General features: G+C 41.3%; 1 protein-coding gene and 1 long non-coding RNA gene across 2 annotated transcripts; one reads left to right on the top strand and one right to left on the bottom strand.

Moving 5' to 3' along the window:
- Window positions 1–21,512: 21,512 nt before the first annotated feature.
- Window positions 21,513–61,980, bottom strand: LOC122487714. Its single transcript, XR_006298448.1, has 4 exons — window positions 61,372–61,980; window positions 39,039–39,344; window positions 22,585–22,663; window positions 21,513–21,556 (listed from the first exon to the last, which is right to left on the bottom strand). It is a non-coding gene; the product is annotated as an uncharacterized LOC122487714 (long non-coding RNA).
- Window positions 61,981–67,249: 5,269 nt separating this feature from the next.
- Window positions 67,250–71,681, top strand: YAE1 (YAE1 maturation factor of ABCE1). Its single transcript, XM_043588526.1, has 3 exons — window positions 67,250–67,432; window positions 68,954–69,075; window positions 71,072–71,681. Exons 1-3 carry the CDS (start codon window positions 67,304–67,306, stop codon window positions 71,499–71,501), a joined length of 681 nt encoding a protein of 226 aa, XP_043444461.1. The 5' UTR covers window positions 67,250–67,303; the 3' UTR covers window positions 71,502–71,681.
- Window positions 71,682–72,089: the final 408 nt, after the last annotated feature.

Genomic DNA, 72,089 nt, shown 5'->3' with positions numbered 1-72,089 from the left:
TCATGAAAACTATATCAGAGTTTCGCCCCCCTCCCGCCCGCACACACACCCTGATTTCTTTACCCGAAAGTGGTCTACAATATCTGTAGAGGGTATGTATGTGCTGCCTATGGTCAAGATCACTGGGAAAAAGTGGGCTGGGGCTTGAATGAGGTTAGACAAAGCCCCTCTTCTTTAGGCCTATCCCAACCAGGGTCACCAATACAAGATACCAAGAAGTTTTGATCCTTAGAGCTTTAATCTCAACTAATGAGATGCTGTTATCAAGGACACTCAGGCTTGGAATCCCTTTCTCCTAGCCATGCCAAACCAGGAGCTTCCTCATCATTGGGCTGTCAGGCTGAGATCTATCCACGCAGTCAAGCTCTCTCTTGAATATCCCATTTGCAGGACTCTGAGGCATCTCACTTAACTACTGAAATGCCCTGAGTAGACTCACAATTCATAGGACAGCATATTAACCTATAACTTTATAAGTTAAAATGGTAGGGAAAGAGTAGTACCAGGTGTTCTGTTCCTATTTCAACAGTCACTTTCCACAATGTTCTCTTCTCAGTGTACTCTCCCAAAAGGACAAGTCTTGGAATAATGTTTTAAATTAATCAAACAAGAGGGCTCCCTTTCCCTCCTCCTCCCCCTGCCCCATTTTCTCTTTCTAGTATTTCCCCATTGGCTTAATATCAAGGGAATGGAGGAGAGCACCAGCCCATCTCTCTGATACCACCCTCTCCCCACCTGACTCCTGACCATCACAGCTTCTCTAGGAGTTGACATTTTCTTCAATGCCCATCATGTGCTGAGCACTGTTCTGGCCCCATGAGCAGCATGAGTGAGGGGTTGCTCAGAATCCTCAAACCCTGGTTCAGTTATAGTGACCCAAAAGTTATCTGGGTTATTCTAGGCACTTCCTTTATGGATGGTGATACACACAACCAGAATTTCAGCAGAGGATGATGGCCTACCAAATGCCTAGCTCTTGGTTGGGCAATCCAGGCTACTTTTTCTATAGAGTGTCATGACCAAATACACACATTACAGCAATCGAGATAACTAAAGAGTAGTTTAACCTTTTCTTGAATCTCTCAAGGAAAATTAACACTCAATAGCACTTCTTTAAAAGTCCTATTCTTGGGGCGCCTGGGTGGCTCAGTCAGTTGGGCGTCCGACTTCAGCTCAGGTCATGATCTCACGGTCCGTGAGTTCGAGCCCCGCATCAGGCTCTGTGCTGACAGCTCAGAGCCTGGAGCCTGTTTCGGATTCTGTGTCTCCCTCTCTCTGACCCTCCCCCGTTCATGCTCTGTCTCTCTCTGTCTCAAAAATAAATAAACGTTAAAAAAAATTTTTTTAAATAAAAGTCCTGTTCTTTTTTCCTCTTATTCTCACACATCCTATGCCCTTTGAAAGCACTCAGTCTATACACCTCCTTGTCTCAACTCCAAAGTCTTCTTGGGACCTGCCCCCATGCATGCAGGCTTTGGCTTTTGCTCCTTCCCCTTCCCTCCCAACCCCAGTCTGATCTCTTTCCACCCCATCACAAAAGCCTGTGAAGCTGGCTGGCAAAAAACAAAAAACAAAAACAGAAAACAGCATAGGGCAACAAATATAAAGCTTACATTCTAGTGAGGATATACAGAAAATAAATAAATGAGCAGTAAACAAAAACTACCAGATACGGTGTGTTTTTTGATTAATATAGTGCCACAAAGAAAGGAGGAGATGGTAACGTGAAAAGAAGAGCTTGGGGTGGAGGGACCAGGGTCACATGGATTAGGAAGCCGGGAAAGACATTTCTGAAGATGTGTGGACTAAGCAACAAGAGAAAGCTGGTCTTGCAAACATCAGAGAGAAATGTTTTCCCAGAAAAGGCAATGGCTAGAGCAACATCCCGAAAGTGAAAATAAGCTTGGCATGATTGTCCTGGTGCAGCAGAGGCAGGGAGGGGTGCCGAAAACTAATTTATGGAACAGCTGCCTATTACCTCCCCCTGAAGCCTGAACACGGCTGAGGTGGAGTCCCCGGAAAAGGGGACTGCAGTAGACCTGCAGACCAACACTCTCTTCCCCACCCGGTAGAGGGACTATCCTACCCAACCCATTGAACTCAGGTGGGGGTCACATGACTAGTTGGGGGCTGATGATGTGTGAAGCTTCCAGGCAAAAGCTTTTAGGGCCAAATTACACGCCATCAAATCCTTTCTCTCTCCCCCCTGCCAGGACACCAACAGTGTTCCAGGAAATGACAGCTCTCTTAGATGGTCCTGGAATGAGGGAAGCAATGATGAAGAGAAATTCCTTGGCCAATCCACTATGACAGTAATACAAGCAAGAAGTGAACCTTTGTGGCTTGAATCACTGTATCGGGGGGTTATGTTACTACAGCATAATTTTTCCCAGCCTGATACAGAGTCCTTGGGAAATATCCTAAAACTACTCCAGTTCTAGATAAAAGCAGTTATCCACAGGCCCCTGGGTGGCTCAGTTGGTTAAGCGTCTGACTGTTGATTTTGGCTCAGGCCACGATCTCACATTTCATGGGTTTGAGCCCCGTGTTGGGCTCTGCGCTGAGAGTGTGGAGTCTGCTTGGGATTTTCTCTCTCCCTCTCTCTCTGCTCCTCCCCTACTCTCTCTCCCTCTTTCAAAAATAAATAAGCATTTTTTTAAAAAGTAGTTACCCAACTGGCCTCCCAGAACATCTCCCAATACCCAGCCACGATATCTCTGAGAATTCTCAGGGGCTACTGCATGTGGCTCATTGAGGAGACAACCATGAGTTACTTTCCTTTCTCTCTTCCTCTGTGTCTCCCCCACTCCATTCAAGACTCCCTCTGTTATTCTGACAGCCCTCTGTCAGAGGGACGCCATTCCTGCCTGCGAACACTGTAGCTCCCTATTTCCACCACCACTTCCCACCAGGGTCTCTGTACTGGCTATTGTTCAGGATTTTGAGACACAGGTGAGAAGACTACCTCTCTTCTTTCTTTGTGTGTTACTCTGTTAGAAGAATCTGAGAACAGCATTACCTGTGTCTTAGAAATTTTAGTGGAGCCGGCTCTTGTGGTTGTTATTTTTTTTATGTTTATTTATTTATTTGGAGGGAAAGAGAAAGCAGGGAAGGGGGTAGAGAGAGAAGAGAGAGAGAGAATCCCAAGCAGATTCCATGCTATCAGCACAGAGCCCAATGTGGGGCTTGATCTCTCAAACTGTGAAATCGTGACCTGAGCCAAAATCAAGAGTCAGGCACTTAACTGGCTGAGCCACCCAGGCACCCCTCTTGTGGTTGTTATTTGTAGCTTCCCACCCTCCTTGCCCTTCATGGGACTGAGCCAGAAGGCAGAGCCAAGAGCCAGGCAGGAGGCCTGACTCAGATCTGCTCCCCCCTCACAAGGGAAGTTTCATCCCTTCCAGAAGGCTTGTTAGTCCCTCCTACAAATAGTATTCTAGGAAGCCTACTCCGCTAGAAGAGAACCCCCAGAGGGGATGAGAACTCAGGCACCTAAGAGCATAGGCTCCCAAATCTTCCACTATGGGAGCATCTGGACCCAAAGACCCAGATGCTGTGCTCTGAAATCCATCACGGTGTTCGCCAAGGCCACACTTCCCTTGGGCGCTCCAGCCAACAACTTAGCACAGCAGCTAATTCCTAGGTAGGCCTCTCCTAGGAGATTCAGGGACCCCCTAAAGAACAGCTTTGGCTCAAGGGCACCCACAGAGCCGAGCTAAACTTTCCTTAGACTGCAAGGAGGTCTAGGACATTTGCATACAACCATCCCTCCTTCTCTTCTTCCCACAGGATCAGATTTTCCCTGTGGTCTGACGGCTCCCTCATCTTCAACCAGCTCCTTTCCTGCCTTCTCCCTCACACGATTCCCCCTAGTAAGTCATCCTACTTTTAATCCTGTCTTGACATCTGCTTCTCATCAGAACTCAGACTAATACACCCTGCTACATGACTAAATATTTAGTGACAGAAGTTGAATTATCTATCAGGTAGGGGAAGCATAGCAATGTTGTGAGTTTGAAACTCTCCAACTAATTTAAAAAAAAAAACAGCAATCATTATTCTGGAGAAACAGATACTTCAACTGGAAGAAAACCTTTAATAACAGAATAAATGTAGATTAAAACAATAGCAAGATACCCTTTTCCCCTTTCAAATTGGCAAAAATGAAAAAATATATATGTATATATCATTCAGCTGTGAATACAGGTGACTCTCCAAGGCCACTGCCCTTCACACAGAGACTCAAAAATCCAGGCATCATCATCTGGAACATAAAGCCTCAAAAAACAGCAGAAAAGGAAGAGAAAGCTGGAGATTTTCACATCAGCAATTAAATGCTTTGGCTGGAAAATTACACAAGTCACTTCTATTCACAGTGCATTAGCCAGAATCAGTCACATGGACCCACCTACCTATAGGGAGGGAAATATCCATCTGTGTGCCCTAAAAGAAGAGAACTAGACCTGAGTGAGCATTAGACAACCCTATTAGAATATTTAGATTGTATTTTATGTAATGGTTTAAAGAAATTGCTTTTTCCCCAACTAAAATGTTCGTCCTTGATCTATACAATGGTCTTTATAATTTCTTCCTGATACTTTTATTCAGCCTCTTAGAATAGCATTTTTTTAAATTTTGATAAAGAGAGACAGTATAAGAAGGGGAAGAGCAGAGAGAGAGGGAGAGAGAAAATCCTAAGCAGGCTCTGGGGTGTCAGTGCAGAGTCCTACGCGGGGCGTGATCTCACAAACCATGAGATTGTGACCTGAGCCAAAATCAAGAGTCAGACGCTTAACCAGCTGAGCCACCCAGGCGCCTTAGAATAGCATTTTATAGCAAAGATCCAAGTTTCCAGGATTTTGGAATAGCTACTCATCTTCTGAATTGATGGAGATACATCAAAATTTAAGTCATTCTAAGCTTGAAACGGTAAAGAGACAACAGTGACTGTCACTGTTAATGTATGTTTTGGGTATTTTGGCTCTTTTAAACATGGAAATTAGCCCTCACTCCTGTGCTCCCCCAGAATCATCTAGGAACAACCAGAGGAAAACCACAGGATTAAAAGCCTAAACCAGGAAGGGCAGGATCACCCACTGAATATCTGTAGGTCTTCTTGCTGTAGAATCCAACTAAGAGCTAAAGGCATTTTGATGGTCAGGCAAGTGTAGTAAGTGGTCAATTAAGCAACGTAACTAGGTCTCTATTCTCCTGATTTTGACTAGAACCTTTAGTATGCCGATAGACGTTATGAATTTCATAATGAGAACATTCTATGGAGCGTTTGTCACACTTCCTTGATCTTGGAAAAGTCTTGACATCTTGAGAAATCCTAACGTTTGGCATAACACAGCTGAGGAAAGCTGGCCCTGAAGAGAGTACTGTGGGACGCTGGTTCTCCTCCATAGTCTTCCCCCACATGGCCTCAGTGGCGTCGTTAGCAGCATCACAGGCTATGAGCTAAAAAGCCCACACAGGTTTTGTGATGGTAAATTGTCCTCCATGCTTCAGTTTTTCCTAGGTACCTGGCAAGCACCTCTCTCCCCTCAGTTCCCAGCTGGTTCGCCCAGGCTGGACCACATCCACGTCCACATAGGGATCACTGAGCTGACTTGTTCCACTCCACGCCACTCATTCCGAAGGAGCTGACGTGTGCTAGATGGTGCGTGTCTCTGGGCTGAGTCCCAGCCATGTCAATGACAGTCTCCTCAAAGCGAAACTCTCAGAGCTGATCTTGGATCAATGCTGCAAGATCACTTAACATCAGGCTGAAGGTTAAAAGTAGTGTGTGCCCGTGGATAAATGGGCCATTTATGAGATCGATTCACAAAGAGATTCAAACATCCCAAACTTCAGATCCATACCCAAAGCCCACACACTACTCAGGTATCTATCACTCTCAGCCAGCTGATCATCTATTTCCATGGCAACAGTTTGGCAAACCTGGAGCGGTGCTGACAAGGAGCCATTGTCAGAGAGGTGACTCCTACAGAGAATACGTCTTCGAGAGAGCTGGACTTACCAGAACCCAAAGCTTCTCCGGAGAGTTTACAGTCTCTACTAACCACCACCTGTTTGCCTTCCAATCACTATCACTAAACAAATAAATTTGCCAGGACACGATACATATTTTTAAATTTGAATATAAATACCGGGCTACGTCCTTCATCTGTGTGCTTATCTAGGTTATAATCTTGTGTAAAGAGGATGCAGGCGTGGAGACCAGAGTCCTCATCACTAACTTGGAAAGCTGGCCACCCCTCGGCACCCCCGTTTCCTACTCTACAAAGCTGAGGGCCTCGCAAGCACTCCGGCCGCCTCACAGGGGCCACACATAAGAAGCACACCCATATTTCATAAGTGTGTATGTGATTCCCCGGCCCCCAGGAGCTGTTCCAAACACAACGTTTTTATTTGTTTATAAAGCTTTACGAATGGGGGGAGACAATGCAGGTTAAATGGAAGGAAGATGCACGAAGTTTCTCTCTTCTACCTCTTATCCTACCCAGAAAAAAAAAAAAAACCCATATGAAATTACTAGCCTAACACAGAGTTGGAGCCATGTGCCCCTGCAAAGGCAGCTGGTGTGTGTAAAGTCATTTCTTAATGACACGGATCTAGCAGAGGGTGCCACAGTGGGGTGAGGGCCTGGAGACTCTTACCTTCTGGCTGCTGTAGGAGCTGCAGAAAAGAATTGGTAATCTCCAAAAAGAAAGAAAAAGTTATAAAAATAAAGTTACCATTGCAAGAGGGCCGAATGAAACATCTTAGGTAAACAGGCCTTTGAGTCTGGACAACAAGGACATGTCCGAGAGGAATGACCAACTCCACGATGCTACGCAGACCTGCTCCCCAACACGCAGGATTGCTATTACCCTCCTGCCCGCCCCCGCCACACACACACACACACACACACACACACACACACGTGCACACACTCACTTGTGCTCACACTCATACACACATGCTTGCTCACACTCATGTTCACTTAGCCTCATACTCGCACACATTTGCTCGTACTCACACATCCAAACACACACGTACTCACTCACTCCCGCGTCCCACCCCTGCTTCCAACAGACCTGAGCAGGACAGACATCACACCAAGCCACGTTCAAAATAGTTTCAAAACCAAGTTCCAGACTCTTCCCTTGGAGTCGCTTGACATGGCTACATAAAACATCTTCTGTGCTATGGAAGTGCCTGGAGAGACCAGAGCCTTCACATTTGGGCAATAGGTACAGTGTCAGATAAAACAACAACAACAATCCAGATGGTTCAGCTAATAGAGTCACAGCAGTAAGCCCTATATCCTACCAGGGGCACCACGGTTACCAAGAGAGAAGTAACAGCCTCAGGGTGAAGCAAGGCTCTGGCTGTTTTCCACTAGGAAAACCTCCGTGGAGCTGAATGTTCTTCACTTCAGAAAATTGCTCAACAAAAACAAGTGAAGACGGGAGAGGAACAGAGGTGGGGAAGGGGAGCTGTTGGCCACAGAAAGGGTTAGAAAATCATCAAAGACAGCTGACACAGAGGTAGAGACACGGAAGCCATTTATCTGCCTAGTAAGGAGGGACACCCATTACCCACCCATACCCAGTACTGCTGGAGGATGTGCCAACATTTTCTAGAGTTACAAAAGTAAAATTTCTGTAACTTTCATACTGTCTATCACGGCGGAAACTGGAAAGCTTGTGTGACATCATACATCTTCACTTACTTTTTTTTTTTTTAACGTTTATTTATTTTTGAGACAGAGAGAGACAGAGCATGAATGGGGGAGGGGGAGACAGAGAGGGAGACACAGAATCAGAAGTAGGCTCCAGGCTCTGAGCCATCAGCCCAGAGCCCGACATGGGGCTCAAACTCACCGACCGCGAGATCGTGACCTGGGCTGAAGTCGGACATCTAACCGACTGAGCCACCCAGGCGCCCCTTCACTTACTTTTTAATTGAGGTATAGTTATAATAGGAAGTTCATTCACAAGTAGTATAGATGGGACATGATTCTCAAAAGGAGGAACAGGAATTAATAGTTAAGTCTCTCTTGCCACAGAGGCGTGAATGAATAGTGATGCATGCATCTTGCATGCCGACGTCACGCCTCACTTTACATTATTTTCCCTACCCTCGTTTCCTAAGCCCTGATCCTAATGGCTTTTCTAACACTGTATTTTGTATTTATTGTTGCTGGCCACATTTAAATTATTCTTAAAGGCTTGAACCATATTGCTTATACTTATTTGTGGCTTAAAACAGACTGCTCAATCCCTTCTGGTTAACCTTGGTTATATTCCAGAAGGGTACAGTGAGTGTCCATTCATGACACCACTAAGTCCGCTGCCAGAGGAAATATGACAGTGTTTCTCAAAGGACAGGTCCTGGACCAGCAGCCTGGGCGTCACCTGAGAACTTAACACAGATGCAAATTCTCAGCTGCCCCCTGCCCAGACCTAGTTCTTTGGTTTTCTATCTCTGCATAACAAATTACCACCAATGAAGCAGTTTCAAACCACACATGTGTGTTATCTCAGTTTTTTGTGGATTAGGAGGTAGGGTTAGCTGGGTCCCCCGGTTCAGGGTCTCACCAGGCTAAAATCGAGGTGTTGTGAGGGGCTGTGATCTCACCTGAAGCTTGGAGTCCTTTTCCAAGTTCACTGATTGTTGGGAAGATTCAGTTCCATGCCTTCTTGCTGGCCATCAGCTGGGGGCCATTCCAACTCGTAGAAGCTGTCTGCTATTCCCTGCCAGGCAGCCTTTTCCAGACACAGCAGTTTGCCTCCTCAAGGCAGCAGGAGATCTCCCTAGCTTTGAATCTCTCCAGTCTGCTGAGACAAAGTCATGGATAAGGTAATATCATGATGAGTGTCTCACCACCTTTGCCATATAACATAACCTAGTCAAGGGAGTGACATCTCACTATACTCACAGGCCCTGCCTAGACTGAAGGGCAGGGGTTTACACACGGGGTGCAAGCTGGAGGGCCCTCTCAGAACTCTACCTGCCTCACCATGGAATCAGAATCACCAATCTGAGATCCCAGATGGTTTCCCCATGCCTCCCCACTCTTCACCATAAATTGAGAAATTTAAGGATTTGTGTCAAATGAATGCCTATTTAGTCCTTCAAAAGAAGCTTTCCTCCACGAAAATATTCAGCTACCTTGAGTTTCTCAGGTACATCCCACTCTACGTGGGAAATCAGACTCTTCATCCTGATGGCTGAAAGACCAGATCAATCAAGGGGTTAATTATACAGATCACTTTCCTGGCTCCTGTAGGCATAAAGGTTATAGATGGCCCCATATTTATGTAGCCATTGTTAAAAATTCAACGGCAGCATTTATTTCAATGAACTCCTTTGGCTATGTGTTCAACAAATGAACAAAGGGACTACATAAAACATTATCCCTATTAGTTCAAATTTTCTGACTCCTTAAAAGCTTCCCGTGACTGAAGGAAAAATGCATCTGTCATACATCCCCTGCCATTACAAATACATTCATTAAAGTACAAATAGCACAATAGGGCACCTGGGTGGCTCATTGGTTAAGTGCCCAACTCTTTTTCTTTTTTAATTTTTGTTCATTTTTGAAAGACAGAGCATGAGTGGAGGAGGAGCAGAGAGAGAGGGAAACACAGAATCCAAAGCAGGCTCCAGGCTGTGAGCTGTCAGCACAGAGCCCAACACGGGGCTTGAACCCATGAACTCCGAGATCACGACCAGAGCCAAAGTCGGACGCTTAACAGACTGAGCCACCCAGGTGCCCCAAGCATCCAAGGCTTGATTTCAGCTCAGATCATGATCTCACAGTTTACGGATTCCAGCACCACGTCGGGCTCTGTGTTGACAGCTCAGAGTCTGGAGCCTGCTTCGGATTCTGTGTCTCCCTCTCTCTCTGCCCCTCCCCGCTCATGCTCTGTCCCTCTCTCCCTCTCCAAAATAGATAAAACATTAAAACAAAATATAAACAGGGTGACAGTAAGTGAGCACTGGTGTTTGCACACACAGGTGCATTGAATATGGAGATTTTTTAAAAGATTTTTTTAATGTTTATTTATTTATATTTAGAGAGAGAGAGAGAGGCAAGCAGGGGAGGGGCAGAGAGACAGGGAGAGAGAAAATCCCAAGCAGGCTCCATGCACTGTCAGCACAGAGCCTGATGTGGGACTCGATCTCACCAAATGTGAGATCAAGACCTGAGCTGAAACCAAGAGTCAGATGCTTAATGACTGAGCCACCCCAGGCGCCCCGAATGTGGACACTTTTTTAATAACACATTATGTTTAAGACTTTACAGGTTTTTTTAAATGTTTATTTATTTATTCTGAGAAAGAGAGAGAGAGTGAGCAGGGGAGGGGCAGAGAGAGAGGGAGAGAATCCCAAGTAGGCTCTGCACTGACAGCACGGAGCCTGATGCTGGGCCTGAACTCACCAACTGTGAGATCATGACCTGAGCCAAAACCAAGAGTCGGACCCTTAAACTACTGAGCCACCCAGGCGCCGTAAGACTTTATAGTTATTAACAGACCCGGATGGTGTATACAAACTATCAAAATGCCCCTTAGATGGTAATCAATGTCTTAAATGTTTTCTGAGAACCTTCTAATCCTGAGCGCACACTGCTGCTGGGCACTGTCTGCGGAGAGGAGCTGGGGCCTCTGCCCTGTTGGAGTCCGAGTGGACAGGAAGGAGGCTGATGTTCCTGGGAGTCGTCGATAAGTCGCTGCCCAATTTCCAGCCCCAAATTTCATCCCAGACCCAGGTGGTTTCGTAGTACAACACTAATCCACATTAGTTTCATACTAATTCATATTCAATGCCACATCTTTCCCACAATCTCCTCAGGGAGGAGAGCTCAGAGTTTACTGACAGACAAGGAAGTCACCTCTGAAAGGAGAATAAAAGATGCTCTTTTCAACACCGTCTGCAGTGGCTTCGCCCAGACACCACACAAGCCTGGGTGGCATCATCTTTCCCGGCTGACCGGGTGGCGTGCCTGTGCCCACGCCGTGGTTATTGAGCCGCGTGCACTTAGAGAAGGTGGCTGGTGGTACCCACCTCTGGAGAACGCACACAGGGTGCTGTCACTGCCCTGTCGCCTGGTATAATGGCATCTCTTTGTAATCACCAGATAGTAAGTTGTGTCAACAGAAGCCATTGTGCAAAAGAGTGAAAGGGCTCACTCTGCTAAAAATAACAGCCTGAGGCATCACCAGGAGAGAAGTGTCTCTGCCTATTGTCCCGATGGTTAGGATAGGGTCCCTCCTCCTCCCCCCCCCCCCCCCCCGTCCTACTGTTTGTCCTCGAAAATTCACTCTGAGAGGAGACCCACAGGCTCCTGTCTATAAGGCCTGGAGAGACGGGGACTCTTGTGGGAGCAGAAGCACCGAACAACACCGGCCCCAGTGAGGTGGGGTTACACGAGCCAAACAGAGAATGGAACATCTTCCTCTTTATCAGAAAGGGAAGTACCAGTACGGATTAGGGAAGGGGAATCCTTACACTCATTTTGCCATGAGATATCGATACCCACAGAGATTGCGCCACAGCAAATCATTCGTGCCAAGAATCATACTTTGGTTTCCAAATACTGAGTTCATTTTTCTTTTTTTTTTCTTTAAGTGTGTTTATTTATTTTGACAGAGAGAGACTACGAGCAAGAGAGGGGGAGAAAAAGAGAATCCCAAGCAGGCTCTGCATGGTCAGTGCGGAGCCCAACGCGGGGCTCGAACTCACGAACCATGAGATCATGACTGGATCTGAAATCAAGAGTCAGATGCTTAAACAACTGAGTCACCCAGGTGCTCCCTCAGTTTGTTTTTGTATATGATTTTCCCATCTTAAATCTTATCATAGTAACTGAACTTAGTGTGGTAATCATTTTGTAATACATGCATATATCAAATCATTGTGTTGTACACCTTAAGCTTATACAATGCCATCTGTTAATTAAACTAATGGGGTGGAGCTCTCTTAGACTTCAGCGTACCTGAGCACATGTTTATAGAATCCTTTTGAGGCCTTGAGTGAAAGATACCACAGAAGTGTGAAGTAATATATGTTTTCCTATAGGAAGCACCTGGGTGGCTTAGTTGAGCATCCGACTTCAGCTCAGGTCATGGTCTCACGGTTCATGAGTTCAAGTCCCACATGGGGCTCGCTACTGTCAGCACGGAGCCCACTTTGGATCCTCTCTGCCACTCCCCTGCTCATGCTCTCTCTTTCTCTCTCAAATATACATAAAACATTTTTTAAAAATATGTTTTCCTATAGAATCATTGGTTGTCGTTAGGAAGAGAAGTTTATCTTAATCCTATTTCTTACCTTAGAATCAACTCCTGAAAAAGCTAATAACATTCCTTCTCTGGTCCTACTGCTTCCAGAGGCTGAATTCAATTAGCAGCAAAATGTCTAAATCACGGTTCCAAAGAATGCTGAGATAAATGGAACCAATACAGAAGATCCAGGAGAAAACGCTGTTCTTTGTTGGCCAAGGAATGAGCTGCTGTCGGGGTTATACTAAGCAAAAAAATTAAAATTAAATTAAAGGGGCACCTGGGTGGCTCAGTTTGTTAAGCGTTGGACTCCGGCTCAGGTCATGATCTCACAGCTCGTGAGTTCGAGCCCTGCGTCGGGCTCTCTGCTGACAGCTCAGAGCCTGGAGCTTCCTTCCTCTCTCTCTGCCCCTCCCACACTTGTGTGTGCTCTCTCACTCTCTCTCTCTCTCTCTCTGTCTCTCTCTCTCAAAAATAAATAAACATTTTTGAAAATTGAAAAAATAAAATTAAGTTAAAGATGCCGAGACAGGGCTCCCTTCCCACCACCTTCCCCTCTCTCTTGTCTCACAGAGGACCTTGAAACAAGGAGGAAGTGTGGTGAGGAGAGAAGAATAAGTCATTTCAAGTCAACAACTCTGCTCCTGGTGCTACTGTATTCAGGGTTCACCCCATGTGGGAGGTTCGATGCTCAGCCTCCCTCCTGAGAGCCAGAGAATAGCCTGAGCAGAAAATGACAGCATCTGCACACCGTATGTGGATACCAGGCCAGATCGGGCCAGACAAGCTGGTGAATTACTTGGTTCAAAAGTAATGTGCAAAGTAATGTCCCTTGGTGACACGCACATTCCTTTAAGGAAGTGCCTGCCCATAACCACGCCGCAAGGATGCACATCAACCAAGTCATCAGCAACATGTTTCTCTCTGGGTCTGCGCTTTTTGTGGACTAGACTTCAGAAAAGACAGCACTGATGGTGGAGATGTCAGATTTCCCTCCTTCCCCATCTCACCCCCAAAGTCACTTCCCACAGACCCTCCAGGACCTCCCAGGGCACCTTCTTTCTGTGCCCCTGACTCCTTCCAGAATATTTGTCATTCTTTAACCTGGTAGCCTCTGTTTTTCAGGCTGCTGGCATTTCCATGTCCTTGTAGCACAGCTTTTTTACTTCACCGCCTGCTCTTCTCCTTTATGGCCCCTCAAAAGCTCAATGGAAGGCACTTATTCCCATTTTTAAATCTACAGTCTCTGTTCTGAGATTTTATTTTCCTGGTAACGGCCCTAGCAAAAAACACTTCTGAGCACGTTGGGGACTCCTAGGAAAGGAGGGTTGCATGAAATAATAAAGCCCGAGCTGGTGGGAATTCTGATCCCGGTCACCCTGCCATGTGTGGGCACGGAGAGATGAAACTGCTTTTGCCTAGTCTGCTCCCGGGGGAAGGAGTTTCAGAGGACCTTATCTTCTTCTCTTGCTACCCTTGCCCAATCAACATTCCTGGGTACCTCCAATGGTGAGAGCAGGACTGAAGCCACTCCAAAAAGCAATTTCATGTGAGATTTGTTTTCATTTTCCTTTAGAAAAACTGTGAATATTTTTTGCCACTGGAGACCTCAGGAAAGCTACCATGTGCTCCGTAGCTTTAGGGAGCGTCAACTCTCCACGGAAGGGACCTAGACAATGTGATGGGGGGCAATCCTTAGCGTCAGCTGGTAACGGGACACAGTAGGGGCAACGCTTGCCCTTCTTTCCTTTAACCCACCGGTTAAACGAAGAGCATGGCCCTGGTCTCAGTCCCAGGTAAGAGCGCGGAGTAGTTCCAAGTTCAGTCCTCTAGCGCCACCTGGTGTTAACTTCTCTAATCACTCTTTATCCAATTCAACGAAAAATCCCTTTATAAATTTCTTTTTAAAAGTGCTAACTTCGCAAAAGTCTGATGAACACAGCGCCAAGTTCATGTGTGTGGGTAACGCTCAGAGGAAAGGACGTTAGCATTGCTGTTCACTTGGTGACTCAACAGGGCATGGCACCCATAACCACTAGAGCAAGCTTGTTTTTCTTGTCATGGCTGTTATACCAAAAGAACTCAAAAGATGGGGGTTTAAGAAAATTTGTAGTGTCTATGATATAGTAGCTCCTGAAAATTATCAACGAATTGCCTTTTATGAGCCACAAATAACAGTTACTTGAAAATCTAACAAATACAGTTTTATTATCAAAGAGATGGTGACTTGAGTAAGTAAAATCCTAAAGGCAAGCTTTCCCTAATTGAATTTTATCCCTAACAAAAGGTCTTTCAAAATATCAAGTTTGTTTCTTTCCTCAGTTGAGAATACCCCTGTAAAATAGGGATGTTAGTAGCCATCCTTCCCTGAGAAAAGACAATAAAGAAGCTCTGATAGTTTCAGAATTACCTCAGGGCCTTGATGTTATCAGTCTGAAAATAAAACGTAAACACCTACTCCAAACTCAGGGTGTACCTTCAAGCTGATATACGGGTTTTATCATTGTACGTTTTCCTAAAATTGAGCACATGCATGGCAAAATGCATATATTAAAGCCAGACTGCATTACACGTGCAAATTTACTTTATAAGTGACTACATGTTTGCAAACTCTTGCATTTAACCCGCCCCCAAGGACTCAAGATCTGAAAGAAATTAATGAGGGCTCTGTTTATTTCATAATGAGAAATACATCATCTGAAAAAAAGTCCTCCAGGGGTATATTGTTCTGTACTGGAGGGGGCAAGCTAAGAAGGAATCGTCTAAACAAGAATGAATGTAATCCAAACAACTTTGGAGCACTTGCTGCCTGCCAGCACTGTTCTCGGTGTTTAACATGTGTCTCCCACGTGATCTTCCCCAAACCTGATGAGATGGATTCTTGTGATTCTTTGTCACAAATTAGCTCTTACACAATTGATGATAGAGAGTGGGGTTTGTAACACATGATGCCAGCCCACGCCTGATTCTTCCCAGCACGCTAATACCTTCAAGTGATCAGAGACAAATGTTCTCACAGTCAAAGAGGAGGCTTAGCAATAAATAGAGACTTTGAAAAAAAGGGGAGGAAGTATCAAACTGCCATTCTTTACTGCAAGTGAAGCCTGGTTTCGAGGCTTCAGAACCACTAGGTTTTCCACCATGTTGATCCGTTTGGGAATCATGCTAGTACTTTCATTATGATTGGTACTCTTTCATTAGCACTCTGATTACAGAATCCCGTAGGTTTTATTTGGGATGCCCATCAGCCCTGTTACTTTCAGTGCATGATTTTGCAAAACGTGGTGGGTTTTTTTAGGAATGCGTGAATGGCATACATCATCATTCCCATTTTACAGCTAAGAGAACTGAGGCATCAAGCATTGAACTAACAGTCTTTCCAAAATCACACAGCAATTACACGATGAAGTCACAGTTGACACCCACTTTGACTGCAGATTCTTATTTTCTATCCCCTAAATGTGAAATTTTGAATGAATATTAACATATGTGGTAGTTTTTGAATATGTCCACAGGTTCGTTTATTCTCCTCTCTTCAAAAGGTAGAACGTGGTCCCCACTACTCCCTTGAGTGTGGGCCGGACTTCACTCGTCCTACCCAATAAAATATGGCAGAAGGGGGGTGTGCGGCTACCTGGAAGACAGTGTGCTTGGACTACGTTAAAGTTCAAAGTTTTCTTGCTGCAACCAATACCATTAAGAATGTGAATAGGGTAGGGGCGACTGGGTGGCTCAGTTGGTTAAGCGGCCGACTTCAGCTCAGGTCACGATCTCGCGGTCCGTGAGTTCGAGCCCCGCGTGGGGCTCTGGGCTGATGGCTCAGAGCCTGCAGCCTGCTTCCGATTCTGTGTCTCCCTCTCTCTCTGCCCCTCCCCCGTTCATGCTCTGTCTCTCTCTGTCTCAAAAATAAATAAAACGTTAAAAAAAAATTAAAACAAAAAAAAAGAATGTGAATAGGATATATGAGGACTTTAAGAGACAAAACAGATGAACGTAAGGGAAGGGAAGCAAAAAGAATATAAAAACAGGGAGGGGGACAAAACATAAGAGACTCTTAAACATGGAGAACGAACAGAGGGTTGCTGGAGGGGTGGTAGGAGGGGGGGTGGGCTAAATGGGTAAGGGGCATTAGGAATCTACTCCTGAAATCACTGTTGCATGATATGCCAACTAACTAGGATGTAGATTTAAAAATTAATTAATTTAAAAAATAAAAAATAAATTTTACCCATTTAAAAAAAGAGAATGTGAATAGGATAAAATATTTGCAATTCATATATCTGATAAGGAACTTGTATCCAGGATATATAATTATTTTTAAAAAAAATTCATACAACTCAATAACAAAAAGAACAGCCCAAATTTATAAATGGGCAAAGAATTTGAGGATACATTTCTCAAGAGAAATGGCCCGTACACACATTAAAAGTTGTTTAATGTCATTAATCGTGAGAGAAATGTGAATCAAAACCACTGGTTCATGCCCATAGGATGGCTATACTGAAAACCACAGCTCATAAGTATTGGCCAAGGGTATGAAAAATTGGAACCCTCATACACTGCTGATGGGAATATAAAATGGTGCAGCCACTTTGGAAAACAGGCAGTTCCCCAAAATGTTCAACATAGAGTTACCATATGACCCAGCAATTCCTCCCCCATATATATATATACCCAAGAGAAGTGAAAATAAATGTCCGCAACAAAAAGATGTACATAAATGTTCCCATCAGCATAAGCCTTTTAGCCCCAAAGTACAAACAACCCAATGTCCATCATCTGATGCATGGATAAACCAAATGTTATGCATTTAATGAATATTATTCAGCAGTAAAAAGAAAATACTTATCAGAGGAGGACTAAATAAAGGAAAAGTTCTGCAAAATCCAAGGGAAGAGGGCTCCAGAGACATTGGGCTTTGTATTGCCTAAGCCAACTGGGGCTTCTTTGTCACGGATATGGAATAACGGATGTAAAAGGCAGCACTACCCTCTGACCAGGGAAACCGAGTCACAGGCCTCACTCGCTGGGTGTCAGATGAGTTCCAAGACAAGGAACTAACTTTGCTCTTGCAGAACTGGGAGTCTGTGAGCTCTCCCTGGACCAAAGTGGCTACTGTTCTGACACGGGCATCCTTCACCGGGGCCACTCTCTGAGCACAGGGTCTGACACTGACCCAGAGGGAGGGATGTCTCCAGAGGGGAAAAAATCCAGATGTGGTTTCAGCCTGTCCAGTCATGAGAACTCAGCCCTTACCTTGACTGATTCTGACAACAAAAATAAGTCAGATATGGGGTACCTGGGTGGTTCAGTCAGCTAAGCGTCCGACACTTGATTTCGACTCAGGTCATGATCTCACAGTTTGTGGGATGGAGTCTGACATCAGGTCTGCACTGATAGCACAGAGCCTCATTGGGATTCTCTCTCTCTCTCTCTCTCTCTCTCCCTCTCTCTCTCTCTCTCTCTCTCTCTCTCTCTCTCTCTCTCCCTCCCTCTGGCTCTCTTTCTGCCTCTCAAAATAAATAAATAAACATTTTTAAAAAATACATCAGATGAGAACAGTAGGCCTGCTTCCTAAATACCCCTTAATGTTCTGGGTACTGTACAATGTGGGGTTCCAGATGTTTTTGCTTTTTAATAAAGAGGCATATTAAAAAAAGAGATAGAGAAAATATTAAGAAAATGCTATAACATGGATGACCCTTGAAAACATTTTCACAAGTGAAAGAGGTCAGACACAAAAGGCCACATATTGTATGATTCCATTTATACAAAATGTCCCAACAGGCAAGTTTATAGAGACCAAAGGGTGATAGTGGTGGCCAGGGAAGTGGGAAGAGGAGAGAATGGGGAGTGACTGCTTTCTGTTTGGAGTACTGAAAAGTTCTGGAACCAGGTAGTAGTGACTGCAAATATCCTAAAACACTGAATTGTATACTTTAAATGGGTGAGTTGTATGGTAGGTGAATAATATCTCAAAAAGCTATCTTTTTAAAAAGGATGGATGTAAAAGGCAACACTACAGTCTGACCAGGAAAACTGAGTCACAGACCTCATTTGCTGAAGTCAGATGAGTTCCAAGACAAGGAACTAACTTCGCCCACAATAACAGTGTGATGTCTGCCCTGCTCCTGCTCTCTTTCCTATGCATAGTGTGACATCACTCTCTCCTTCCCCTGTGCAGAAGCCTGCTGCCATGTTGGAAAAAGTCCACATGGCAGGGAACCAAGGCCTCTAGTCGATAGCCATGGGAGTTGTCTTGAAAGCAGATCTTTCCATCCGAGCCAGGCCTTCAGGTGACTGAAGCCCTGATTGAGATCTTGACTGTAATCTTATGAGATACCCTGAGCCTGAACCAGCAGCTGAGACATTCCTAGGGGCCCCTGCCCTTCACACCACGTGAGATGATAAATTAAGTTTGTTGCTGTAGGCTGCTAAGTTTTGGGGTAATTTGTTACACAACAGTAGACGCACAGGCTTACCCCCAATTTTATCGCACTTCACAGATTGTGCTTCATAGATACCATGTTTTTTATAAGATGAAAGTTTCTGGCGACCCTACATGAAGCAAATATGTCAGCACCCTTTTTCCAACAACGTTTGCTCACCTTGTCTCTATGTCACATTTTGGTAATTCTCGTAGTATTTCAGACTTTTTAATTATTATTACTTATTATATTTCTGATGGTGATCTGTGATCACATTACAACTTGCTGAAAGCTCAGATGGTGGCTAGTATTTTTCAGCAATAAAGTATTTTTTTAATGTTTATTTATTTTTTGAGAGAGAGAAAGAGAACATGGGTGAGGGGCAGAGAGAGGGAGACAGAGGATCTGAAGCGGGCTCTGCACTGACAGCAAGGACCCTGATGCAGGGCTCGAACTCACGAACTGTGGGATCATGACCTAAGCCAAAGTCGGACACTCAACCAACTGAGCCACCCAGGTGCCCCAGCAATGAAGTATTTTTAATTGAGGTATGTACATTGTTCTTTTAGACACAATGCTAGGATTGCACACTTAAGTGACTGCAGTGTAGTGCACACCTAACTTTTATACGCACTGGGAAACCAAAAAGTTCATTTGACTTGCTCTATGGCAATAATCACTTTATTGCAGTGGTCTGGAACTGAACCCACAGAATCTCCAAAGGATGACTGTGTTCTTACGTGAAAAAAGCAAGTAGCACAACATCACGCGCACTATGATTCCTTTTCTTGTTTAAAATATATCTATGCAGGGGCGCCTGGGTGGCTCAGTCGGTTAAGCGTCCGACTTCGGCTCAGGTCATGATCTCGTGGTCCGTGAGTTCGAGGCCCGCATCGGGCTCTGGGCTGACAGCTCAGAGCCTGGAGCCTGTTTCAGATTCTGTGTCTCCCTCTCTCTCTGACCCTCCCCCGTTCATGCTCTGTCTCTCCCTGTCTCAAAAATAAATAAACATTAAAAAAAAAAAAAATATATATATATATATATATATATATATATATGCATATGTAGGAAAAAAATCACAGGCAATCACTACCTCTAGGTCGACAGGATTATTTGTATTTTTTTCCTTTTAACTTCTCTTTATTTTCCAACTTTCCATAATGAATCTTTTGTGAGAAAAAGCAATTGATGTTACTTTTAATTTTTTTTTTAGATTAAATGGAGGGTAGGGTGGGGAAAGAGACTTTTTTCCTGAAGTAGAGTTGACACACAGGGTGACATTCATTTCAGGTGTATGACAGTGAGTCCACTACTCTGTACCTTATGTTATGCTCACTATAAGCATAGCACCTTCTGTCACCACACAACACTATTACAGCACCATTTTCTATGCTCCCTATGCTGCACTTCTCATGACTTATTCATTCCATGACAGGAAGCCTGTACCTCCCACACCCTTTCACCCATTTTGCCCATCCTCTCACCTCCGGCAACCACCAGTCTGTTCTCTGTATTTATGGGTCTGTTTCTTTTTGTTTGTCCATTTGTTTTGTTTTTTAGATTCCACATATGAGCGAAATCATACGGTATTTGTCTTTCTCTGTCTGACTTATTTCACCGGCCCTCTAGGTCAGCCATGTTGTCCCAGATGGCAAGATGTCCTTCCTTTCACGGCTAAACAATATTCCATTGTGGGGACAGACTTTGACAATAACTCAGGCGGGAGATGAGGACTTGGGCCAAAGCAATACTGGTGTGCAACAAAGAAAGTACAAGCGATGTTTTGAAAGAGGAGAGAAGGTCATGAACGACCTAAGTCAGGTGATGAAAGGACAGGGGGAAATCAGGTCTATACAGATTAAGTCACCCTGTGTTGTGATTTACAATCTTAGGAACACTTGTCATCACCTAGGGCTGGAGGAAGGCTGTGACTTTGAATGTCCTCCATCTGTGGCATCGCTACTGTTTATTACAGATTTTCTTAACAATTTTTTAAGTATTCATTTATTATTTTTGAGACAGAGTGCAAGCAGGGGAGGGGCGGAGAGAGTGGGAGACAGAGAATCTGCAGTGGCTCTGTGCTGACAGCGTGGAGCCCAATGCGCGGCTGGAACTCATGAACTGTGAAGTCACATCCTGAATGCAAGTCCCACACTCAACCGACAGAGCCACCCAGGCGCCCCTTAAACGTTTCCTAGGTGCCGGCAGTGAGCTCCACACTCAAGTATAATTCTTGGTTATTCCTCACAACTTTTCCTGTAAGTATTCTTTCCACGTTTTAGAGTAGAGAGGAGGAAACTGTGTTCAGAGAGGTGAAGTGACTTGTTCAAAGCGGCACAGCTACTTACTTGCAGAGTATGGCCCGAGTCTGGCAAAGGCAGCGGACTGTCCCTCCAGCGTCTCCCAGGGAAGAGCTGTGCTGAAGGCAGTGTGATGCTTCTCTGTGCCCCAGAAATTTGGGGGAGCTGGAAGGAGCCAGCCACGAGTTCTGCTGCTAACAGTGCCACTGTCTTCTGGAAAGGGCTTTCTGTCACCAACTGGAACTATTGCAGCATCAATAACCCAAAGCCACAGGCACTGGCAGGCTGTAAATAATTTAAAAGTATAAACTAGGTCCATCCCTATTACTGGGAATCAGTTAGACTCTAATTCCTCTTCTATTTGTTAAAATGGATAGGGCGCCTGGGTGGCTCAGTCGGTTGGGCGTCTGACTTCAGCTCAGGTCATGATCTTGCGGTTTGTGAGTTTGAGCCTCGCGTCGGGCTCTGTGCTGACAGCTCAGAGCCTGGAGCCTGCTTCGGATTCTGTGTCTTCCTCTCTCTCTGACCCTCCCCCGTTCACGTTCTGTCTCTGTCTCAAAAATAAATAAACGTTTAAAAATAAATAAATAAATAAAATGGAGCCACATGTTTAAATAAAGACTATGACTAACAAGAATAGAAAGAATAGCTCAGGTAAACATTTTGTTAAGTTTTAAAACCACTCTCACATCGTGGCCACCGAGGTTCAAGCCCAGGGGTGGGGGATTGTGGGTCTGGTGCGGGTTTGCCACACTGGTGTTTTTCTCCACTGCTGCTCACATGAAGGAAGCCGGCAATTGTTTGGTGACAGGAAACAAGGAAACAACAGTGCTTCTAAACAGCAGACTCTGGAATCCAGTCTGCGGGAATATTCCACAGAAGAATAGGAGCCTCACCAAGTGGTAGGAACACGTTAAATAAATAATGGTTTCCAGAAACAGGAGACCAAGAAACAGACGTTTCTCAGGCTCTTGGAGATGTTTACGGGAATATGAGTAGAAGAGAAATAGAGATGCTTTCTACCATGCTTCCCTTATTATGGATGAAAAGCCAAGAAGAAAAATGGCAGGGAAGACGAGAAATGAGAAGGATCTTGAAAGAACCCTGGGGAAGGGACGTGCGGGGAGAGGGCCCCGGCTGGGGTGCAGCCCCCAGGAAGCGAGAACAAAGATGAAGGAAGGAAGTAAAGAAAAGAAGGAGGGGGTAAGCGAGGAGGAGGATGAGAGTCCCTGAGCTCGCACCAGGACCCCAGAGAGCCCTTCACACCCGAAGAAAGAGGGACTTTCTCCAAGAAGCCTTTATTTACACTTTCCCCTTAGATCCACATTTCCCGCAGGGAATTTCTGAGAAGGGGGAAAAAGCCTCCGGTTGTCAGCAAACACCAGGAGTTTTGAGAAGGATGCTCTTAATTAGAGTGAACAGCAAGTCTTGCGCTATGGGCCGGCTTCTCCCTGTGATTCTACACCCACACTCACACACTCACACCTCTCCTTTGGGCACCCTCAACCCACGCTGTCAGGGTCTTCCCGCCCTGCTCTGTGCTTTGTCCCACAGTAGACCGACCACCTGGGGCCTTACCTTCCTCAGGAGCTGTGCCCAGCGCCTTAGGATTCCAATACCGCTCCCTCCAGAAAATGTGTTCGTCCCGTGTACTCTCCTAGAGAAGCAGTTTAAGATTTGACTTAAACTTATTTACTTACTTAGCCTAAGTAACCTAAACTTACTTAAAATCCAGAAGAAAAATCGAGTTGATTATATATCACATTTCAAAAGAAAACTTGTGGGGCACCTGGGGGGTTCAGTCAGTTAAGCGTCTGACTCTTGATTTCAGCTCAGGTCATGATCTCCTGGTTCGTGAGACTGAGCCCTGAATCCCCACATAGTGCTGAGAGCACAGAGCCTTCCTGGGATTTTCTCTCTCTCTCTGCCCCTCCCCCCCCCAAAATAAACTTTTTTTTTAAAAGAAAACTAGAGGAAAGAAGGAAGAACAGAAGAAGGGAAAGAGGGAGAGAAATATATAAACCTTGCTAAGAGCCTGCAGGATGCAGATACTATGCTAAGTGTCTTAACCCATTTGGGCTGCTGTAACAAATACCATAGACTGGGTAGCTTGTAGACAAGCGAAATTTATTTCTTACAGTTTGGGAGGCTGGGAAGGGGGTGAGAGAACTCCCTGGGGCCCCTTTCATAGGGGCATTAATCCCATCCATGAGGGCTCCAGCCTCATAACCTAATGACCTCCCAAGGCCCCACCTCCTAATGTCCATCACCTTAGGGGTTAGGGTTTCAACATAGGAATTGTGTGGGGACACAAACGTTCAGACCATTGCACTAAGTATTCTACATTTGTCCCCTCATGTATTCCTCAGAATAATATAAGGAGGTCTTTTTTGAAGATAAGGAAACATTAGATCATATCCAAAAGCCACAGTTAACTCAGAACCAGATTCGAATCAGATATTCCAGGCTCTGAGTATGAAATTGAGAAATGTGTGTGATGGAAGAGAGGTTCCTAAATGGAAACCTTACTGAGCACAGCGCCCCCTGGGGGCAGTTAGAGGAGTATGTGGCCACTCTGGCCTCTCACTGAAGAACAAGCTCCCAACTTCAGCCATGTTTGATTTTGCCTCATTCACAGACTCCATTTTGTTCCCTATTCTTGTTTGACTTCTTTCCTTATGTTTGTACGCTAACCAGTCCTATTTCGCGTATTCTTCAAAGCCTTTGCAAATCTCTGCAAAAAAAGAAATAATTAAAATTTGTTTAAAAAACTCCCTTTAAAAAACATAAGCTAATTAAAAAGAAATGTACTGACAATGTAGAGTCCAAATTCCCCTGGACCAGGGTGGCCCAATTGCAATGACAGTGGATCTGAGTTGTGAGAGGGACCTAAGCCTGGCTACATTTCTCCAAATCAAACTTGATCTGCCATTGGTTTCCTGAATGAGTATGGCCAGATGGTCAGTTGTTACTCTGCAAAGTGTGATAATAGCACTCCCCACAAGGTGTTCTAGAAAGGTTTTGAAGTGCTTGGGTGAAAAGAACCATAATATAATTTTTTTTTTTTTTTGGAGTGGAGGGGATGTCAATACCCTTTTTTCATCACACCCTTTTTTCAGTTACCTTTTAAGAGCAGCTGATGTGTGTTGTAATCCAAAGCTGCTGACTCGGAATGAAAAATTGGTCACTGAAAGTACTTCAAGGTTTTTTAAAAAACAGCTAAAAGAGCCCATCCAAGAGCTCGCTTCTGAGTCCCAGGGAGGCCCCCAGATTTTCTCTTGCAGGAGAGATCTTTCTCACTGCACCCTAGCAGTAAGGCTGTCTGAGCATGAACAGGCCTGGAGCAGTGGAATAGACCTGGGTTCAAATCCTGACCCCACCACTAACCGGCTACCTGATCTTGGGCAAATTATTTTCACACCCTGTCCTCTGTTTCCTTATCTACGATGGAAATAATAACAGTTACCCCGCCCCCCAGACTTTGTCACTAGGATTAAACCAGATAATATCTATATCTAGATATCATGTGCCCAGTAAATGTGAGTTGCTGCTCTCAACAGGATGAGCAGCAGCTGGGGTATCATCTCTCAGGTATTCATCTTGTCTCTTCCACAGGTCCTTTCCCAGAGCAGACACAACCGAGGTTTTGGTGGGGAAGGGGTTCATTTTGGATCTGGTAGAATGTGTTGGGAACTTCATGTTATTGACAGAAAACCTTTCCAAGTCACCTCCTCCTCTAGCCACTGCCAGGGATGTGACATTATTCTCCTTGAAGCTCCTACCAATTACCCCCCAATACTTTTGAGGCACGCTTCATCTTCCTGTCTGCAGGATTCAATCAGGCCGCTGTCCTACACGGAAACTAAGGGCAAGACTCCACACAGCTGGAAGTCCAGAAGCTGTGTCATCTCTGTCAGAAAAGACCGGAATTAACCACTTGGAACTTCCTCCTCTGCCTCTGGGTTTCTGCTCTTCAGAGAATGTGGGTCCTTGTTATGGGATTTAGGAGACAGCAGAATTAGGAGGGAAACTGGGGAAAAGATTAATATTTGTACAAGTGTGTGACCATGGCTGCCCCTAGGGTATGTGGGGCCCAGACAAATATATAAACAATTATATATAAGCAATTAGAGTCACCAAAATCTTCATACTAGCACATCTGGTGGCCCAATTTCAGGTGATCCCATGAAAGAAATACAAGTCAGCAGGAGCTATACAATCTCCAGACCACCCTCCTGGAACTAGGTCTGGGTCCTGGTCCCAATCCTGGAACAACGTCACAGGCACAAGGCTCGGATCTTCTGGAGCATCTGGCCAACCCTATACGAGCAGTAGAGGATGGAAGAAAGTCCTAAAGGGGAGAAATAGGCACCAGAGCCCACATGGGTCCTGCTACAGGGTCCAGGAGTCCCACCTGGATGGCACTGTTGACTCCTTCCTATCTCCAGCATTGGACAGGGAATAAGAAAAGTTCAAGGAATGCACTCAAACAGCAGAGTCCTCTGAGGCACAGGGCTGGGCCAGATCTCAGGACAGGACTGCATTTGATACCAGAGCCTCCGCGAAAGTTTTCCTGAGTCAGGTTCAAAAGGAACAGTGCCTCCTTCCTCTTGGTGTGTGGACATCGTGGGGTTCTTGTAAATTCTAGACCAGACAGTCTTTCTCTTAAAGTTACTCCTGTCTCTCAAGGACTATAGCTGTGGACTAGAAGGTCCTAGTGCTATTACCATGAAGTAGTTGCCCTATTAGCAACATGGCAGATAGAGATAAAAACAATTAAGATTGACTCTAGGACAAGGGCAAGCCAACTCAATTCTATCAGGAACTACTTGCAAATTCATTGTTTTTGCTTGGGAAGTTATAAGCCTGGACTCCTCCACAGGCCTGCCCCTCACATTTGCAGGCCTAGGGCAACAGTACACATGGAAGCCCCTGGCCCACAACCCACCCATTTCTCTTTTCTCTCTGCTAGCTCTACTCAGATCATAAAAGACCTTTTCTGTATGCATATGGACATCCCAGCTCACCCAGCCTATTTCTGTCTTCCCTGGCCCCTGCCAAACCACGACTCCTTGGCCACCCTTTGGGTACACAGGTGGTATAATTAGCCCTCACTCAAAAGGACAGACCTGGGAAAGACAATTTATATTGACCTTAGCATTGGGGCAAGGAATTCTGGTGTCCCTGGTACCTAGAATATGGTTTTGAAGTAGGGGGGCATGGACTGTAGGTGGACACACCACTTGGGCTCCTGGACCTCTCATCCCCTGGGAAAGGCACAGACGGAGGAGGGCCAGAGCCAGTCCCATGAAAGCTAAAGCCAGAGCAGAGGCCCACCTGCCTGGTTCCAAGGGTAATCCACCCCAGCATATGATTTCCAGACCCATACCCCAACCCCTACTTCACTTTTCAGTTTCTACTTCCTCAACCTCCTTCGGCCCACTCCCCAACTGCTGCTTTTCACTCATGCATAAGAATTCCTAGTTCCTGTTTTTGAGTCATCCTGGATCTGACCTTGAAGCTAGTGTTACACAAAAAAGGAGATATTACATCTTTTTTAAAAGTCTACAGAACCTGAATATTTATGATACACTGCATCAAGATCTCCTAGCAAAGAAATGTAATTCTTGTCACCCATGGCTACTGAAAAATGACTTTCTGGATACACTAGTGGCACTTTTTATCTTTCATAGGCTGACAGATAATGGGATTGCAAGTTTCAAGCAGTAATCTCCCCATCTTATTGTGATTTCGGGGGGGGGGGGGGAGACGATGTAGTTGAGCTCTATAGAGGACCGAACAGACAAGCAAAATAACACTCTGCCACAGGAAGCTCCCATCATGGAAGAGATCTGAGGTCCCTTATACTCTTTCCAGGGGAACTGACATTGTTCCATTTTGTGATTAAGGACACCAGTGAAGAAGCAGAAAAGCAGCTATGAGATTTGCTCCAGAAATCAAATCCAGAACCCAAGTTCTTCCGCATTATGTGATACCGCAATATAATTTATTTAAAAAACTGATCTGATCTTTCTTCTTTGAAGTCACACATGCTTTCCATGTAATTTCCTTATGGTGGTTGTGGCATAATAAAAAATATTGAGCCTTTGTCCCAGTTTCTGGCACTTGGGTCCTAAAACCCTTGGAATATCCAAAGCAATGAGAGTCTTTTGCATGCTAATGAGAGGACTGGCTGTTGGGGTCCCCTGGATCACTCCAGGATGGGGACCAGTCTCCAGAATGACCAAGCCTTGATTAGAAGCTAGGAACTTTCAACCCTACCCTCCAACTCCAGGAAGGGGAGAGGGACTGGAGACTGAGTCAATGATTTAATCATTTGTGTGTATGTAGTGAAGCCTCCATAAAACCCGTAAATGGCAGGGTTCATAGAGTATGTGGGTTGGTGAGCATATCCCTGTGCTGGTCTGGTGGTGTACCCCACCTCCCTGTAACAGAAGCTCCTGTGCTTGAGACCCCCTCAGACCTCATCCTATATACCTCTTCATCTGGCTATTCATTTGTATCCTTTATAACATCCTTTATAATAAATCAATAAATGTAAGTAAAATATGTTCCCGAATTCTGTGAGCCAGTCTACCATATTACCAAACCTAAGGAGGGGGGGTCATGGGACCCCCCCCCCATTTATAGCTGGTAGGTAAGAATTATGGGAGGCCCAGGACTAATGCCTGACACCTGAAGTGGGAGGCAGTATTGTAGGACAGAGCCTTTAGCCTGTAGGGTATGCACTAATGCGAAGTAGTATCAGAATTGAATGGAATCATTGAACACCAAGTTGGTGTCTGGAGAACCAAAGAATGGTTGTTGGTGTACAAAACAGCCCAGAGTGGTTATCTGGCACTGCCCTTTATTATGGTCATTTGTGTTGGTTTTTTCCTATTAGTTGTATTTTCTTTGAGAACCCAAACTGGGTGTTATTCGTATTTGTATTTCTTACAACACCTAGCACAGAGCCTAGCCCACAATAAAAGATGAATAGACAACGTGGAACAGGTTCCAATTTGTTGTGTTGACTGCTCCTCAGATCTTTATGATCATGCACGTTTAGGAAGGCTGAACTGGGCTGGGCTGGGCTATGGCTCATAGTGACAAGGCACTGAATCATGGCATTCACCAAGGACATGTCTCTCAAACCTTCTTACCAGCCTGCTGACTTACCTGGACCCCTATACTTACCCCTGTTCTGTGACCACATCAGCAACTTGTCACAGCTCCAGTTTCAGAGACTTTCCCCAAATACACGTATTTGTAGACCAATTACAATTGATCAGGAGAAAAAAGAAGAATGAGCATTCAGCCTTCGACATTTTTACTCTAGAGTCTCTTACAGCTGAACTTGAATGACAAGTTCAGTCTGTCCTTAGGGAATGAAACCCTTCCTCCTTCACCTCGCCTCCATCAAATCCTTAACAATAGCTATAAAACAGAAGACTCAGATCCCTAGCAGATCTCTAGGTAGGCTGGGGCAGGAGCAGGGAGCAGATTTTAACTGAAATTCTGCAGGCTTTGCAGGGATTGTCCACTATGGAATTGCCAGCAGACCTCAGCAATTCCCATGTCTCACAATGACTCTCTCTGGTAGACATAGACCCATAGTTTAAACACCAAACCACAGTGCAGTGAGCAGCAGAGGGCAGGCATCCAAAAGACACACCAGAAAGACTCAGAGGAATGGTGTCCAAATCTTTGTCTCCCCATATCTATGTCATTTATTGAGGAGAAGAGAATACAAAAGGGAGGGGAGGAGAGGAAAGAAGAGCAGGGAAGAGTAGGGGAGGGCAAAGAAGGGAAGAAGGAGAGGAGGGGAGGGGGGGACAGCGGAGGGAAGGAGAGGACATCAACCAGGACAATGTGTAAGACAGCACAGCCTCTTAGCCAGCCAGGTCATGAACATGGGAGCCCACCAAGACTCATATTCTAAACTGTAGTTCTTCAGTTCAGCCTGGGTAAATTCATACTGGTTATAGCAAAGGATTCAAAAAAGCAAGACCTGACCGGGCTGCCAGAATCATAACCACAAAAGACAATTTTGTAGGTTTTGTGGCTATTTTCATTCACTCCCTGGATCACAGTACATCTGACTCCCTACAGGATAATCTCCAGAATCCAGTCTATTCTCAAATGCCTCAAGTAGCAGGATTTTCACGGCCTCCCCTGGGAAGTCATTCTTAAAGTCGAATGGCCAGGGTATTTTGCCTTGATATTGAACATCCATCTTTCTTTTTCCTAACCTCATCCCTATTATCCTGTGGAATAAACCCCTGCCCTCAGCATTATTTGTTTCTCTAAGTATTTACTGATGCATTTCCCAGACATACTTACTGTACCATTTTGAGCATCTCTGCACTCGAGCTTCAGAGATCAAGAAAAGGCTAAGAAATGCAGTGACAAATAAAGGCTCCGCCATCTGGCAGGCATAAACATAAATGAGATGTGAGCCCAAAATCTCAATAAAGAAGGGATCATCATCAATCTACCCTCTACGCAGAGCCCCACGACAACCAGAGAATTACCCTGCAGTGAGTGATGCTCTGCCAGTGGGACCCTGTTCTCCCCGTGATTCATTTTCACAGCCTAATGAGTTCTCCCTTCCCCAAAATGAGTTTATGAAATGCCAAATTTATCTTATCATATGTATCTTTAATTTCATTCACCCCACTTGGTATACTTTTTATCTCACTGTGCTATGGTGCCTGGTGTATAAATTCTCATTGCACAAACAGTGGAGCGTTAAGAGCTTGCCAGCTCCTTGATGTAAGTAGAGCAATCAGAGTGGGCTCTGAGCGTGGGCTGCCCAAGAGCACATTAGCCTTGTTTCCACCTTGATGAATGTGGGGAGATTCAGCTGTTTTCTCCGTACATTTAGAACTTTTTTCCACAATCCAGAAGAACTCCAGTAATTAAAAATGGCTACTCAACCACCTACTCTGGTCAAGAGGGTCTCCCTTCATCTCCCGTCCACACCCCACCTCCAGCACATACCCTGTTCGGGCCAATCTCCTTCAGACCTCTTACTCTGATGCCTCACCAAAATGTCCTTTCTTCTCCAGCAAATGGTCACCCAATTTTATAGCTGGACAGTTCCTTAGTTGAGACTTTTTTTTTTCTCCTTTCAGATAAGAGAGCTAGAGACTTGGAGAGAAAAGTTGGATCTGATACTTCCTTCCTTAATAAAGACATTCATTGAACACTTACTGTATGACAGGAGAAGCACCAGATACTCTAGGAATATACAGGAGGGACCCCTAATTCAAAGAGGGAGACATTACTCTTTTCACTCTTGACCTCCCTTCAAGCCATTCTCCAGATTGTAGCCAGAGTGAGCCGTTTAAGCCATGAGTGAAATTAGGTCATTCCTCTGCTTAGGAAACTTCAGGGACTTGCTATGCATTCAACTAAAATCCAAACTTTTTGTTTGTTTGCTTTCCTGTTTGGGCGCACAGTCATGCAAGGTCTGGCCCTGCCTACCTCTGCACCTCCACCTCTTCCACTCTCCATGGCTCACCAAATTCCAGCTCCATTACTAACTGGCTTTCAATTCCTACGATGCACCAGGTTCTTCTTTCCCTCTCACAGCCTTCCTACATACTCCTTCCCTTTTGTTTCTTCGGTCCAAAATGCTGCCCTGAATCCTCTCAGTGACCCCCTACAGCGTCACCTGGCTTACCTGGTTAGCTCGTTGTCATTTTTCAGGCATCAGCTTAACTGTCACCTCCTCAGCCTTCTATTACAGCCTTCTATTACCACCCTAAGGTCACTTTCATTGTTCTCTGGATTTTCCCTCAAGGCAACTCACACAATTTTTGCTATATGTTTATCTGTGCTTCCCTGTTTAGCGTTTGTCTTTCCAAACAAATGCTGTTAGCAATTAGTATGCTAAAAGATAAACCGAGGTACATTAGGTTTTTGAACAGTTTATTGGAACAACTATTGATCTGACTCAGGCAGTGCCAAACCAAAATTGGGTAGAGGTCAGGAGCTAAGGGAAAGGCTTAGAGCATCTAGAAGACACAGAAACAACAAAGAAATCACCTGCTTGGTTATAATCCGAGTTGCCTTATTTAGGGAAGCCTAGTTAGTTGTGATTTATTGTTCTTAAGTTTCAATTTCATAACCGTAAGGCATTTACAGAAATTGACTCTGGCTTGGGTTTCAGTTTGTTTGTGTAGGCTGCCAAGACGTTAGAGCCATTTCGGTCCAATGGTTGCCTTGTTCAATGACTCTAAAAATGATGAGACAAAATCTTTAGGAAAACAAGGATCTCGTATGTTTTATACACAAAACACCCAGTTCAGTGCCTTCACAGACTGGCTTAACAAATACTTGTTGAAAGATGACTTCCTGAGGAGGTGACACGAGCTGAGTCCCAAAAGGCAGGAGAGAGTTAGTAGACAAAGGCAGGGGAGTGGCATTGCTGGCATCTGGTGAGGCATATGCGAAAGTCTGGAAGCATGACCATACAAAAACCATACGTTACCGAGTATGGTTTGAACACTACGTGCAAAAGGAGGAATAGTGGGTGATGAGGTTGGGAATGCCTGCCAACGAACATGGACACTCTCCTGTACACCAGGGAGAGCTAATGAGTAGGTTTTTAAAGGAGCAGAAAGATAGTGCATTTGTATTTTTGTATTCTCTAAAGGTCACTTTGGAGAAAGGGTAAGAGAGGGAGGCTACTGCAGGCACCCAGTGGTGGATAACAAAGACCTGGAAAGAATGATTCAAAGGAGATTTAGAAAATCAGATGGGATTTAGTGATCAATTAGCTGTTGGGGTGAAGAAGAAGGAAGAATCCGAGATAACACCCAGAGAGATTTCTGGCTGAGGCCATGGGGCTGAAGGGCTATCATTAATTTAGAAGCACGGTCATAGAAATAACTTGGTTCTACAGTATTTCCTTCAAGGTCGACACAAAGATTCACATGCTTCATCCTACAATGATTTTTCCCCTGCTCTGAACTCATCCAGCATTTCTTTTTATAGACTGTACAACCTTCCCAAACAGGATGGATTCACTCGTATCCATCAGGGCCCTGCAGGAAACAGATGGCACCCTCACGAGGAGTAATTGGGTAGAGTACACTGAATATTTACAAAGGTGTGGGGAGGGCACAGGCAAATCAACAACTAGCACAGCTAGTAATGGCTCGTCAGCTCTCCAATAGGCCTGGCCCACTCCTGCCCCGGGGTCACTGTCCGTGTTATCTTCCCTGCTTGAAATGTTCTTTCCCCAAATATCTGCATGGCTCGCTTCTTCCCCTTCTTAACTCTTTACTAAGACGTCACATTAGCCTGGACTCTTTAAAATTGTTAAAAGGCAAAACAAAACAAAACCTCTCCCCCTTTACCTCCTTGATTTGTCCCTAATCATTTATCACTACCTACCATACAATGTATTTTACAAATTTACCTTACAAAAGATAAATGTAATGAAATGAAGACAAAGTCTTCCTCAGATGAAGTGACGTTGAGCCTCAACCTGAATGAAGTGAGAGAGTGGGCCATAAAAATAGCTGAAGGAAGAATTCAGGGGGTGGGGAACAGCATGGGCAAAGGCCCTGAAGTAGGACTGTGCATTCCGTGTTCTAAAAAACCAAGAGGGAGGGTGAGTCACAGAAGTTGAGGTGGGTGAGGGCTGGTGCAGATCATACCAAGGAACTGAACTTCATTAATTTTAATGAATTTAAATGGACACATGCCACTAGTGGTTAATATACTGGACAGCACAGGTGTGTATAATATCAAATACTTTAGAATACTTGAATAATTTTTTCCCCAAGGTATGCTGCTGCTACATAAATCTTCAGATTTACTCCTTTTTGCTTTCCCAAGAGATGTTGGTGCCCAAATAGGATTTCTCTGGGAAACTGCTGTTGCTAAGGTATTTTCCATACTTAGACTATGATAGCAAGTGTTCTAAAGAGCTGAGGCAAATAGCCACATGATTTAAGGCAGGAGGGGGGGAAGAAAAGAAAAAACTTTCAACTAAAATAATAAGGCAAAAGTTGGATCATGACCGAAATTACAATCTTTTTTAGGTTTACAAGGCATTTTTATCTTTGCTATGTTGAAAAGGTCTTCACTGTCAGGTGGAGCAGACACTTTCACTGAGAAACCTGAAGCAGGACAAAGGTGAAGGGACTGCCCAAGGACAAGAGCTGTCAGTCTAGGGCCTAAACTTCTGGCTCTGGGTCTCACTGTCTCATCTTGACAATGTGTATTAGTCCTGACTTCTCTTAGCTCGTCCAAGACCATTCCACATGATTCCTTGTGTACTTTTATAAATGAATTTACTGGTTCAATTTGAAAACTACACCCTCCTCAAGCATTTCATTTGTCTAAATTATCTAAAGATTATTTTTGATGAAGCTTATGTTTAGGAAGCTGTCCAAAAAGTATTTTATGGAGTTCTATTACTAGCTAGCTATAGTGTGCCTTAACTAATAACAGGTCTGGTGATTTTCTCTATTGATTTCCTGCTTCCAATTTTATTGATTTATGCTCTAATTCTTACTGTTTACACACACACACACACACACACACACACACACACACACACAATTATATACATATTTGACATAGGTTGAATTATTGTTCAAAATATGTGTGGCCCCTCCCTCTAAACCACAGGAAAGACTATACTTCCTACCCCATAGACCTCAGGCTTGGTTGTATTTTTTTGGCCAAAGGTATGCTCCACTTCCAAGCACAAACTGTAAGAGCCATCATGTGCTTCCACCATGTTCTTTTTCCTTTGCCATGAGAATAGTGATGTCCCTGAAAGGGAATACTCCTTCAACCTGGATCCCAGAGTGAAGACGTAAAACAGGGCTATAGTCAGCCCACAGCCAGCATGTAAGATGGGTAAGCCACTCACTTTACTACTGACAGCCAATGAGATTTGTGACATGTTTGTTACTGCAGCATATCCTTACCTAAACTGCCTAATACAATATACAAAAGAGGTAACTGTTTCTTTTTCAAAAATTGTTCAGAATATAAATATTGCTCTTAAGACTTCCTCTTTTCATGTAACATATCTTGAATCCTATGTTCTCAACTACTAGGTTAAGCTGCCTCTCCACAGTCTTGCCCTAGAAGGAAACAAAATACTACCAAACTACAAACAATGAAGACATTGCCATTACAACGTTGTCAGGCTAAGTGAGGGTTGGAGAAAGGAGTTTTGTGATCTCAGGTTCACTCTGCATATTGTAACATAGTATTTATCCAGTGGTTACAGGCAAAGGGCTGTCAATAAAGCTAATTATGAGGTTCAGTCAGACATTAAACTTAAAACTATTTTGGACCCTTATTATTTTCAAACCAACATTAAAAAGCTCTTTTCTACCATCTGCATGCATCCCTAGCCCATTATTCTCCTATCAAACTGAAGATCTTTTTTTCTGTTTTCTTTTTGGGAGACCTAAAGGAATCTCCAGAAAACAGCCTAACAGAAACAACAATGTAAGTTGTGTGCCCTGATTAAAACCAATGCTTACCCAAAATGTGACAAACTAACTTGATCAGAGAGATATATAAGAAAGCCTTGTAATCAGGGCACCTGGCTGGCTCAGTCAGTAGAGCTCACAACTCGGTCTCAGCGTTGTTAAGTTAGAGCCCCACATTGGGTGTAGAGATTGTTTAAAAATAAAATCTTAAAAAAAATCCTTATTATAATCCCAAATCCCCCTTTTTAGCAAGAACTAACACTCGGTTTCATGTTCTACTATGAATTAGGCATTGCGTCTAAGGCTCACATTCAGCACTTGTGAAGCTATATGTTAACATTAAAGCTCTCTCTTTGAAGTAGCTTTATTTCTTTCATTTTGAAAATAATGTGCTCATAATAGTAAACCAGGAAAATTAGTACAAATATTTTTAAAAAGATAAATTAGGGGTGCCTGGGTGGCTCAGTCGTTTAGGCGTCCGACTTCAACTCAGGTCATGATCTCGCGGTCTGTGAGTTGGAGCCCCGCGTCAGGCTCTGGGCTGATGGCTCGGAGCCTGGAGCCTGCTTCTGATTCTGTGTCTCCCTCTCTCTCTGCCCCTCCCCCGTTCATGCTCTGTCTCTCTCTGTCTCAAAAATAAATAAACGTTAAAAAATATATATTTTAAAAAAAAAAGATAAATTAATTGGGGCAAGTGGCCGGCTCAGTCAGTAGAGTGTGCAACTCTTGATCACAGGGTCGCGAGTTCAAGCCCCACACTGGGCATGGAGCCTAGTTTAAAAAAAAGAAGATAAATTAACCATATTCTCACAACTCAGAGACATAAGCACTACCAAAATGTTGATGCTTTTCCTTCCTGTCTTTGCTTCTATGCATATGGTTCTCTTAACTGAGATCGGTGTTTATATAATTCACATTGTCATTTAATATTAAGTCATAAGTATTTCCCACATATAAAGTCCTAGCATTGTATTCCATTATATAGATATCACAATGTATTTAGCTATTCCCCTCTTCTTGAACATTTTAAGTAATGTCATAATAAGCAACTTGGTATACAAATCTTTGCCCACACTTTCTAGTATTCGCTCATTATTTATTTACGGTAGTTTTCTTTTTAATGGAATCACTGAGTTAAAGCCTATATAATTCCTTTGTCCAACCCTAACTTAGCCTAACAAAGATGTAATGGCAGTGTCTTCATAGTTCCAAGGCTTTTGATGTACATTGTACTAATTGCCTCTGAACCCAAATAACAAGAAATCCCACCATAAGCCCACACATCAAAAGGCCACCGATGTCAAACACAAACACACACACACACACACACACACACACACACAGTGCATTTATTAAAGAATATATGGATACCAGAATCAATCAGGACCCAGGACACAACATTATCCATAACCCTAAACACCCACTTTCATGAATAAGACTATTCCAGCCCCAGGGACACACAGCTTCACCTCTCTCACCAGATGTCCTTAAAACACAAAAGTAACCGCATCTAAATACCCGTAAGATTTATGAGTTATGCCACTGCCACATCAGAGATGGACACTTCTCTGGAGAGGTAGAAAGCACATAGGTAAGAGAAGACAAATTAACCTGACAAGCCCTTCCTGTCAACATAAATGCAGTAGCTTCTTAGAAAAGAAAGTACCATTTGCTAGTAGTACTGTGTGCCTACTTTCTGATTTCCCTTCATGCTAGATGTATAGTCCTAACATACTCAAGAACTGGTGTTCTCTTTGCAGTGAGAAGGAGCACTTTGCAATATTAACCAATTTATATTACTCTTACATTTGATTCTATGGAGGTAAAGATATAACATGCATGATGCGTGATAACAGTTCTTTGTTACCGACTTCATGGACATTGATACTGAACAATTTTGAATAGCTTTATGTTTATAAAAACATTTGCTAATATTTAATTAAACACTTAAAATTAAACTAAAATTTATTTAAATAAGTCTTATCTAAAATTCTGATAGTTATTATTTATAACTCTCATTTGCCTTTAAATTTTAAAGTAATTCTGAATATTTTAGATGAAAATAACTCTCTAAAAACATATATAATACATAACTTTAATTTTCCATTTCTTACATTTAGCTTAATTTACATGTGTAATGGAGAGATTTTCAAATGTATATCCTTTGAGTACAATTACATACTTAAGTATTTAGATAAATAGCATATGAGCTTCCATTTATATTCTCTTGCTGGGCTCCCAAATGTCAGAGATAGGCCTACGGTGAGGGGTTGACAAATTTCTCTCTACCAGCAGTATGTGAGCCCACATTTTCCCACACCAAGTTTAAATCTTACTTCTGATAATTCTCAGTGATTAAGTAAATTTTTTCATTTCCTTTGCTTTGATTACTAGTGACGATGAACTTTTTAAATATATGTTAACTAGTCACTTGTAAATTCTCTTCAAGTAATCTATCTCTTCATACACTTGGCCCATTTTAAATTTAGGGCATTAACATTTTTTCTTATTGATTTGAGTGAACACATTATATATTAAATATATCCACCCTTAGTCATATTTCTTGCAAATGTTTCCCCAAATTATCAATTATTTTACATTTTTATTTATATTTTTTACATACATTTGTATACAGTCAAATCTATCCATCTTTTCTTTTGTGATTTCTCCTATGGAGTTTATGCTTAGAATACCCTTTCCCACTCAGAAATCAGATAAATGTTAATCTTAATTTTCTTCTAGTATTTTCACTTCTTTAAACACAATGCACTCACTAATGTACCTGGGATTTATTTGGACATGACATAAATTCATGATTGCATTAATTTTTTTATATGTAGCTATCTAAATCTTTCTCAGTACTTGAAATGCTTCCTTTATTGTGTACTAACTTTTGGAGTTTGCTTCTAAAGAAATATATTCCCTTCTAGGGGTGCCTGGGTGGTTCAGTCAGTTAAGTGTCCAACTTTGGCTCGGGTCATGATCTTGCGGTTTGTGAGTTCCAGCCCCGTGTCCGGCTCTGTGCTGACAGCTCAGTGTCTGGAGCCTGCTTTGGATTCTGTGTCTCCCTCTCTCTCTGCCCCTCCCCAGCTCATGCTCTGTCTGTCTGTCTGTCTGTCTCTCTCTCTCTCTCAAAAATAAATAAACATTAAAAAAACTTTAAAAAAATAAAAAATTTTAAAAATTTAAAAATACATTCCCTTCCATTCATCTATGAGTCTATTCTTGAGCCACATTAACTAATTATTGCACAGATACAATATTCTAAATTTCTCACGAGATTAGTCCTTCTCTTTCCATTCATCTTTTCATACTTTTCTCCCTTTCTCATCCTTCTATTCTTGCAGGTGAACCTTGGAGTCAGTCCTCAATTTGCTGCCCCTTTGGGCTCTCCTTGACTGGAAGTAAAGCCAAAACCAGGAGACCACCTGGTAGAGGTATGGGAGTGGGTAATCCTTAAAAATAAGTCTAAGTCTATTTAATATAGTTGTCTACTTACTACAAGATTACTCCTAACTCTAAAATCAGTCTCTGGAACTTTAGTACCCACAACTATTTTGTTATGTATGGAAAGTGCATAGCTTGTGGTCAAATGGACTATCACATTGACCTTAGACAAGACAAATGAACTTAGACAAGTTATTTAACTTCTCTGAACCTCAGCTTCCTTATCTGTAAATAGAAGTGGGTAAAGCTGACCTCACAGAGCTGTTGGGAGAATTAAGAGATCATGTAGGTAAAACAGCCAGCATGGGGTCCAGCATATGGTGAGTGCTCTTGAAATGTTAACTTTTTTCTCCCATTTTAGCATTCTTGCTGTGCTACTCCAGAAGCATGCTCCTAGTCCTGCTCTGTATCTTTCTTTTTTCTTTTTCTTTTTTAATTTTAGAGAAAGACAGAGAGCATGACTCGGGGAGAGGGACATAGGGAGACAGAGGGAGAATCCCAAGTAGGCTCCATGCTCAGCACAGAGCCCCAAACCAGGCTCGATCCCACAACCCAGTGATCATGACCTGAGCCTAAATCAAGAGTCAGATGCTCAACCAACTGAACCACCCAGCGGACCCCAGGCTCTGTATCTTTCAAGGCATTAGGGTGTCTTTGCAAAATATATTCTGCTATGGTTTAAATAGATATGTCTCCCCAAAATCGTATGTTGAAATTCTAATACCCCATGTGATGGTTGTAGGGGTGGGGTCTTCAGGAGGTGATTAGGTCATGAGGGCAGAGCCCTCACTAATGGAATTAGTGTCTTTAATAAAGAAGCCCCCAAGAGCTGCCTGCCCACCTTCTGCCATATGAGAACATAATGAGAAGTTGCTAGTCTGCAACTCAGAAGAGTTGCAGAGCATGACCAGACTGGCATCCCGATCTGGAACTTCCCATCTCCAGAACTGTGAGATATAAATTCCTGTGGTTTATAGGCCACCGGTCTGTGGTATTTTGTTCTAGCAGCCCAAACAGACTAAGACAGATTCTAAGATTGACTCCTTGGAGCATTCAAGGATGTCACATGGACTGACCCTTAGCTATCTGTAAGAGGAAAGGAAAAAAGTCAACCTTCAGCTTTTGTGGAATCCTGAGTCACTCTATTTCACTGTTAGGGCCATTCGGCTATGTTCTTGCCTGCAGAAGTTCTTCTGCCAGCCACAGAGAAGTGCGAATAATTTAAATGATTCAAGCCAGCTTGTCAACATGTTCTTCAGATCTTTCTACATAGATATTTACTCTTTGATCCTTCACAAGATGGATCATCCTCAGCCAGGCAGAGAAAGTGATTACCCTGGATGATTATCCTGGAACTGACACTAAATTGGAACCAGTTTCCTTTCTCCATGAGAGCATTACTCCAATAACAGGAATTATCTGTTAAAAAGAAAAAAAACAGAAACATAAAGTCATTTTCTCTACAAATTGCCCTAAGTTAGAGCCAGAAATCTCTAGACAGAGCCAACAGTACCGCACATTGCAAAACAGTCTTTAGCAAGGTCTCATCAACCCTGCCCTGCCTCACCCAGCCTTGGCACAAGCCCTCATCCTATCCCAGCATAGCCGCAGCACACTCAGCCTTGATCCAAGCTGTGTTACCCGTTGTTACCTCAGACTTGAGCTCCATGCTGCCCTCACCCCCTTCACCCAGGCCGGCTCTAGGCACTGTCCTCCTCGTCAAGACTGTGAAATAAATGCTTTCTGCCTCTGTAGTATGATAAAAAAATAAATATTTGGTCTTCGTCCCTGATTCCTGGCACAGAGCTCCTAAAATCCTTGGAATTTACTGTCTTTTGAAGAAATACATTTTTTAAATGTTTATTTATTTTTGAGAGAGAGATGGAGGGACAGAGTGTGAGGAGGGCAGGGGCAGAGAGAGAGGGAGACACAGAATCTGAAGCAGGCTCCAGGCTCTGAGCTGTCAGCATACAGCCCGATGTGGGACTCGAACTCATGAACCATGAGATCATAACCTGAGCTGAAGCCAGCTATTAACGGACTGAGCCACCCAGGTGCCCCTATTGTCTCTTGTATGCTCATGAGGTGGCTCATGGTGGAAGCTGGACACTAGAAAAACCAACCACATGATGAAAGGGTTAGAACTTTCAACTTCACCCGCCCTCCCCCCCCAACCTTCAGGGAGGAGAAAAGGGCTGAAGATTAAATTCAATCACCCATGGCCAATCAGTTAATCAATTGTGCCTATGTAATGAAAGTTCCATAAAAACCCCTAAATGACAGGGGCACCTGGGTGGCTCAGTCAGTTAAGCGTCCTATTTCTGCTCAGGTCATGATCTTGCGGTCCCATGGGTTCGAGCTCCGTAGGTTCGAGCCCCACAGGTTCAAGCCCCACGTCCGGCTCTGTGCTGACAGCTCAGAGCCTGGAGCCTGCTTTGGATTCTGTGTCCCTGTCTCTCTCTGCCCCTCCCCCACATGTGCTCTGTCTTGCTCTATCTCTCAAAAATAAATGTTAAAAAAAAAATACGGCACAAAAACAGACAACAGATCAATGGAACAGAATAGAGAACCCAGAAATGGACCCACAAACGTATGGCCAACTAATCTTTGACAAAGCAGCAAAGAATATCCAATGGAATAAAGGCAGTCTCTTCAGCAAGTGGTGCTGGGAAAACTGGACAGCGACACACAGAAGAATGAACCTGGACCACTTTCTTACACCATACACAAAAATAAACTCAAAATGGATGAAAGATCTAAATGTAAGACAGGAAGCCATCAAAATCCTCAAGGAGAAAACGGGGAAAAAACCTCTTTAACCTCGGCCACAGCAACTTCTTACTCAACACATCTCCAGAGGCAAGGGAAACCAAAGCAAAAATGAACTATTGGGACCTCATCAAAACAACAAACTTCTGTACAGCGAAGGAAACAATCAGCAAAACTAAAAGGCAACTGACGGAATGGGAGAAGATATTTGCAAACAATATATCAGATACAGGGTTAGTATCCAAAATCTATAAAGAATTTACCAAACTCAACACCCAAAAAACAAATAATCCAGGGGAGAAATGGGAAAAAGACATAAATAGACACTTCTCCAAAGAAGACATCCAGATAGCCAACTGACACATGAAAAAATGCTCCACATCGCTCATCATCAGGGAAATACAAATCAAAACCACCATGAGATATCATCTCACACCTGTCAGAATGGCTAACATTAACAACTCAGGCAACAACAGATGTTGGCGAGGATGCAGAGAAAGAGGATCTCTTTGGCACTGCTGGTGGGAATGCAAACTGGTGCAGCCACTCTGGACAACAGTATGGAGGTTCCTCAAAAAATTAAAAATAGAACTACCCTACAACCCAGCAATTGCACTACTAGGTATTTATCCAAGGGATACAGGTGTGCTGTTTCAAAGGGGCACATGCACCCCCATGTTTATAGTAGCACTATCAACAATAGCCAAAGTATGGAAAGAGCCCAAGTGTCCATCGATGGATGAATAGATAAAGAAGATGTGGTATATATATACAATGGAGTATTACTCGACAATCAAAAAGAATGAAATCTTGCATTTGCAACTATGTGGATGGAACTGGAGGGTATTACGGTAAGCGAAATTAGTCAGTCAGAGAAAGACAAATATCATATGATTTCACTCATATGAGGACTTTAAGACACAGAACAGATGAACACACAAGGGAAGGGAAGCAAAAATAATATAAAAACAGGGAGGGGGACAAAACAGAAAAGACTCTTAAATATGGAGAACAAACAGAGGGTTACTGGAGGGGTTGTGGGAGGGGGGATGGGCTAAATGGGTAAGGAGCATTAAGGAATCTACTCCTGAAATCATTGTTGCACTATATGCTAACTAACTTGGATATAAACTAAAAAAATAAAATAAAATAAAAAAATTTTTAAAACCCTAAATGACAGAGTTCAGAGAGCTTTTTGGGTTGGTAGGCACACCAGTATGCTGAGAGGCATTTGGAGAGAGCACAAGAAGTTCCACAAGCCTTGTCCCATACTTTGCCATATGTGTCTCTTCCATTTGGCTCTTCTTGAGTTGTACCCTTTATAATAAAATGTAATAGTAAGTAGAGAATTTTTCTGAGTTCTGTGAGTCATCTAATAAATTATCAAACTTGGTGGGGGGGAATGGTCATAGGAATCTTCAAATATGTAGTCGGCCAGGCAGAAGTGTGGGTCACCTGGGTATCCCACTTGCAGCTGGCATCTGAAGTAGGGACAGTCTTGTAGAACTGGGCCCTTTAATTTGTGAGGTTTGACACTAACTCCAGGTAGATGGTATCCAAATTGAATTGAATTGGACACCCAGTTGGTGTCAGAGTATTAGAGAATTGGTGAGGAAAAATGACTCATGTTTGTTGTCAGAAGTGGTGTGAGAAATACCACACAGTCCCAGACTCCCTACCCTAACCCCTGTACTCCAAGGACCACCTATCCTTAACTGTGTTCCCTGGACCCCCAGAAGTACTCCAAGAAATCCATGAATCTTAAATCCAAAACAAGCGCTAAACTATGAAATTGTCCATTTCTCCTCTCATCTCCCCTGCCCACCACCACAAGAAATGTCTGTGTTCTGTGTCCTGTGCCTTTCCATGACTGTGCCTTTGACCACCTAGAATGTTTGTCTTCTTTTCCAATAAATTTGAAGTCCAGCTCAAATGCTTCCTTAAAGTCTTATCACATCCCTCCACCAAACATTATCTTTCCTTCCTTTTGGAACAATTTATATCTATCTCTCTTTATCTGTATGCTTTAATGACATGTCATTTTCTGTCTTATATTAGGGTTTTCTGATGTTCATCATTTATTTTCCCTACTAAACTATAAACCCTTTGCTGACAAGAAGCTTGAAGTCAAGTCAGAGAGATATGTTGTGATCCATGGTTGAATTATCTTTGTATTCACAACTTGGCTTGGTGTTTGGCTCTTAGTATTCAGACAATGATTTCATGAATGAGTCAATCAATCTCAAAAGTGCTATATGAAACCCACCAGCTTCAAGAGAATAATTACTAAGTGAACATGTGGAAAATGTGAAGTAAAAGGTCTGTTCCTTTCTATACATGGGGCTTGTATTAGTCAGAGTTCTCCAGAGAAACAGAACCAATAAGAAACATATATAGAGAAAGAGATGTAAGAAGAGATTTATTGGGGGCGCCTGGGTGGCTCAGTCGGTTAAGCACCGACTTCAGCACGGGTCATGATCTCACGGTTTGTGGGTTCGAGCCCCACATCAGGCTCTGTGCTGACAGCTTGGAGCCTGGAGCCTGCTTCTGATTCTGTGTCTCCCTCTCTCTGCCCCTGCCCTGCTCATGCTCTGTCTCTCTCTATCTCTCAAAAATAAATAAACATTAAAAAAAATTTTAAAGAAGAGATTTATTGTAGGAATTGGCTTCCTTGACCATGCAGACCAAGATGTCACATGACTAGGAGAGTGGGGAATGTAATTCAGTTCAGGCCCAAAGGGAGTATCAGGGGAACAATGGCATAAGTCACAGTCTGAGTTCAAAAGCTCAGGAGTACCAATATCTGAAGGAAGGAGAATGAAAATCTTAGCTCAAGCAGGAAGAAAATTTACCTTTGCTCTGCCTTTTCATTTTATTTAGGCCCTCAGTGGTTTGGGTGATGCTTATCCACAGTGATGAGGGGAATTCTCATTAATCAGTCTACTGATTCAAAATCTCATCTCTTCTTGGGGAGCCTGAGTGGCTCAGTCAGTTGAGCACCTGACTCTTGATTTCAGCTCAGGCCATGATCCCAGGATTGTGGGATCAAGACCCATGTCAGGCTCTGCACTGACAGCACAGAGCCTGCTTGGGATTCTCTGTCTCCCCCAATCCCTCTGCCCCTCCTGTGCTCACTCTCTCTCCCAAAATAAATAAATAAACATTTTTTTAAAAATCTCATTTCTCCTGAGATACCCTCACAGACACATCCAAAAATAGTGTTTTACCAGCTACATGGTATCCCTTAGCCCAATCAAGTTGACAATAAAATTAATCATTACAGGACTCATGGGGAAATCAAACCTGTTTGTACTTACCACCCAATTCATTTTTGCCCAGAATCCTGGTTTACAGGATCAAAGAAACTGGAATCTGAATCAACCCACAAAGATTAAAAGAAATCACTGAGGCCTTTCCTCCTGGCAAGATGGCTATTGCTTTTCTGTCATTTGCTCCTAAACCTCAAAAGCTTCAGGCCATGCCAAATTCTAAGAGCAATTATGAAGTGCTTTTTTGAACCTGCAGACCACAAACCAGTTTGTGTGGTTAAACATGTCCATCAGATAATGGACATCTCCAATGTCCATTATCTGATGATTTGGGAAGAAGTGAAAACTGTCTCACCAATCTTTGGTGATTCATGCTTTCCAAAAGAAATGACAAAAAAAAAAATGTACACACTTTCAAACAATGAAATGTGGCAAATTCCACGACACCTATCATCCCTGAAGGCTGAACATGATCCCTTTCTCTCTCCATATGGAGAACTATCACAGCTACAGGGAAATGCTCTCCCTCTAGACTCAACAGCTGATGAGACGCCCTGAAGAAGAGAAACACTAAACAAACCAAAAGGAAGACCTAAACACCGATCTACATTAAGCTGACTCCACTAAATAAATGGTGAGACTTATCTGCTATACTTCACTAGGCAGGAAGATGCTTCCATTTTATTACTGTAGTAAATTCAAAGCAGAAAGCAACATATACTGACACTTCAATCAAGAAGGCTCAGATAAATATACACGCACACACATACAAGCACACACTCTTACATGCATGTTCCCTGCCCAGCCCACTCAGCTCTGTATGTTGAAAGCTTTATGAAAGAAAGCCTGGAGGATATCCAAGATTGCTAACAAGATTCAAAGGGATGGAATTTTACAAATCCTTATAAAAGAACGGGGAGCCCTTGCCAATGAGAATTTGAAATATGTTCTTCTGCTCTTCTGGCTGTACAGAAGAAAAAGAGTCATAAACAACTTGCCAAGAATATACGTTCCCACAGAACACATCACCCTCAGACTAAGTGCTCGCTGTCCTTTCTTCTTTAAGCACTAGGAATCAGTGACGTTACTGGGATAATACAGACCTGCCTGGCACCTTCAATCACTTGGCAAATTATAAAACAAGACTATGTCACTTCAGCTACTGAAATAAGGAGGCAGACCGACATTACCAAATAAGCATGTTCAGTACAGGGGTGTAAGAAATGGGACAATATTTCAAGTGCTGGAAAGTGACAAATTTTATGTTGAGCCACATCCACTGAAGGGCCGCATACGGTATTTCTTCAAGGTGTAGGTATTGCATGAAGGTAAACTGTGCTGGGCATGTTTGTAAAGTATTTATATTCCATCAGCTTTCTTGCCAGAGGAAATAGTGGTTCTTTGTACATTATGCCAGATGAATTTTATAATAGAAGCCACAGCCTATTTCTAAGTAAATTATTAAATCATCAGCTTTTTAATGAAATGGAATTGTCTGCACTGATATTCCAGATAAAATTGTCTGTACTGGTTTTTGGGGGGCACCGAGGTGGCTCAGTCAGTTAAGCATCCCAATTTCGGCTCAGGTCAAGATCTCACAGTTCATGGGTTCAAGTCCCACATCAGGTTCTGTGCTGACAGTTCGGAGCCTGGAGCCTGCTTCTGATTCTGTGTCTCCCTCTCTCTCTGCCCTTCCCCTGCTCATGCTCTGTCTTTCTCTGTCTCTCAAAAATGAATTAAATAAATAAATAAAATTAAAAATTAAAAAAAGATGTTCTTTTGTAGAACATGACTGTCACAGGACAGAAGAATTAACTCAACCATTTGCTGCAGAAGACTGTGGAAAGGTAGGCAAATCAGTATTTATTGAGCAAAATCCCAGGCACTAAGTAGGCACTTGCCATGTGACTTCACTAAATCCTAATATCAACCTATAAGAAAAGAACAATTATTCCCATATCAGAGATGAGAAAATTCAAAGAAGCTAGATAACTTGCCCAGAAACACAATGCTAAGTGGCAGAAATAAGATTTGAAAAATCTAGGTCTTACCAAAACCTAAGCTCATTCAAATGCAATGTGCTAAATCCCAACCTGGACAAAGTTGGCCTAGATAATCTTGCCCTGGTTTTTCAAGCCAAAATTAAATATAAGTAAGCCACCTGTAGTAAGCCACCTGTCAACCAATATATACTAATGCCCAAATATTTTGGGTAACTGGTGGCATGCACTGTACTACATTTCATGCATATAGACTAAATGTCCTAATATAATTGCTGTTAGCAAAACAGAAGACTCTCTAGTCACAAATATGGTCAAAACAATTTTTTAAAAGGAGTTGAGTAGAATGGGAAGCTAAGGGTCATCTAATCCATGCTTCCATTTATTGATTCAACAAAGATTCGTTGAGTCCCTAAGACCATGTACTTCTCTAGTCACTGGGGATACAGCAGTAAATAAACCACATAGCATTTCTATTCTCATAGATCTTACATGTTAATGGTGAATACAGGTAATAAATAATATTTTTACCATGGAGAAACCTGGAAAACACTACCTTAACCATATGCCAAAGGTTAACATCACCAATAATGTCATATGGATATCATTTATGCCCTGATATGATGTGATAAAAAAGGCATTTCACCCCTGTGGTACTCTTTCAAAAACAAAAACAAAAACACCTAACTGTAATCTAATTAAGAGAAAAACATTAAGCAAACTTGTATTGGGGACATTCTACTTGATTTCTAGCCAGTACTCCACAGGGCTATCGAGGTTATGAGAAACAAGTAGATTTACACACAAATGGAAACTAAACAACATACTCCTGAACGACCAGTGGGTCAAAGAAGAAATCAAAAAGGAAATTAAAACATATCTCTAAACTAATGAAAATGAAAACACAATATACCAAAACCTATGAGATGCTGCAAAAGCAGTTCTTAGAAGGAAGTCTATAGCAATAAATGCATATATTAAAAAAAGAAAGATCTCAAATAAGCAACCCAACTTTACACTCAAGGAGCTAGAAAAGGAAAAACCTAAGCCCACAGTTAGCAGAAGGAAGGAAATAACAAAAATCAGAGCAGAAACTCTCTGCTTAGAGATTAGAAAAATAGAAGAGATCAACAAAACTAAGAGATGGGGTTTTTTTTGGAAAGGGTAAACAAAATTGACAAAACTTTAGCTAGACTAAGAAAAAAAGAGACAATACTTGAACAAATAAAACTGGAAATGGAAGAGATGTGCAACTGATGCCACAGAAATACATAGGATCATGAAAGACTACTATGAACAATTATATGCCAATAAATCTAATAAATGGGTAAGTTCCTACAAATACACACTTAATCAAGACTGAATCATGAAGAGAGGTGCCTGGGTGGCTCAGTCAGTTAAGCATCCAACTCTTGATTTCAGCTCAGGTCATGATCTCACTGTTCATGGGTTTGAGACCTGTGTCTACAGTGTAGAACCTGCTTGGGATTCTCTGTCTCCCTCTTTCTCTCTGCTTCTCTCTGGCTCGCTCTATCTCTCTCTCAAAAATAAGTAAATAAACATTTTTTAAAAGACTGAATCATGAAGAAATGAAAAATCTAAATAATTAATGAGTAAGGACATTGAATCAGTAATCAAAAACCTCCCAACACAGAAAAGCACAGGACCCAGTGGTTTCACGGGCGAATTCTACCAAACGGTTAAAGAAGAATTAATACCAATCCTTTTCAAAAAAATCCTTTTCCAAAAAATTGGAGAGGGGGTATCTCTCTCCAGATCATTTTACAAAGTCAGCATTATCCTAATACCAAAGCCAGATAAGGACGCTATGAGAAAAGAAAATTGTTGACCAATATCTTTGATGAATATATATGCAAAAACTCTCAAAAAATATTAACAAAACTGAATTCAACAGCACACTAAAAGGATTATAGGCCATGATCAAGTGAGATTTATCTCTGGATGCAAGGATGGATGATCATATGCAAATCAGTAAATGTGACACATTAATAGAATGAAAAATAAAGATCATATAATCATCTCAATAGATGCAGAGAAAGCATTTGACAAAATACAACAATTTTCATGATAAAAAAAAAAACCCTCCACAAATTAGATATAGAAGGAACACACTCAACACAATAAAGGCTGTATACAACAAACTCACAGCCAACATTATACTCAACAGTGAAAAGTACAAAGCTTTTCCTCTAAGATCAAGAAAAAGACAAGGGTGCCCACTATCACCACTCTTTTTCAACACAGTACTAGAAGTCCTAGCTACAACAATCAGGCAAAATAAAGAAATTAAAGGCATTCAAATTGTAAAGGAAGAAGTAAAACTGTCTTTATTTGCAGATGATATATTCTTGTATAGAGAAAATCCTAAAGATGCAACAAAAAAACTATTAGAAATAATTAACAAATTAAGTAAAGTTGCAGGATATAAAATCATCATACAGAAATCAGTTGCATTTCTATGCACCATGAAATACCTGAAAAAGAAATAAAGAAAACAATCCCATTCATAATATCATCAAAAACAATAAAATACTTAGGAATAAATTTAAATTCATTTATTTATAAATAAGTTTATAAATAAATTTAAAATAAATTTAAATAAATTATAAATAAATTTATAGATAAATAAATTTAAAGGTCTGTACAGTCAAAACTATAAGATTTTGATATGCGAAATTGAAGACAAACAAATAGAAAGACATCCCATGTTCATGGATCAGAAATTCATATTGTTAAAATGTCCATACTACCCAAAACCATCCATAGGTTCAAGGCAACCACTATCAAAATTCCAATGACACTTTTCACAAAAATTTTTAAAAATCCTGAAATTTCCACGGAACTACAAAAGTCCTCAAATAGTCAACAATCATGAGAAAGAACAAAGCTGGAGGCATTACACTTCTTGATTTCAAACTATATTACAAAACTATAGTAATCAAAATAGTATGTTACTGGCATAAAAATAGACAAATAGACCAGTGGAAGAGAATAGAGAGCCCAGAAATAAACTCCTGTATCTATGGTCAACTAATATTTGACAAGAGATCCAATAACACTGAACAGAAAAAGAATAATCTTTTCAATAAATGGTGTTGGAAAACCTAGATAACCACATGCAGAAAAATGAAATTGGACCCCTAGCTCACACCACTCACAAAAACTAACTCAAAATGGATTAAATACTGCAACATAAGACCTGAAACTATAAAGCTCCTAGGGGAAAGCATGAGGGAAAATCTCTACACTGGCCTTGGCAATGATTTTTTTAGATATAAAACTGAAAGCACAAGCAACAAAAGCAAAACAAATAGTAGGCCTACATCCAACTAAAAAGCTTCTACACTGGAAAAGAAACAACAAAAAAAATGAAAAGGCAATTTATGGAATAGGAGAAAATACTTGCAACCCATATATCTGACAGGGGTTAATATCCAGAATATGTTAAAAAAATGCATACAACTCTATAATAAAAACACAATCTGACTTTAAAAATGGACAGAGGAACTGAATAGACATTTTTCCAAAGATGACATACAGATGGCCAATATGTACATAAAAAGATACTCAACATCACTAACCATCAGAGAAATGCAAACCAAAACCATAATAAGGTTATCATCTCATTCCTGTTAGAATTGTTATCATCAAAAAGGCAAGAGATAACAAATGTTGGCTAGGATGTGGAGAGAAGGAAACCCTTGTGCACTGTCAGTGAGAATGAAAATTGGTTGGGGCGCCTGGGTGGCTCAGTCGGTTAGGCGTCTGACTTCTCAGGTCATGATCTCGCAGTCCGTGAGGTCGAGCCCCGCGTCGGGCTCTGTGCTGACCGCTCAGAGCCTGGAGCCTGTTTCAGATTCTGTGTCTCCCTCTCTCTCTGACCCTCCCCTGTTCATGCTCTGTCTCTCTCTGTCTCAAAAATAAATAAACGTTAAAAAAAAATTAAAAAAAAAAGAAAATTGGTTCAGCCACTGTAGAAAACAGCATAGAGATTCCTCAAAAAATTAAAAATAGAACTACAAAAGAATCTGCAATCCCACCTCTAAGTATATATACAAATAAAAGGAAAGCAGGATATCAAATATATATCTACATTCCCATGTTTACTGTAGTATTATACACAATAGCCAAGATACGAAAACAACCTAAGTATCCATCAATGGATGAATGAATAAAGAAGATATGAATATACATATATATATTCACATATATATGTATATTTATATATGTGAACCTTAAGAGCATTATGCTAAGTGAAATAAGTCAGAGAAAGATAAATACTGTATGATATCATTTATATGTGGAATCTAAAAACTCTAAACTTGTAGAAACACAGAGTAGAGTGGTGGTTACCAGGGGTTGTGAGTGGGGGGAAGGGAGGGGGGAGATGTTGGCCGAAGGGTATAAAATTGCAGTTAAAAGATAAATAATTTCTGGAAATCTAACGCACAATATTAGTAAAGAGAATCAATAAAAATACTCCTAGAAGTACTATGCAATTATAGCACAGTTGCAGAATACACGGTTAATATACAAAAGTCAATCACTTTCTTATATACCAGCAATGAACAATTGTAAATTAAAATACAAATTATGGTAATGTAAATTACCATTTACATTAACACCCAAAAAATGAAATGCTTAGGTATAAATCTAACAAAATATGTATATGAAATATACAAAGAAAACTACAAAACTCTAATCAAAGATATCAAAGAACAAAATAAATGGAGAGATATTCCATTTATGAATTAATTAAAATGAGTAATTGAAACAGGATGGTACTGTCATAAAAGTAGATACATGGATCAATGGAATAGAAGAGAAAACCCAGAAATAAACCCACAATTATATGGTCCATTAAGTTTGACAAAGGAGGAATGAATATACAATGGGAAAAAGACAGTCTCTTCAACAAATGGTGTTGGGAAAACTGGACAGCCATATGCAAAGAATGAAACTGGACCACTTTCTTATACCATATCCAAAAATAAACTGAAAATGGGTTAAAGACCTAAATTTGACCTGAAACCATAAAAATGCTTGAAGATAGCATAGGCAGTAAGCAGTATCCTCTCTGACGTTGGCCATACCAACATTTTTCTGGATATGTCTCCTGAGGCAAGGGTAAAAAAAGCAAAAATAAGTTATAGGAACTACATCAAAATAAAAAGTTTCTGCACAGCAAAGGAAACAATCAATAAAGCTAAAAAGCAACCTACAGAATGGGAGAAGATATTTGCAAAAGCATATATGTGCATATCCCATGAAGGGTTAGTATCCAAAATACATAAAGAACTGATACAACTCAATAACCTCCCCAAAATGAATAATCCTTTACAAGTGGGCAGAAGACATGAATAGACATTTCTCTAAAGAAGACATACATATAGCCAACAGACACATGAAAAGATGTTCAACATCATTCATCATCAGGGACATGCAAATTAAAACTACAATGAGATATCACCTCACACTATCAGAATAGCTAGAATTAACAAAACAAAACAAAACAAGTGTTGGCAAGGATGTGGAGGAAAAGTAACCCTCTAGTTCTGTGGGTGGGAATACAGATTGGTGCAGCCACTGTGGAAAACTTTCTCAAAAAGTTAAAAATAGAAATACCCTATGATCCAGTAATCACACTACTAGGTATTTACCCCCAAAATAAAAAAAAAAATTCAAATGGGTACATGCACCCCTAGGTTTATTAAGTCATTATTTACAATAGCAAAACGACATAAGCAGCCCAAGTGTCCATCAACAGAAGAATGGATAAAGAGGTGAGATAGATAAATATAGATATATAGATACACATATACATATAACATATGTGTATATGTTATATATATATGTATGTATGTATGTATGTATGTATGTATTATATGTATTCATTATACATATAATGAAATATTATTGAGCCATAAAAAGGAATGAAATCTTGCCATTTGCAACAATACAGATAGAGCTAGAGACCATAATGCTCTGTCAGTCAGAGAAAGACAAATACTATATGATCTCACTCATATGTGGACTTTAAGAAACAAAACAAATGAGCAAAGGAATAAAAAGACAGACAAACCAAGAAACAAGACTTTTAACTACAGAAAACAAACTGATGATTACCAGAGGAGAGATGGGTGGGGGGATGAAGGAAATAGGGGATGGGGAATAAAGAGTACATTTATCATGATGAAAAAGAAAAAGAAAAAGAAAATAGAAAAAAAGAAAATTCTGTTTCAAAGTTACAATCTGATAATATATTTGATTAGTATTGTGAATGATAGTTAATAAATTTGGATTAAATGTAACAAATATCTGAATCAAAAAAGGAAGAAACAAGGAAAATTGTCATATAATTCATGTAACTATTCCTTAAAATCAAACTTTCCAACTCAATGACCTCTTAATAGAGTTATTATTAAATGTTTTCCTTAATTTTGCACTAAAAAAAAAAAGACTTACCATAAAGGTACAGTAATCAAGACAGTGTAGTATTGGCAAAAGAATAGACAAATAGGTCAATGGAACAAAATATAGAGCCCAAAAATAGACCCATAGAAATATAGTCAGGGCACCTGGGTGGCTCAGTTAAGCATCTGACTTTGGCTCATGTCATGATCTCACAGTTCATGGGTTCAAGCCCCATGTCAGGCTCTGTGCTGACAGCTCAGAGCCTGGAGCCTGCTTCAGATTCTGTGTCCCCTTCTCTCTCTGCCCCTCCCCTGCTAGTGCTTGGTCTCTCTCTGTCTCTCAAAAATAAATTAACATTTAAAAACAAAAGAAATACAGTCAACTGATCTTAGACAAAGGAGCAAAAGCTATATAATAAAAAAATATAGTCTTTTCAACAAATGGTGCTGAAACAACTGGACATCCACATGGGGAAAAAAAAGGAATCTAAAAACAAATCTTAGGCCCTTTACTAAAATTAACTTAAAATACATTGCAGACATAAATATAAAATGCAAAACTATAAGAAGACAACATGCAGGAAAGACTATATGACCCTGGGAACAGTGATGACTTCTTAGAAATAACACAAAAGCATGATCCCATAAACAAAATAGTTGACAAGCTAGATTTTATTAAAATTAAAAACTTCTGCTCTATGAAAGAGAAATTAAGAAAATAATCTCATTTACAATTACACCAAAAATAATAAGCTACCTGAGAATAAACCTAACCAAAGAGACAAAAGACCTGTACTGTAAATATAAAACACTGATGAAAGAAATCGAAGATGACACAAAGAAATGGAAAGACATTCCATGCTCGTGGATTGAAAGAATAAATATTGTTACAATGTCTGTACTACCCAAAGCAATCTACACATTTAATGTTATCCCTATCAAAATGCCAACAGCATTTTTCACAGAACTAGGACAAACAATCCTAAAGTTTGTATAGAACCACAAAGGACCCTGAATAGCTAAACCAATCTTGAAAAGGAAAGCTGGAGGCATCTCAATTCTAAAGCTGCAGTAATCAAAACAGTATGGTACTGGCACAAAAATAGACAGTTAGATCAACAGAGCAATATTGGAAACCCAGAAATAAACCCACAGTTACATGGACAATTAATCTTCAACAAAGCAGGAAACAATATCCAATGGAAAAAAGATAGTCTCTTCAACAAACGATGTTGGGAAAACTGGACAGTGACATGCAAAAGAATGAATCTGGACCACTTACTTACACAAAAATAAATTCAAACCATAAAAATCCTTGAAGAGAACACAGGCAGTAATTTCTCTGACTTGGCCATAGCAATTTCATTCTAGATACGTCTCCTGAGGCAAGGATAACAAAAGCAAAAGTAAACTGTTGGGACTACATCAAAATAAAAAGCTTCTGCATACCTAAGGAAAGAATCAACAAAACTAAAAGGCAACCTACAGAATGGGAGAAGATATTTGCTAATGACATATCTGATAAAAGGTTAGTATCCAAAATATATGAAGAACTTATAAAACTCAACACCCAAAAAACAAATAATCCAATTAAAAATGGGCAGAAGACATCAATAGACATTTCTTCAAAGAAGACACCTAACAGACACATGAAAAGATGCTCAACATCACTTATCATCAGGGAAATACAAGTCAAAACTACAATGAGATACCACCTCACACCTGTCAGAATGGCTAAAATCAACAACCACCCGTCTTGGTGAGGATGTGGAGGAAAAGGAACACTTGTGCACTGTTGGTGGAGGTGCAAACTAGTGCGGCCATTCTAGAAAACAGTATGGAGTTTCCTCAAAAAGTTAAAAATAGAACTACCTTATGATCCAGCAATCACACTACTGGGTATTTACCCAAAGAATAAAAGAACACTAATTCATGCACCCCTATGTACATTGCAGCATTATTTATAATAGCCAAGATACGGAAGCAGCCCAAATGTCCATCAATTGATGAACAAAAGAAGTATATATATACTCGGTCATAAAAAAGAATGAAATCTTGCCATTCGCAACGAGACGGATGGAGTTACAGAGTATAACGCTAAGCGAAATGAGTCAGTCAGAGGAAGACAAATACCATATGATCTCACTCCTATGTGGAATTCGAGAAACAAAACAAGCAAAGGGGAAAAATAAGACTCTTAATTATAGAGAACAAACTGATAGTTACCAGAGGGGAGGGAGTAAGGGGTTAGGTTAAATAGGTGACAGGGATTAAGGAGTGCACTTGTGATGAGCACAGGGTGCAGTATGGAAGTGTTGAATCACTGTATTATATATCTGAAACTAACACTGAATGTTAACTAACTGGAATTAAAATTAAAACATAAAAAAATTATACATTAAAAAAAACTTCTACTCTGAGAAAGATACTGTCAAGACAATGAGAAGATAAGCCCAGACTGGGAGAGAATATTTGCAAAAGACACATCTGTTAAAGGACTGTTATTCAAAATATACAAAGAACTCTTAAACCCAACAGTAAGAAAACATATTACTGGATTTTTAAAATGGGCAAAGACCTGAATAGACACCATACCAAAGAAGAAATATACAAATGGCAAATAAGCATGCAGAAAGACGTTCCACATTGTCATCAAAGAAATGCAAATTGAAACAACAATGAGAAATCACTGTACATCTATTAGAATGACAAAAATCCAAAACACTGACAACACCAAATGCTGGCAAGGATATGGAGCAACAGGAACTCTCATTCATTGCTGGTGGGAATTCAAAATGATTCAGCCACTTTGGAAGACTGACGGTTTCTCATGAAATTAAATATACTCTTTCCATATGATCCGGCTATCATGCTCCTTGATTTGCCCAAATGATTAAAAACCTATTTCCACACAAAACCTGCATGCAGGTGTTTATAGCAGCTTTATTCATAATAGTCAAAAACTGGAAGCAACCAAGATGTCTTTCAGCAAGTGAATGAGTAAATAAACCCTGGTACATCCAGGCAATGGAATATTGTTCAGTGCTCAAAAGATATGAACCACAAAGCCATGAAAGGACATGGAGGAAACTAAGTGAAAGAGGCCACTCTGAAAAGGCTATATATATAGATTCCAATTTTATGACATTCTGGAAAAGACTCACATACAGAGATAGTAAACAGACCAGTAGAGAGAGAGGAAGGGATGAACAGGTAGAACACAGATAAATTGTATGAAACTACCCTGTATGTTATTGTATCATAGTGGATGCTCGTCATACATTTGTCCAAATTCATATAATGTGCAACACCAAGAGTGAACCCCAAAGTAAAATATGGATTCTGGGTGATAATGCATTCATGTAGATTCATCAGTTTTAACAAACATACCACTACAGCTCAGAAGGTTGATAGTGGAGGTGCTGGGGGGGGGGGGTGCAGGAGCTATACAGGAATTTTCTGTACCTCTGCTCAATTTTGGTGTGAACTTAAAACTACTCTAAGAAATAAAGCTTATTGGGGCACCTTGGTGGCTCAGTCAATTCAATGTCGAACTTCAGTTCAGGTCACGATCTTAGTGTTCCTGAAATGGAGCCTGCATCTGGCTCTGCGCTAACAGTGCAGAGGCTCCTTCAGATTCTCCCTCTCCCTTTCTCTCTGCCCTTCCCCTGCTTGTACACATGCTCTCTCTCTCCCTCAAAATAAATAAACTTAAAAAAAAAAACCCTGCTATTACCATTCATCTATCAGTGTTTGTGTAGACATATGCTTTAATTTCTATTGCATAAGCATCTAGGAGTGAAATGCCTGGGTTATGTGATGGTTTTTTAAAAGCTGCCAAACTGTTTCACTAAGTGGCTGTAAAATTTTATAGCACTTCACATCATTCAGGAACATTCAAGACTTCCAGTTCCTTCACAGTCTCACCAGCACTTTGTATGTTAAGTGTTGTAAATATTAGCCATTCTAATAAGGTGGTGTCTTACTGTGATTTTTATTTCCATTTCCCAAGTGACTAATGATGCTGAGCATCTTTTCATTTGTATATCTTCTTTGGTTAAGTGTTTGTTCTAATCTTCTGTACTGCATGTTTTCATAATGGCCAGCAAAAGTTGAGGCACAAGGTCATATCAAAAGGAAAAGTTTTCACCTCTTTTCTCTCCCCTCCCATGCTCTTAAAAATTAAATCTTTTTGTAAGAAGCTGCTCGGGTTTTTTTAATAATATTTTATTTTTAGAGTAGTTTTAGGTTCACACCAAAATTGAGCAGCAGGTACACAGATTTCCAATATGGCTCCTGCCAGCCCCCACCTCTACTACTGTCAACATCCTGAATTATAGTGGTCCATTTTTTTAAAATATTTTTTTATTTTAATTCCAGTTAGTTAACATACAGTGTTATATCAGTTTCAGGTGTACCATATAGTGATTCAACAATTCCATGCATCACCCTGTGCTCATCACAACATGTGCATTCCTTTTTTTTTTTTAACGTTTATTTTATTTTTGGGACAGAGAGAGACAGAGCATGAACGGGGGAGGGGCAGAGAGAGAGGGAGACACAGAATCGGAAACAGGCTCCAGGCTCCGAGCCATCAGCCCAGAGCCCGATGCGGGGCTCGAACTCACGGACTGCGAGATCGTGACCTGGCTGAAGTCGGACGCTTAACCGACTGCGCCACCCAGGTGCCCCACAACATGTGCATTCCTTAAACCCCCATCACCTATTTAACCCATCCCCCCAATTCCCTCCCCTCTGGTAACCATCATTTGTTCTCTTAAATTAAGAGTCTGGGGGCACCTGGGTGGCTCAGTCAATTAAACATCTGACTCTTGATTTTGGTTCAGGTCATGATGTCACCGGACGCTCATCCGACTCTGCTCCCAGTTACTTTTTTATCATAGTCATCTAGTGGGTATTTTGTGGTATCTCACTGTGGTTTGGATCACAGCATTTGTTTTTTAGTGGTATCTAAGAATGGCACATTTTACAATTTTATGGATGAGAAAAATACAGCATAAGAAAGTGAAGTCCAAGGCCATATAGCTAAAAAGTGTAAGAGCTGATCTTTCCTGGCCCTAGGCACCATAACACCAGAACCCATACTTTTTTTAACCAACTGGACTTTAATTATATAATAAATAACTGTACAAGTGAATATAACTTTAAATGACATTCCACAAAATATTTTTGATGTCCTAACTTGTATGAAGCAGTTTGTAATCTTACATTTGTACATGCTTCGACTTAACACACTTTTAAAACTTTTCTCCCTGTCTCCATTTTCATTCTGCTAGTCATCTGGAAATGATATTGTTTAGTATAAACTTTATGGCTGAACTTGGTTGCAAGGTATAAACACTAATGTTATATCATTATTGGAGACACCATGCTCTCCAAACACTGATGATGTGTTTTATTCTTTAAGTGAAATGTATGCAATAAAAGACTGTCTTCATTTTTTTTTTTAACGTTTATTTATTTTTGAGACAGAGAGAGACAGAGCATGAACGGGGGAGGGTCAGACAGAGAGGGAGACACAGAATCTGAAACAGGCTCCAGGCTCTGAGCAGTCAGCACAGAGTCGGATGCGGGGCTCGAACTCACATACCGCGAGATCGTGACCTGAGCCGAAGTCGGACGCTTAACCGACTGAGCCACCCAGGCGCCCCTAAAAGACTGTCTTCAAAACTGACCTTTAATCTCCTGTTTTATTTAGAAGTGTTATCTATTTTTTTTTAGTTTCATTCTTCCCCATTGTTAATCTTTTTAATTGAAATATAATTATCATGGCATAAAACTCACCCCTAAATCTTAGCGGTTTAACAAATTAAAGTTCACTTCCCCTATACACGGAGTCTACTATAGGTCCAACGGTTCTCTAGGGAAGCTCCCTCCCTCTCCACCACCTTGATCCATCAGCACGAATGATTGCTGCATCAGGGGAAGAAAGAGCTGCAGCTCAGGCAGGAGCTTACACAGCTTAAGTTGGGGGGTGAAGAGTATCATTGCCACTTACTAGTTATGTTTGGCTCCCACCTGTGTGCCAACAATTTAGGAAGTGTAGTATTGTGGGTAACCAGAAATGGAAGAAAAAGCAAGCAATCGTGAGTATTAGCAGTATCTTTGGTATTTCCTATGGGGAGCAGTTTCTAATTCATTCCAAATGCAGTCTTTCCACTCACATCAAAGGGGATGGAAAGTGAGAATCCTCTAGGCAAACCCACTGAACAGAGGCAGAGCCTTCACATAATTGTTCACTCCCAGGTGTACGCACAGGGAACTGGCTCAAGAGATCACCCCTAGGGAATGTGATCCCACTGAGACCGGGGTCTTAATAGGCTATGTGGCCCCCACAGGCCAGGTGTCGCTTAGGTACAGGGCGATGCAGCCTCACTCGCCCAGTAGCCGTATCTGATGGAAAACTGGAAGCACGGATGCTGCCTCTGCTAGGCCCCTCCCAAAAAGAAAGGAAACCACAAGTAAGGAAGAGAAGACCAAGGTGGGATGAAGGCAAGAAGGTGAACCCCATCTGTCTCTGTCCCAGTACCTATCACAGTGCCTACCACGCTAATTGCCTCAGTAATTATTGCATTAAATGTGTGGCACAGCGTGGAGAAAACAATTATTAATAACCAAACCTGACTGGAATCACTGCCAATCTTTCCCTGCTGAACTTTTTCTGTATTTCTGTGCCTAAAAATCCCCAGAGATGTTTACTTGGATCCAAAAAGGTCAGACCTAGTTGCTTTTACCTCTTGCGAACACCCCTTGAAGCCAGAGGTCCCTGCTACCACCACCACCCTGTCTTCCTCTGATGCTTCTCCTTAAAATCAGAAACTGTTTGACAGCCTATAGAATCTCCTCAATCCTATTGTTTCCAAGGAGTTGCTCCCTCATCCTCTGAACCCCATTACCCTCAACTCTGCCTCTCATGAAAGGAGAAAATAAAGCTCTCTTCCATATGGCTTAGACTTCTACTACATGGCCTAAGTGAATAAATGTTTATGGGCTAAATATCACTGTTAAAACTCAGATCATATCACAACATATATACATACATATATAGGACATGTGTATCTCAGATCATATCAAAACACACACACACACAGGGTATGCGTCAGTATGTTGCACATATACATATATAAGACATATCTATTCAGGGGACAAGCTTATAATAAAGTGATCCAAAAGTTAAAACTAACAGGTAATGAAATACACACAAATACAATTAAAAAGGAAACAGGGATGACAATGTTATCATCAGATATATAAGACTCAGAAAATATATCACTCAAAAGTCATCACTGGAATGAAAAAGACAAATGTCAGAGAAAGACAAATATACGATTTCATTCATATGTGGAATTTAAGATACAAAACAGATGAACATAAGGGAAGGGGAGCAAAAATAATATAAAAACACAGAAGGAGACAAACCATAAGAGATTCTTAAATACAGAGAACAAACTAAGGGTTGCTGGTACGGTGTTGAGTGGGGGGAAGGGCTAAAGGGGTGAGGGGCATTAAGGAGGAAATGTGTTGGGATGGGCGCTGGGTGTTACATATAAGTGATGAATCACTAAATTCTATTCCTGAAATTATTATTATACTATATATTAACTAACTTGGATTTAAATTGAAATAAAAGAAAGAAAGAAAGAAAAACATTTATTAATGAAAGACACATTGCAAAGGGAAAAAAAAGTCATCACTGGGAAACCTGAAGACCTCAAAACCTGAAGACCTCAAAGAGGTAAGTTAAAACTAGAAACACAAGTATGGACAAGACTAAGAAGCATAAAATTCACTGTGCATGCTCAAATCAATTAGATATATAGACTTTAGAATAAATGACTGTTAAAAACATGGTTATAAAATTGAAAGTAAAACCGGGGCACCTGGGTGGCTCAGTTGGTTAAGCATCCGACTTTGGCTCAGGTCATGATCTCATAGTCCGTGAGCTTGAGCCCCGCATCAGGCTCTGTGCTGACAGCTCAGAGCCTGGAGCCTGCTTTGGATTCCATGTCTCCCTCTCTATCTGCTCCTCCCTTGCTCATGCTCTGTCTCAAAAAAAAATAAACATTAAAAAAAATTTTTTTTAATTGAAAGTAAAACTTTAAAAATCCATGAAAAGTGATTTTTTTTATCATAACTTTCTGTATCTCCCCTAGCCTGCTCTACCTGTAACAACCCAATCTCAGTAAATTCTTGTTTAATCTGGATTTATAGACAAGTTTATTACTACCTAATTACAACTGGAACATGTAATTTCTTAGAGTAAAATATTTGAAGAATTTTTAATGAAATTTCATTCATTCATTTAATAAATATTTATTAAGGATTATGCTAGGCAGTAGGATAAACTAGTTAACTAGGACACACAGTCCCTGACTCAAATAGCTGACAGTTTAGTAGGGAATGCAGACAATTAGGCATTTATAAGGCCGTAAAGACTATAACACATGCAAGAGGGACAACTAACCCAGACTTAGAAGATCAGAGAAAACTTCCAAATGGAAGTGACATCTAAATGAAGTCGCCTTTGACAGAGGTATAGACTACATACCTAGGCAGAGGACAAATTATTTGGCAAAGGCCTGAAAACTGGGTGGCAAGAAATGAGACCAGGCAGGGAAGTAGGAGCCCCACTACATGAAGGCATTTGGCATTTCTCTAAAGAGCAATCAGAAAGTATTGCAGGGAATTAAGTGAGGGGCAGCCCTACCAGATTTTGCTTTAGGAAGAATGCTGTAACTAGGGAGAACAGATTGGAAGAGGGATACGACATGAGGCAGGAGGACCAGTTAGACGCTGTCAGATTATCCATGTAGGATGGGATAGTAGCTTGAACCAGGGAAGTGGCAGTGAGAATGAAGAATGGGCAAATATTTATGACACGGTGAATGAGCAGAAGTGGTGGCCATTCAACGAGCTGCAATGCCTCTCAAGCTTGACTCCTCGTGTGAATCACCTGAGAATGCAGATTCTAGCTCAACAGGTCTGGAATGGGACTAGGAACTCCACACTTCTAGTAGTTCCCAAGTGATGCTGATGCCACAAGTGCCTGCAGCACAGTTTGAGCATCAAGGAGCCAGAAAACACAAGGAGAGGAAGAACGCTGAAAGAAAAAAATAATAATAATAAATTCAGATGTAATGCACTGAAATGAATACAGTAAATTTAAGTGGAGGTAGCCTCCTGCAGGCAGCTGAAGACATGGGTCTGACGTGTAGAGAACAGCTGGGCTGGAAGGAGAGATTTGGGTCACGAGTAAAAATATTGTGGAAGTTGCCCCTACCCACCTACTCCCATTTTAAATGGAACACTGGGGTTGGAAGCCACATTGCAGTGGGTTCACAAGTGGAAGGTGCAGAGGTGGAGACACCGACTCAAGAAATTTAGTTCAAAGGGAAAAGGAAGCATAGAGCAGTAGCTAGAGGACAGTATGGAGTTGAGAAAGGATCTTTTTTTAAAGATAAGACTGACTTGAACATGTTTAAATGCTATTAGACATAGCTGTCCACCAACAGGCCATTTGAAAGATCAATCAGTTTTCCTGTCTGACATCTCCACTTCATCCTTTGTAATATTCAGCAAACATTCTATATCGGACAAATTATTTTCCTCTTAGCTTTAACAGCTATATTATAACTGGGGTCTTCTATAGACACAATACTTTAAAATAAAGGAGGAGCGCTTGGGTGGCTCAGTTGGTTGGGGGTCCGACTTTGGCTCAGGTCATGATCTCATGGTTCATGGGTTCAAGCCCCGTGTCGGGCTCTGTGCTGACAGCTCAGAGCCTGGAGCCTGCTTCTGATCCTGTGTGTCCCTCTGTCTTTGCCCCTCCCCTGCTTGCTCTCGCTCGCTCTCTCTCTCTCTCTCTCAAAATAAACATTAAAAAAAATAAAATAAAGTAAATGAAATAAAGAAGGCAACTCTGCCCAGATCTACCTACTACCCTACTATCCTTATTCAAGGCTCTCTCTTTAGGAGCCATATATTGAATGCTCTCCTATCATTTTCACCACTAACAACAACTTGATTTTGCATATTACTATTAAATATATTATTTCATATTATACACCTTAGAGCAAACCTGACATAAGCAATTAAAAGACGGCACCCAAGGACTTAATACCACTGAGAATAGCAGAACATATGAAACGTTTAGAAAGGACAAGAAAAAGCGGAAAACTACTTCACTAGGCATATGGAAATTAGGAGTTCTGCTGGCTGGCTGCTAGAGACTTCATGATGAAAGCCAGCATGCTAGAAACTTGGAAGAGAAGCTAAGAAAAGGTCTGTGCCCTCTTACAAGTTTATTACACTAACTACAAAGTAGCAGTTTGCAAAGGCACAAATAAAGTGTGGGAGACTGAGATAAAGAATGAAACTTAGCAAGAGATGAGAAATAGAACGACATAAAAAAGAATTGTTGAAGGCTTTGAAAGAAAAGACAAGGATGAACGATAAGCAGAAAGAACAGGAAAAGAATAGAGTGAATCCTAGAGGTTGACCTCATCACAGAGTATTTATATAAGAGATATGGACTGCAAGATAAGTTTGCTAAATACTTTGAGTAAGTTCACATCATGACACCAAAATTTATGCAGGAGGTGTCATTGTTATTTACAGTTCACTTAAAAAAAAAAAAAAAGAAAGAAAAGGAATAGCTATTTTTGAAAAAATTGAATCACACACTTGAAAGGACCTTGAAAGATCATCTGGTTCTTGACAAAGGAGTACAGCTGTCACCATCCACCTGTTAGTAAGCACCTACAGCATATGTCTCAGACTTCCAGCCAAGGTCACACTCTTCCAGGGCATCCCCCAGCCAATAACTGAGCATGGCAGGTATATCAAAGCCTGGTCCTATGCACCGAACAAAAGACTCCTCTTTGCCCTCTGCTCCTGACTCCCTTTTATGTTGTCCAGACCTCTGTGAGATCTACCTAGGGACCCTCCTATCACAGGGATCAGATCAGCCTCCCCCTGCATCGGCTTTCTCTGCCTAATCATGGCTCCTCCACTTTTTACCTTTCATGGGCAGTGTGTTCCCTATCCCCCAGTACATTTCATGAACTCCTAACTCTATCTCCACAGCTGTCTCCTGGTGGATGTAACTAATGCCAAGAACATATTCGCCATTCACGTATCTGACAAAGGATGGAACAATCTTTGAAACACAGTAAGACAAGCCAATTGTTTTTTAGATGGACAAAGACTTCATTTAAACAGATATGCAAATGGAAAACAAGCACATGAAGAGATGTTCAATATCATAAGGCATCTGAAAAATAAGAAGTAAAAGCACAGTAAGATACCACTCACTACACACCTATTAGAAGAGCTAAAAAGACTGACAAATCCAAGTGAGGAAGAGGATGTGAGGTAACTGACATTTGCATACATTGCTGGTAGGAGTATAAAATAGAAGAATCACTTTGGAAAACAGTTTGGTTGTTTCTTATAAAGTTAAATTTGTATTTGCTATATGACTCAACAATTACACTTCTACACACTCACTCTGGAGAAATGAAAACTTGTACACAAAAGAGCTTGTACAAGAATGTTCATAGCAGGTTTATTCACAATAGCCAAGAACTGGAAACAATCCAAACAATACGTGAAGGAACAAATTCTGGTATATCCATACAATGAAAAGAGTACTTGGCAATAAAATGAAAACAACCTACCGGTACATGTAACCACGTGAATGAATCTCAAAAACACTATGTTGAGTCAAAGAGCCAAATACTTAAAAGGACATATATGATTCCATTTCTATCGAGTTCCAAAACTAGCAAAACTAATTTGGAGTGATAGAAATTTAATCAGAGGTTGCCTCAAGGAGTGAGGGGCTGACTGCAAAGAAGTATGAGGAAATTTCCTAGGGTGATGGAAATTTCTGTATCTTGATTCAGTGGTAGTTACACAGGGGTATACATCTGTCAAAACTCATCAAACTCTACATTCAAAATGTATGCATATTACTGCATGTAAATTATACCTCATATAAAGTTGATTTCGCAAAATGTATTCCTGGCATGTATAAATACTAAATAAATACTAAATACTAAGCAAACATATAAATACTATATCTAACAGTATTTGTTAGTATTGCAAGTGCAATATTTATCTCATTTACATTTAGATGGTTATTGCCAGAAAATTAAGAGGCTGTTGGTCTGTTTATTTTTCTTATAGCCAGAGGCCTTATCAAATTCCCTTATTCTGTCGTTTTTAATGGAATTCCTTTGGGTTTTGTGAGTATACAATTATATAAACAGCAAAAAGAAATAACTTCATCTCTTATTATCCAACATTTTTAAGTTACTTTATTTACCTCTCTTATTGCATTTACTAGTCTTCAAAAGAATGTTAAGTAATAAAAAAAAGAATTAATAATAATGGGGATCACCAGATGGCCTTTCTTTTCTCTGCTTTAAAGGAAATATCTGAGTGTTTAGACTAGCAGTTGGATTTCTCATAAACTGTCAATATGTAATTTCTTTCCATTTTATTTTGTTAAATTTCTTCAAATGATTTTTTCAGCTTAGATAGCATATGGCTTTTCTCCATTAAACTACTGATATAATGAAATATGCTTATAGATTTCCTAATATTGCAAGTTTGCTTCCCTTGAATAAAACATCTTGAATTATTCTTTTGATGAGGCAATGGATTCCCTTTTGAATATTCATAAGCTAACTTGAACTTTAGTTTTTTTGTTTTATACTATCTTTATCAGGTTACTATAAGGCTGGCTTCATAAAATGATTCAGGGCATTTCTTTTTCTTTGCCCTAGGAGAGTAAAAAATATTTAATTATCCATTGTCCTTTAAAGATTAAAAAGGATTTAAGGCATTTGCCTGTGTGTCAAGTCTTCATGCTATTTTTTATAGCGGATATTTAATGTCCAATTTTTCTAGGGTAATTAGTCTCTTCCTGTTTTCTACTTACTGGGTCACTTTTATTAAAAGTCATTCAACATCTCCTAGGTTTTCAAATGTGTGGCTCTTGAACTTCAGTTAGTAATGTATACCACTAGAATTTCTTTCTGCATCATTGCCTCTTTTCTCTTTTGTATAATTTTGGTGTTGCTGTTTTTTTTTCCTTAAATCAAGTCAGAAGTGGATTACTGAGGGTGGGTGGCTGGCTCAGTCCCTGGAGCATTCAACTCTTGACCTCAAAGTAGTGAGTTCAAGCCCCACATTGGGTGTAAAGCTTACTTAAAAAAAAAAAAAAAAAGGTTATCTGTCTTATTGGTGTCTTTAAAGACACCTATTGGTGTCTTTAAAGAACCAGCTTTAGGATTTATTTATGTAAGTTTGGGGATTTTCTCTTTTATTAATTCCAATTGATATCTTTATTGCTTTTCTTACTAGTTTTGTTGCTAATTAAGATATATAACAAAATTTATGTATTTTTTCTTTCTTCTTTAATAATAAAGACATTTAAGCCTATAGAATTGCTTCAGTATAGCTTTCATTTGGTCGTTTTCTGGTAGGAAGTGTTCAGATTTTAATTGCTTACTGTATGTCATTTTAATTTTTATTTCCCCTTGATCTAAATGTTATTTACAAAGGTGTTTCTAATGCCCACTATTATAATTCTTGGAATCTTTTTATTATTTATTACTAATTTTGTTGGATTATAATCAGATAATATGGTCAGATAATATGACCCAGATAAAATGTCTGGGATTTTAAGTTTATTAAGGTATTTTATGTAGCCAAGTATAGAATGTTTTTACACATTCTATATTTATACATGGACCTACCAAGTAAGTTATATAAATTACTATATATATTATTATATAGTATATATTATTATATATGTATGCATATATATAAAATGCAAAATTCTGAGCATTTAAAAATTATAACCTAAACCACCACCCACTCTCAGACACATGCTCATGGTTCCCCTTACTTTGCTTATTTTTTTAATTCCTTTTCATAACAGGTATCCTTTATGATCTTATAACAAACTACGTAATTTACTTATACAGTGCTTACTGTTTATCCTGTCCATTCTACATGAATGTAAGGCGGACGAGAGCTGGAAAGTTTTGTCTATCGTTCACTGATGTATCCCAAAAGGTACAACGGTGCCTGGCGCACATACACACACAAAATACGTTAAATAAATAAATGATCGTGCCACATCACCACGCAAAAAAAGCAAAACTACTGGTGTCCATTCATTCACTAACATCTTAAATGCTTCACCATCTACCACGTGTCAGAACCTTGCCAGTGCTGGGTTTACGTAAACAAGTCTCCGTCCTCACCCAGCCAATAGGGCACGCGAGACGGAACGCGAGCCAGTGAAGGATACCGTGAATCCATGAGAGATGTATTCGTCTCATAAATGTACTCTTTATGTGTAATGATCCCAAAATGGCCGCACTAGCTAACTTTTCGGCCCTTACTGTCCTTTGCTTCTAACAAAAACGGTCGGGCTGTCAAATCCCTACAACGTACTGAGGAGGCTTCTAAAAGTGAGAGAGTCCTTGGCCAGTAATCGCCAATCCGCCTAACTACCTCCAAGGGTTTTACCGACGCGCGGGGCTCCAAAACCCACAACGCCGTCGGGACCGCAGTGGGAACGCAGTGTTTCACTGAGCGTCCTGGCTGTCCTCCGCACAGGCCAAGGGCGGACGGGTCCCGCGAGGCCAGAATCTGCCCCGCCCACAACAGGCGCTCGCCGACACTCTGGGTCCACTGAAGGAGTCCCCAGCTCCCAAGCGCAAAACGCACAAGCGGCAACCGGGACTCACCCGACATCACCCAACACCACACACGCATGCGCAGCAGCTGACGGACGAACGCAGCCTTCGCCGGGTCCCTCGGACCGGAAGGAGTTGCTGGCGCTTCCGGCGGTGGTTGCCTCGGTGATGTCGTGGGTTCAAAGTACTCCCTTGGTCCAGGGTCCCGGAGAAGAGGGGGACGTGTTTGACGAGGAAGCGGACGAGTCGCTCCTGGTGCAGCGGGAATGGCAGAGCCACATGCTGAGACGAGTCAAAGTAAAGCTGCGTGGCGGGAGCGGGGAAGCTATGCCGGGTTGTGGGGGAGACGGGCGCAGAGTTGTCAGGAGTAAGGGTCTCGAGAGTAGAGGCACAGTGGTCGCAGCCTGGCCCGGCGCTGCCGTCCCCACCCCCTTGCCTTCCACTCCGGCCCGCGTCCTGCTAGGATTTTCCAGTGGGGTTACTTGAAGCCGTGTGAAACCACCGGGCGCGTTAGACGCTGGAAACAGACCAAAATAAACTTGGTCTGGACTTTGATGAGGATCACAGAGAAGGTGGGGGAGAAACGTATACACTGACTATTGCTAATTATGGCTGTCAAAGGACATTTTTTACCTGGGTTGCTTCAAGGGGTGAAGAGCGTAAAGTTAGGAGTGGTATTAATCAAGACATATGGAAAAAGTGAACTTAAGAATAAAGAGAGCGATGAAGGGAAACTACTGGTGGCTAGGTGAGGGAATACTGAAGTTGGTTTCTTTCTTATTTGTTAGGTGTGAATTACCCGTATCTCATTTGCCTCATTATTCAGTGAAACTAAGCTTAATACCACATCCCCATTTTCCAGTTGGAGCACTCAGAGCTTAGTTCACATGGCTTAGTTTGATTTACACCTAATATCATTGCCAACCATTAAATCACCCCTGATCTGCCCTTAATGTATCAGGAAAATGTTTGCTTAGCCCAACAACCTTGTTACCGGTTTCAGAAATGCTTTATGTGAGGCGTGGGCTGGACCAGTAAGTAGTGATCATCTTTTGAGCGCTGTGGCACCATTGAAGATGCTGGACAGAATCCCTGCCCACAGAGAGTTTGCAGTTTATTTGAATTTAGGTATCAAGAAAAATTTCTAAAATCACACTTTTCATTTTTTTGCGAACCCAGTTGAGTTCATTGTTGAAGACCTTTGATAACCTCTTTACCGCCCTGCCTTGTCTCATCAGTCAAGGCTGCCTAGGGGTCAGACATGTAACTCTCTCAGTTTCCTTTCTGTGAAGCCATTTTTTTTCTTAATTTTTTTTTAACGTTTATTTATTTTTGAGACAGAGAGAGACAGAGCATGAACGGGGGAGGGTCAGAGAGAGGGAGACACAGAATCTGAAACAGGCTCTAGGCTCTGAGCTGTCAGCACAGAGCCCGACGCGGGGCTCGAACTCACAGACCGCGAGATCATGACCTGGGCCGAAGTCGGCCACTTAACCGACTGAGCCACCCAGGTGCCCCTGTGAAGCCGTTTTTAATAGGGTTTTTGTTTTTTTTTAACTGTGTAGGAATCATTATTTTTAAATGTGCCAAGTAAGTCTAGACTTCAGCAGTGAGATAGGCCAATAATAAACTTTTATGAGAACCATTGTCTGCTTTGGTTGTGTGACTGTCATTTGTTGTGGAACCATTATGTTAAATAGTAAATAGTGAAGGCCTGTTTCATCAGTTTTCCAAATTGGTCCTATGACTTTCTAGAGAAACCTATAGTGGTTCACGTGGTGTTAATCACAGCCACAGTTCTTCGTTATTTATTTTTAGGAAGGTTACAGAGATGGAATAGATGCTGGCAAAGCAGTTACTCTTCAACAAGGCTTCAATCAAGGTTATAAGGAAGGTGCAGAAGTGATTATAAACTACGGGCAACTCAGAGGAACATTGAGGTAATTTTGTAACTTAAATGCTGAGAGTCAGTTTAGCCTCAATACTACTGGAGGACTTTTGAAAAGTCGTAGGTAAAAATAAAGTATTTGAACTGAAGTGTTTTTCCTAGTGTTAAATCCACAAAAGAGTACTGCAGAGTATAGAATAATATTGCCTTCAAAAAGTCAAAATCATCACTTCATCCACTTTAGTATGTGAGTCAGGTGTGGTCCTTTATTGCAAGGAAATGATAGGAAGGTGGATATTTTTTGCTACTGAACTACCACTAAACTGTATCTCAATTTAAAAGATCTTCACATGTGGCAGAACACAATATGACAGACTTCTAGACTAGAATTACATGATGAGAATTATAACTGGTATTAGAGAGGGAAATAATTCCATTTATCTTAGTGCTGAACATTGGATACCTGTCACGATTCCATAGTAATAATGGCGTATGTCAGGGCCAGGTAGTCAGATGGCACATGGAGCTAGGAGCATGATAGGCTTGTCTTCTCTGACGTTGTATACCTTTTAAATTGTCCTCTATAGAAAAAAAAAAAAAAAAAAAAAAAAACATAAAATTTTCAAAGAATCACTAATTTTTAAAAGAGCAGAAAATGGGGCACCTGGGTGGCTCAGTCAGTTAAGCAGCCAACTCTTGATTTTGGCTCAGGTCAAGATCTCTCATGAGATCTAGCTCCATGTCAAGTTCAGGAGTGAGCATGGAGCCTGCTGAAGATTCTCTGTCTCCCTCTGCCCCTCCCCCGTCTTTCTCTTAAAAAAAAAATTAAAAAGAGTAGAAAATAAGTCATCAAAACAAAAATTTCACTTTTTGAGCTTTTAGAAAATTCAACTATCAGATATCAGAATTTAGAGTCTACTACGGTGGGAAAATGATCAAGTACTCATTTTACATCAAGTTAAATCTTTTATAATCTCAGAAAACTTATTGCTAAATCTTTTGCATCAATTGATTACATTTTTTTTTCAACGTTTATTTATTTTTGGGACAGAGAGAGACAGAGCATGAACGGGGGAGGGGCAGAGAGAGAGGGAGACATAGAATCGGAAACAGGCTCCAGGCTCTGAGCCATCAGCCCAGAGCCTGACGCAGGGCTCGAACTCACGGACCGCGAGATCGTGACCTGGCCGAAGTGGACGCTTAACCGACTGCGCCACCCAGGCGCCCCTCAATTGATTACATTTTTAAAACATGACTACTTTTCACAACAACCATTATTTTATGTCATGATTACCTGAATGATCTGAAATGGCAGAAAACAAAAAGTACTGTCTGTACTAGAAAAATAAAGAAACATATTTGTTAGGACTAGAAGAATTCTTAACCTTCTTCAAGAAAGTTGTTAGCTCAACAAACAGGGTCTATTCTATAACAAAGTTGGGAAAGAGAAGTTGCCTCAGAACTTTTTTCCTGCCCCGCAGTGTTTTGATGGGAAGCACCTATATGGTTGGAACAATTGTTTTCAACCTTGGCTGCACCTTGATATCAGTTGGGAAGCTTGAGACTCTGATTTCATTCGTCTTGGATGTGACCTAGACCTTGACAGTTTTAAGAGCTCCCCAGGTGATTCTAATGTATATCCAAGTCTGAGAATCACTAGTCCAGAAACTGTTGGATGTCCTTAAAGGAGAAACTAAGTTTTGTGATCTCTTCTCTGAGTTGCATCCCTTTTAAGTGGAAGCTACACAGTCACAAAGAGAAAACCTAAAATCAAGAAAAGTGGATGGAATTGTGAAAGAGGTCTTAGGAATTATAAGCAGTCTAAATGGTTACTTCCAGTTGTTTAATTTTTATCAAAAGATAATATCTTTATATATTTTAAAATCCATTTTACCATTACTTTCCTGATTCTGACTTGCATCATTATTGATTTCTTTTTGCATGGTGTTATGTGGAGAAGAACCATGTAGGGTTTAGCATCAGAAATTCAAAAAGCCTCTGATTGGTTCATTTTTTCCTGTTTAACTCTTGTTTATATTTTCATTCAGTGCTTTGCTCTCCTGGTGTCACCTTCATGATAATGGTTCGGCTCTGATCAGTAAAATAAATAGTCTTCTGGATGCAGTTGGCCAGTGTGAAGAGTATGTGCTCAAACATCTGAAATCAATCACGTCTCAGCCCCATGTGGTAGATTTATTGGACTCTATTCAGGATATGGACCTTGGTCATGTAGCTCTAGCTGAGAAAACGATGGATGAAGGTAAAGATGAAAGACTCTGTGAAAATAATGCTGAGCTTCACAAAAACTGTGGCAAGAGTCTTAGTGAGGCAGATTGTTCATCTCTAGAATGTTGTAGAATACAGGAGCAGCCACATTCTGAAAACCCAAGCCTCACATGGATTTTAGAACAGACAGCCAGTTTGGTCAAACAGCTGGGAGTATCACTTGACGTACTACAGCACCTCAAACAATTATAAAAATTCTCTTCATGTTTCTAATGAAAGTAATGTTCAGAACATTTGTTGGAACACTTTGTTTCTTAACAAACTAACCAAAATTTGTAGTGGTTTCTACATGGAACACATCACTTATAGGTTATCCTTCATGGAAGTTTGAAATGTCTTCAAAATTAACACTATTAAATGTAATAAGCTTTTTTTCTTTGTCACTGGTAATTTTTATGTACTTTAAGGTACACTCAGAAACTCTAGTTGCGACGAGTTTCTGATCAAAATCAGGCATTTTCAGACTCATTAGCAAAAGTGAACAGCAATCAAATGCATTTTGTAAGGACCTAGCTCTGCTTTCTCCTCTTGTCACTATCAGGTGATTAGGACAGTATCACCAATTAATCAGACCAAAGCTACCATTAAATAACCTGGTGGATAACACTGTAAATAGCCACACATAGGTGTATAGAAATATATATATTGAAATTAAGAGGCTATAAGTATAAGAAACTGAAGAAATGTTTATACTGCTGATTTAAGAACTACTAACATTCATTTTAGTTTTGTGTTAAAGGCAAGGACATACAATTCTATGGAAAATACAAAATACATTTC

The sequence above is a fragment of the Prionailurus bengalensis genome, chromosome A2, assembly GCF_016509475.1.
Source record: "Prionailurus bengalensis isolate Pbe53 chromosome A2, Fcat_Pben_1.1_paternal_pri, whole genome shotgun sequence".
Lineage (NCBI taxonomy): Eukaryota > Metazoa > Chordata > Mammalia > Carnivora > Felidae > Prionailurus > Prionailurus bengalensis.
Note: the sequence above shows the minus strand (reverse complement) of the source record. Positions and strands in the feature narration are given on the sequence as shown.

Excerpts from the sequence above, each read along its gene's own strand:
- YAE1 (XM_043588526.1), top strand. The coding sequence starts at position 67,304 with ATGTCGTGGGTTCAAAGTACTCCCTTGGTCCAGGGTCCCGGAGAAGAG. Across the intron at positions 67,433-68,953 it reads ACATGCTGAGACGAGTCAAA|GAAGGTTACAGAGATGGAAT; the intron begins GTAAAGCTGCGT and ends ATTTATTTTTAG. Across the intron at positions 69,076-71,071 it reads CAACTCAGAGGAACATTGAG|TGCTTTGCTCTCCTGGTGTC; the intron begins GTAATTTTGTAA and ends ATTTTCATTCAG.